Consider the following 72,089-nt stretch of genomic DNA (forward strand, 5'->3'; position numbering starts at 1 on the left):
AAAATTTTCTATATTTTTTTGGAATGATTTTTATAAAATTTTGTAGGTATATTGGGTAAGTCTAAAAATCGGCCAACATCTATTTTTATACCACTAAGTAGTTAGGGTGGTCCAACCAAAAAAATGGTTAGCGTGGTCCACTCCAATTTTTTTTTTTTATTTAACGATTTTTTCAAGTGCTGGCTTTATATTGTTTTCAATGGGTTCAAAAGAGTCTCATATGAATAGCCTAAAAATTCGTAATATTTCATATTCTTAACCCTCTGTAGGCACACCTCTTTTTTGTGACGTGATAGGCACACAGGTGCGAATTTGGTTTATATTTTTTCATGCCGCTAGAACTTTTTTCGGTCACAATATTTTATAGAGAATCAGGTATGAAATTGATGTAGAATATTCCGAGGAATTCGAATATTGTGTTCACAATTCCGAAAAAAAATATTTTCACCCTTATAAAGAGACTTTTTTGTGACCACTTTTTTGAAAAATCGTAATTTTTTTAATTTTTGTCCTGCCAAATTCGCACCCGTGTGCCGATAGAGGGTTAATAAAGAAACTTAGACCTACAAAAATCAATCTTGATAATGCGGTCAATAGAACTCAAAAAACACATTCTTTTATTTATAAAGACCTGTATTTGATGTTGTGACCCGATTTTTTTTTTTTTTTTGAAAAGATTGACACACTCCAAAATTTAAAGTAAATAGCAGAAGAGGCGTAACGAAGTCCGTCGGGTCAGCTAGTTTTTCATATAAAAAAGTACAAATTTCTTTTCACACGAAACATGACGATTTGATGAAAAATCACAAAATTTTCTATAACTTTTCGGGATTTAAACCAAACTTTCTCATACTTTCAGACATCATCGATCTTACCAGAAGCCATTTATTTTATAATACAAGTCCTGTCAATTAAATTTTTTTTCATACAACATAGTAAAAATAACCCTACTAACAATTTTGCAAAAGCAACAATTGCATCTGTAAAGCTTTATAGAACCAAAATTGTTTGTCGGGAAAACGGTCTGTCCCCCAAAAGCAGTCTTGCCCCCACTTCCCCTACTAATACATACCTCTTGTTCTTGTATGTATAATTAAAAACTAAAATGTATGTATATTATGTAATAGTCTATTTAACAGACAGGAGCTCCAGAGCAGAAATAGAACAAATTCGTTTTTATTGCTAAATATGATTCCTTGGCATAAAAGAATACTACAGCCAAAAGTGCTCTTAAGGCCGTGTGCGAATTGCGTTAAAATGTTGGTTAAATTTTTTACCACGATAAAATTTGACGTTTGGTTAAAAAAGGGATCAAATTAATTTTTTTGCTGTGCGAATTGGGTTAAAATGTGTTAAATGGGACTTTATTTTTGGCACTTCTTTGATTGAAATTCCCTCAAGATAAAACAAAATTACCCCAAAATATGTTTTTTCTTAATATTCATTAATTATTTTTTTTTTTACAAAACCCAGCTGAAAATATATAAAGTTAAATATTCTAGTATGAAAATGAAAGAAATTCTCAATTTCACACACGTTTTTTTTATTTGTATCGATAAATTTCCACTTCATTACGATCAAAAAGATATTATTAATTCAGCCTTCGAACACTAATTCATAGTTCATCAGCTGCCAACAAAATAGAAACATAATAAATAAAAAACAAACAAACAATTCGTACATTTTCAATTTTTTAAGATAAATAATAAAATTTTACGAAGTAGGTTGTTAAAATATATGAATAATAACAGGAAGAACTTGGGTCAAACTCTTGTCTATTTCTGGCTGAAAATGCGAATTTTATTGTTTTTTGCATTCCTTTCCCATGAAAAGCTCCACCTCACAAATAAATAAACGACTATTTGTTGATGGGTAAACACGAATGTTTTTTCGATTTAAAAAAAAGTGAATTTTCTAAGTGTTTTTTTTTTAACTTCAAAGTGATTTTGGTGAAAGATTTTGATATGGACATCGACAATCAAGGTATAAATGGTATTCTAAAAAAAATTAAATATATATGCAACTCTATTTTTTCATACGGAGGGATTGAAGTTCACACCTAAAAAATTTGCACTTTTTTCGTTGTTTTTTTTAACATTAGTATTTTTAAAATAGCGCAACACTCCACAACATTGCGTATATATTATTGAACTGCTGGATATGTAGAACAAACTTGCATTTCAGAAGTTTGCCCAAAATTGCACCCCGAAAATAAAGACCCCTTGAGAAAAACTCTTCAAAAGCGACCGTTACTTATAGATTTTTATAAACATTATGTTATTGAGAAAATTTCTCCAGCGATTCCTTTAAAAATATGTATAAAAAAATAGTGTTCCAAATTTCAAAAGAATCGGTGCATTAGTTTTGAAGTTATGAGGGGCACCGTCTTTGAAATCATTAGTTGTGGGGAGAACGATTTAAAGTTATGAACTCTGGACTAAAACGTTCGTAAGCGAAGTATTTAAATACCCATAACTTGGTAAATTTGGCTCTAATAGACCTACAATTTGAACACAATATTCTTGAGATATAAAAAAATTTTAATGCAAATAAAAAAAAAAAAAACAAAACTGGGTTTCCCGGGAAAAAGTATGTTTCGGTTTTTTTTTCTTTCTTTTAGAACTTTAATATTTATTAGAATGAAGATTTGAGTATTTGACTTAAAACTACTAGGTCATTAAATAATAGTATAAATATGTCCATGATATTGCAAAATTTTATACAAAATCAATTAAAAAATGAAAACATTTTTTTTTTCTAAATTTTATCTTTAAAACTCAATTTCTCAAAAACTATTTAATGAAACAACTTAAGTCAAAAAATAAAATAAGGAATAGATTAGGTACTAACTTTAATATAGCACAGGATTGTACATGCATTTTATGATTTTTTATATTTTTTTTCAGGAGATAAGTAGGTAAGCACTTAAGTGGCTTTTACTGTAACAAGAAAATGAAAATTTTTCCTTCCAAATAACTTTTTTGTCATTTGGTACCTATGTATTTGATACAGAAAATGTGCCAAAATATTTTTAGCCAGGTTTTAGACCAAAATACCGCACTGTGCGTCGTTAGAATACGCTGCTTGTCAGTCAGTCGTCATTTTATTTCTAACTGTTATTGCTGATTTTTTTTGCCAATCCATCCTTTGTTTTAGAAAATATTTTTTTACCAATTTTAGCTGAGAATTTTAACCAGAAAATTTGCAGTTCCAAGCCAACTATAAAATCAAATTTTTCTTATCCAATTGTAGGTACATAGCTATACTCTCGAAGCAGATCAAATTTTGTAAATGCAATTCTTTTGAAATTTTTTAACAGTATTAAATGTTTTTACTACACATTTCTCATCCCTGGGATGTAGAATAAAATAAAATTCCAGTATTCTCCACAAAATGCATTTATGTCAAAATTTATCTAATGCGAACTAGGCTTTAACTCCTATAAAAATTAAAAAACCTAAAGGTATAAACAACTACAATGGCAATATTTTGCAAAATTGGGAAATTTAAAAAGGTAAAAAAACTTTTTTTTTTCATGGGCAATTTTTTTTTTTTTTTTAACTACAAAAATTGTTTTTGAACCAAAAAATAAACTATCTCCATCATTGTTTTAAACTGTGCGGTCGAAAAAATGTCACAAATTGAGTTTGAAATTTTTCACTTTTTGCAAAAAGTTGTAGTTATACTTTAAGGTTTAACTATATTGGGTCAAAAATTGAAAAAGTTCAAAAATGAAAATTTTCAAAAGCTCAGTTTCTCCGTTTTTTTTTTTTTAATATTGATGCAGAAACCCGACAAACAATTTTGGTTCTATAAAGCTGTACAGATGCAATTGTTGCTTCTGTAAAGCCATATAGAAGCAAAATTGTTAGTAGGGAAGCTTATTATTTTGTCTAAAATACAATTTGTATACTTTTTTTATACAAAATAGTGAGAAAAAATATTTGTACTATTTTACTTTCGCAAAAAATGGTGAATGTAGTTAAAATTTAATAATAAATTTTTTTATTTCTCCTGATAAATTCTTTTCAAAAAAAATAATTTCATTTCGAAGTGTGCATCGAAAATATTTTATATACACCCTCTTCATTTTCACACCACAAACACCAGATGGTTTCCGTCTTCGCTACATTTTATTTTACATCTCAATGTTGGCTACCATGACTTTTCTGTCAAAACAAACCTCTAAAAAAAAAAAATTCTGACATTTCATTTGACAGCTGACAGCTATCCGCCACCGTCGATTTTTATCAGAAGATTATATTATTTTATCAACTATTTTCATTTTTTTTATCGCATTTTCTCCTCGAAAATACTTAACTTTTTATCTTTGTAGCAATTCTTTATGAAGCATATTTTCATAAAAATGCTACACCACTATCAATACAAATCAATTTATTGCTAAATAACCGAAGAAAATCCAACAAATGGCTGAAGCCAGACAACCAATTGTAAATCTTCGGCAAATCGAATTCGATGATATTCGTAATCGTGAGGTTTGTAAAAAAAAGAAATATTCAATAACCATTTAGTATATTTTTTGTTTGCTTAAATATTTTTGTTGATAACACAAATTATAACAAACTACGCATTCGAGAACTGCGTCGAGTAAATCTGGACGATAAAAGTGTTGTAAAAATGAAATTGCAGTGCTTTCTTGTGTTTACCACCACAGCACTCCGACTCCATCCCCGACCTAGAAAACACATCCAAAACAAAGGCCAGAGAGCCAAAAGAATTTTTTTGTGTTTGTTTATTTGTTATATAAACAGCGAATAGCGAATCGAAATTAGGTTACCCCAATTCCGTGTGTCTGTTGGGGGTGGATAGGGAACTCGACCACAACGCGATTGACTACGATGCACACACTGGCGATTTTGCGGAAAAAAGTCAAAAATTCAAAGATCTTTGAAGAACATTTTTAATGGTATTTTTGAATTCTAAAATAAAATATGAATCAAAATAAAAAAGAATTATTAAAATCGGACTTTTAGTTTGCTTTTTAGAGCTATGCAAAGGGACAAGTTGTTAAAAGTATAAAAGACGAGGTGAAAATACCCTGAAATTAAAGTTGTGTCAATTTTGTTTGCTTGAGCCTACTTATACACTTTTATTTTTCCGTAAAGAAGGCATCTTTTGTCTATTGTAAATCAAAGAAATAACTAATTTTTAAGATGTAAATTATTTTATATAATTATTTAAAGAAAAGAGATAAAAATAGGTTGATTTTTTCATATTTTTGTATAATATAATTTTAGCTACAAGTTAGAGACTATTAAAAACATTTTCCTTGTGAAATTACCTTTCGATAGAGGCCTGAGTGCTACCAGGTGCCACTGCCTTTAATAGCTTTGTTTTATTTTCCTCGTGATCCAGATGATCATTGTTTTTATTAGCTTTACAACAAAAGCAGGATTTTGTTTTGTTATTGCTTCACAAATAAATACAATGATGCGATCTGGATCACGAGGTAAATAAAACACAGCTTTTATTGGCAATTGAAAACTTCATTTGGTCGCAAAATTAATTTTCTTAAAAATTACTTAAAATTAAAAAAAATATTAAAAATCAATGGCAACACTTACAGTCATGAATGATACTTTTTTCAAAAGCCTGAACATTACGCTTTATTTGAGCCTTTAAATTAAGTTCTTTAAGTCAACTGTTTTTGAAATAATCGATATCATAGTCAAAAATTTTTTTTTAAACACATCCAATACTATTTTTGTCAAGACCGTATATTTCAATACAAAATTGAATGATGAAGAAAACTGCCTAAATTGATTCCTTCCCAAACACTGAAAACCGTATAGTAGGGGAGCCCAGGAGCGCGTCAGAAAATCATATGGGGAGAAAGCTTGTACTCAGTAATGTACTCCTACCAAATAAAAAAGCTTGATACATAGGTGTTCTTTGTATGCAGATTAGTAAAAAAAAATAGATCTTCGGAAATACTTAAACGTGGCATAAAAAAATGGTGGAGGCACAAAGTTGTAAAAAAAACGTCACCTCGAAATACTCGAGCGCGATTAATTTTTTTTTTTATTCCGAAGGGAATTTTATCAGGAACACGAAAAACATATAATATGACTATTTTCATATGGCAATTTAGCCAAAACCATCGATAAAGCATGAACGTACAGTTAAAAAAAAATACAATTTATTGGTTCATGTTGCTGAATTTTTAACGTGTTTGTCGAAATATCTTAATTTACTTACACTTATTATGTGGGTACGGATTGACTTAAAAAAATCTAAAGAATTCATAAAATTTGATAAAAAGAACGTGCGAAAGGGAGAATTTCCAGACCGGTCTAATACTTAAATTTTTGTATATCGAGGAATAATGTGACATTATTAACTTTATGGGAAAAGCCCATCTTTAATAAATATACATAGAAGTTTTGATCGTCTTGTCATTACGTAATGTTCTTGGATTTGGGGTAGTTTTTTTCTTTCGTTTTTACGAAAGACCTGATCTTTTGATCAGACGAGCAAAACTTATGAATTCAATTACGTTTACTTTTTAACAACATAAGGCGTGTTTTTTCTACAACTCAGTAGCTACTCATTTTTTTATTTTATTCGAAAAACAATAAAAACAAATACTTACTTGCGTAATTTTTATTATTGTTTTGCGAATAAAATCAAAAATGAGTAGCTACTGAGTAATAGAAAAAACACGATTATAATATCATATGAAAGAAAGATTATCAAGTAGGTATCATAACCATTCTTGCTTACAGAAACACGATATGACGACGAAGTTGAAGAAGTGGAAACCAACCGGAAGACGAATCCAGTGATCATGAATATTAAATTATTGATCAACCTTTGTATATAATATGTACATATATATGAAAATTTAATATTACATCCAGTAATAACCAGAAGAAACGAAAAAGATTGTTTTATTCAAAAACTGTTTCATTATTTTTTTTTTAACTGTCAGATTAGCAATAATCCTTAACATTATTAGGTCTGTTCCAGACTTTTTGTGCACTAAATTAGGCAGTCTGTCAAATTAATGAGAGTTGGGAGAGAATTCTCTCAGAAGGAAATAAAACTACGAAAGACTGCCAAAAAGTCTGGAACAAGGTGAACACCATTATTCAACACAATTTCATATTTTATGCTTAATTCGATAAACATTAACACTTTTTTAATGCAAAAAACACGTAAACGCAATTCAATTTAAAAATCACTACAATTTGATTTGTTTTCATCTTTATTTATTTGTTTGACATACGTCAACTTTTCATTTGACAGAACTCATATTTCTGCCGGAAGAAATTCTTTGGGCTAAATTTGTCAGGGTGGGGAAATTTTTTACTCTCTCGTGTGCGCTCTCTTCTACACAATTTTTGAAGTTGGGTACAGACTCTGACCAAAAATAACCAAATATAACTAAATTCGGCAGTTGCAAACTGAGTGTGGAACGGACTTATTGTCAGATAATCATTTAGGGTGATTCTGACATCGAGCTGAACCTACAGTAGAAAAATCTGACGCGCTCGAGTAACTTAAGTTAACCAATTTTTTTTTACATTTTCGAAAATGATTCATAAGGGTAGACCACGTGTCCAAATCGTCTGTTTTTCAAATTGAACACTATCTCAAAATCTGACACGCTCGAATAACTTTTTTTTTAAATTTTTTCTACCGCTTTTTTTAGCCACCCACCACTGTCTAATCGTCAGATTAATATTTATCGGTTATCACAAAGTCAATTTTTTACATTTTTTTAAAGTGTTTATAAGCTCTTATCCCCACTTAAATGGAAAACTTCCATATACTATTTTTCGTTTTAGAACCTAATCTTCGCAATCCAATAGGTCCCCATGACGCTCGAGTAACTGCAAATTTAGAATTTCGGGCTCCCCTACTAATATGTTTCTATGCCTTCTAGTTTTCGAGAAAATTGAAAAGTACAAAATCTCCTTTTTGTAAGATTTTTATGTTTTTTGCTGCAAGCTTGTAATCCTTATCCGAAAAGACAAATAAAGAAAGTAAAATAAACTCGCGAACCCATTTTTTAAAAATCAACTTTAATAAAATAACATTTGATTTTCTGACCTTGCTTCAGAAAAATGAATTTTCGTTATAGGTATGTAGCTTAAATGTTTGGATATTGACAACTATACAAATTAAAAACTAGTGAAAAGGAATTATACCACTTTTTATTATACACTTTATAATAATGGCACTTTTTAGCATTTCATACAAAGTTTTAAGCAGTAAGCTCATGGAATGTCACAGAATAGATTTAAATCAGAAATGTCAAACACAATGATTACTAGGGGCCAAAACAGCGATATCATAATTTTTATGGGCCGCAAAAAAAGTAAAACTAGAATTTTTATAAAACAGATTTATAAAAATAAGAAGAATTATAACATTAATGTTTTCTTCCTGATACCTACAATCTCTTCTTTACTTCCAATTTTTTTTACCAGACCAAGGTGTAACTTAGGCTGGATCTTATTTCTTTGAATAATAAAAATATCTGCTTGCATCAGAAGGTTGTGTGAAATTCGCAAGCGATTTTATATGGCTCAAAATTATCATAAATGTCGAGGGCCGCAAAGTTACTCGTTGTGGGCCGCATGCGGCCCGCGAACCGCAAGTTTGACATGCGTCAAACCTTTACTAAGAAGAATCAGAGTCATTTAAGGGAGTAATGGTTCTCTTAACAGAATAAATTCTTGAAAAATTTGTGATACCAATATTTATTTTAAATTATATAAAATGTGATAAAAGTGGTTTTTTGAATATTTTTTAACCATAATTCGGGTTTTTAATATTGCATATTTTGCATGGACGTGGACCTTGACAGCAGAATAATGAGTTATTCTTTTCCATTTAATGTAATTAAAATCGATAAGGTGGTTCCAATAATACAAACAAATAAAAAAAAATGCTTTAGGTAGAAGTAAATTGTAAATAGCAGTTTTAAGATTTTCTAAGAACAATATCTGAATCCTTTTTTACTCTCACAATATTTTTAAAAGGGCGTGGCAGTGGGTAGAAATGAATAATAATAATTTCTTCTTCGACTTAAGCTGTTATCCCTGCAAAATTCATCCAAATCGATTCTGTGGTTCAGTTTTGATTGAGTTTTTTCTGCAATCCCATACAAATTTCCCCAGTGTGCGACGTCGGAGACGACCACGCTCGTTGCAACTAAAAAAATCTTTGTTATTTTTTTAAATGTCTAACTCTTTCTTTCATTTGAAGATTGTTGGCAGAGGATCCTTTGGAACTGTTTACAAGGCTCTGTGGCAAAATCGTTATGTGGCAGTTAAGGAATTTTATGTCACTGCCGATCAAAAGGCAATTCAGACAGAGGTGAGTTCTGCTTCGATAAAAAATAAAGAAATGTGTAAATATATTTGTGTTGTTCCAGGTAAAACAATTGTCTAGAGTTGTGCATCCGAATATCATTGCACTTTATGGTGTTTCAATTAAAAACGAAAGTGTCTACCTAGTAATGGAGTATGCGGAAGGCGGATCACTTTATAACTTTTTACACGGAAAAGCAAATCCATATTATTCAGCAGCACATGCAATGAACTGGGCACTACAATGTGCAGAGGTAAACAAATAATTTTTAACGGTTTGAAATCTGTAAGGTATTTGAGTTTCTCTTTTATGAAATAGTAGATTCATAAAAATGTAAGCTTCAAATTATTAAGAAAAAAACTAGTGCATACTACTTGTTCCAGAGTAATGAAGATTAGGTCAAGTAAAGGTACTCAAACACTAAAGCCTTGTTTCTCCTTTCACCTCCCAAACAACTTAAGTATATTCAAAGTTAAATTCTTCCCACAAAAGAAGTATTCTCACCAATATACCAAAAATAAGTTCACCCACCGCTAAATCCCAAATGAAGGACTAAAAGCTAAAGTGAACCAAGTAAAAAAAAGTGGATTCGGAGTAAGAACGAACTGGATACTTTCTAATAGGAAGGGATGCCGTTCGAATCACCATGCTTTGCATCCATTTAAACAGAGTTGTATAGATGAACATGAAACAATTTCGTATCTTCTCTTATCTGTTTATGCCCTACTCTTTCTTATCCTTTCCTAACTTCTAGCTCGTCAAATCACATTAGGCCTTTATTGATCTTAGAATAGTCTAAGATCCGGCCATAGGACGACCTACCCTCATCGTTATACCAGTTGAGAGTTATATTTTCTGAAAGCTAGTGTCTTAGGAAATAAATTGCACATGGGTTGCCAAGCGATATCCTGTCAAGGCATAGGGTTGCCAGGCCTTAAAGTTCATTTTTGCAAATTTTTGAAAATGCGACCCTGCTTAAATGGCAAGCCTAAGAGTTATAAAAAAAATATAATGTCATAGGAAATTTAATTTAAAAATTTTAATTTTCAGGATTTTTTAAAATTTGAAGTTTGAGTAGGGTAAACAAAGGTAAATTTAGAAAAAAGGCAAAAATCTATTTTCTAAACAAAACGTGATAGAAATAAAATTGAAATTGGAATCGATAGATATTATAAATATATGAAAGCCACACATACAAATAAAAAATGTAAAAAATCTACAACGCGAGATATAGTCTTTTTAGAGTCATGATACTCCAATTCGATATTTGAGAAATAATTCACCAAAAATCAGAATGAAAGATTTTTTAAATAATTTTTATGTGATAAGTTAGGAAAAATAAAATAACTTGACACGTGTCTGTCAAATTTTTAATTTAACTTTCCGTTTTTGCGAGGGGATTTTTTGAAAAGGAGCTTATTTTCGTATTTCAACATATTAAAGGAAAAAATCCCGTCATGGGACGACCTATCCACCTCATTATACCAGTTGAAAGCTATATTTTCCTAAGGGTAGTGTCTAAAGAAACAGTTTGCACATGGGTTGCCTAGCGATATCCTGTCAAGGCATAGGGTTGCCAGGCCTTAAAGTTTATTTTTCATTATTTTTGAATACGCCACCCTGCTTATACCCAAAGCCAAAGAGTTGTAAAAAAAATATTATGTCACAGGAAATTTAATTTGAAAATTTTAATTTTCAGGATTTTTTAAAACTTGAAGTTTGAGTAGGGTAAACAAAGGCGAATTTAGAAAAAGGGCAAAAATCAATTTTCTAAACAAAACGTGATAGAAATAAAATTGAAATTGGATTCGATAGATATTATAAAAATATAAAAGCCACACATACAACAAAAAAATGTAAAAAATCTACAACTCGAGATATAGTCTTTTTAAAGTCATGATACTCCAATTCGATATTTGAGAAAAAATTCACCAAAAATCAGAATGAACGATTTTTTAAATAATTTTTATGTGATAAGTTAGGAAAAATAAAATAACTTGACACGTGTCTGTCAAATTTTTAATTTAACTTACCGTTTTTGCGAGGGGATTTTTTGAAAAGGTGCTTATTTTCATATTTCAACATATTAAAGGGAAAAATCCCGTCATGGGACGACCTATCCACCTCATTATACCAGTTGAAAGCTATATTTTCCGAAGGGTAGTGTCTAAAGAAACAGTTTGCACATGGGTTGCCTAGCGATATCCTGTCAAGGCATAGGGTTGCCAGGCCTTAAAGTTTATTTTTGCAAATTTTTCAAAATGCGACCCTGCTTATATGGCAAGCCTAAGAGTTATGAAAAAAATATAATGTCATAGGAAATTTAATTTAAAAATTTTAATTTTCAGGATTTTTAGAAATTTGACATTTTAGAAGGGGAAACTGAGGTAAATTTAAAAAAAGGTCAAAAAGCTATATCCTTAACAAAGAGTGGTAGAAAAAAGATTGATACTGAAATCGATAGATATTGTTAAATTATATAAGTCACACATACAAACCAAAAATGTAAAAAATCTGCTACTCGAGATATTGACGTTTAAAAGTCAAAACCGTGAAATTCGATGTTTGAGAAATAATTCACCAAAAATCAGCGCGAAAGGTATTTGAAATAATGTTTATGTTATTAGAGAGCATAAATAAAATAACTTGACACGTATCTGCCAAATTTTTGATTTGACTTAGTTTTTGGTTCCTGTGTATTTTTGAAGAATTACAGATTTTTAAAATTCAATTCACTGTTTCGGTGTTATTCTTCAAAAATACACAGGAACCAAAAACTAAGTCAAATCAAAAATTTGGCAGATACGTGTCAAGTTATTTTATTTATGCTCTCTAATAACATAAACATTATTTCAAATACCTTTCGCGCTGATTTTTGGTGAATTATTTCTCAAACATCGAATTTCACGGTTTTGACTTTTAAACGTCAATATCTCGAGTAGCAGATTTTTTACATTTTTGGTTTGTATGTGTGACTTATATAATTTAACAATATCTATCGATTCCAGTATCAATCTTTTTTCTACCACTCTTTGTTAAGGATATAGCTTTTTGACCTTTTTTTAAATTTACCTCAGTTTCCCCTTCTAAAATGTCAAATTTCTAAAAATCCTGAAAATTAAAATTTTTAAATTAAATTTCCTATGACATTATATTTTTTTCATAACTCTTAGGCTTGCCATATAAGCAGGGTCGCATTTTGAAAAATTTGCAAAAATAAACTTTAAGGCCTGGCAACCCTATGCCTTGACAGGATATCGCTAGGCAACCCATGTGCAAACTGTTTCTTTAGACACTACCCTTCGGAAAATATAGCTTTCAACTGGTATAATGAGGTGGATAGGTCGTCCCATGACGGGATTTTTCCCTTTAATATGTTGAAATATGAAAATAAGCACCTTTTCAAAAAATCCCCTCGCAAAAACGGTAAGTTAAATTAAAAATTTGACAGACACGTGTCAAGTTATTTTATTTTTCCTAACTTATCACATAAAAATTATTTAAAAAATCGTTCATTCTGATTTTTGGTGAATTTTTTCTCAAATATCGAATTGGAGTATCATGACTTTAAAAAGACTATATCTCGAGTTGTAGATTTTTTACATTTTTTTGTTGTATGTGTGGCTTTTATATTTTTATAATATCTATCGAATCCAATTTCAATTTTATTTCTATCACGTTTTGTTTAGAAAATTGATTTTTGCCCTTTTTCTAAATTCGCCTTTGTTTACCCTACTCAAACTTCAAGTTTTAAAAAATCCTGAAAATTAAAATTTTCAAATTAAATTTCCTGTGACATAATATTTTTTTTACAACTCTTTGGCTTTGGGTATAAGCAGGGTGGCGTATTCAAAAATAATGAAAAATAAACTTTAAGGCCTGGCAACCCTATGCCTTGACAGGATATCGCTAGGCAACCCATGTGCAAACTGTTTCTTTAGACACTACCCTTAGGAAAATATAGCTTTCAACTGGTATAATGAGGTGGATAGGTCGTCCCATGACGGGATTTTTTCCTTTAATATGTTGAAATACGAAAATAAGCTCCTTTTCAAAAAATCCCCTCGCAAAAACGGAAAGTTAAATTAAAAATTTGACAGACACGTGTCAAGTTATTTTATTTTTCCTAACTTATCACATAAAAATTATTTAAAAAATCTTTCATTCTGATTTTTGGTGAATTATTTCTCAAATATCGAATTGGAGTATCATGACTCTAAAAAGACTATATCTCGCGTTGTAGATTTTTTACATTTTTTATTTGTATGTGTGGCTTTCATATATTTATAATATCTATCGATTCCAATTTCAATTTTATTTCTATCACGTTTTGTTTAGAAAATAGATTTTTGCCTTTTTTCTAAATTTACCTTTGTTTACCCTACTCAAACTTCAAATTTTAAAAAATCCTGAAAATTAAAATTTTTAAATTAAATTTCCTATGACATTATATTTTTTTTATAACTCTTAGGCTTGCCATTTAAGCAGGGTCGCATTTTCAAAAATTTGCAAAAATGAACTTTAAGGCCTGGCAACCCTATGCCTTGACAGGATATCGCTTGGCAACCCATGTGCAATTTATTTCCTTAGACACTAGCTTTCAGAAAATATAACTCTCAACTGGTATAACGATGAGGGTAGGTCGTCCTATGGCGGGATCTCCTACTAGAATGTCTGACGCTATAGCACAAAATCACTTTTAACTTAACCTAACCTAAATTCTGGGCACGTAATTAAAAACGAGCATAATGCCTTGGAACATTTTTTTTTTTTTGTTTCTTGTTTAAACATTAATTTTATTAATTTTTACTCGAACATTACCTAAAAACCAAAATACCAAAAAGAACTTTTGTCTAAAAAAACACAACTACTTTTCCAAAGTTTTGAGCATTTATTGAATAGCATGAAATTGAACAGAAAAAAAAAAAAGATTTTACCAGACTTAACTTAAAAGTGTGAAATTATACGGCATAATATTTCGTCATCTGCCTGAAAAATATGAAAAAAAAAGAAAAACTGTATTACTAACACATTTTATAAAGGAGTGAAAGCATATAAATGATAGATTGTTAAGTATCTCAATTTTACATCATTAAACCCAGTTTCTTAGTTCGGGTTTAGAGTTAACCCTGATTTATCTCACCAATTGTTTTAAATTAAATTATATAAGTTTGTTAGGCTTTTATGTATTAATTCTCAACTGAAACCCCGTTTCTTTAATTCACTGGATGGAAATTCATTTGTAGAATTAACAATGAGTAAACGCAACACTTAATGTGTTTTTTAGCAGCTTTAGTACTAGATATACTATACTACAAATGACACGAAACCAATCATCATCTGTCCACAACTCATACATATTCACAAACTCAAGTCGAGCTTTAATATTTGTCTTCAAAAGCAAATTTTTTTTCTCCAAGTCTCTAAAACCAAAGTTCTGTATCAAAATATGTGATAACTCGTCGAGTATCTACAGAGCTCAGTACCCTAGGTCTTCCTCCAACATTCTTTTACAGCTCATATTTAAATGTATATCTTATTTTCTGTAAAAATTTCTTGCTTACCTTCAATATTTGTGCAATTTTCCTAACGGAATTTTCCTAAACGGACAAAGAGAATTTCTATTCTGAAAAGTGTTGTATCTGTCATAATCAATTAAAAAAAAAAACACTTTCAAAAGGCTTCTGATCGTATTAAAAGCAAAAATCGCATTTTTGAGAACAGTAAACAGCAAAAAAGCGTAGGTATATGGTATACAAGAAAAAAAAAAGCGGAAATAAAACACTGCGTGCTGATCACGATCCTAAACGAAAACCATGAGCTCTTGAGGGGATTCTGAGTCGAACTTATTGGGAAATTTTCTTGTTTTCGAGTTACAGTAATCTTTTGCTAATAGAACAACCCTTGATAATCGCCATAACTCGGTTAAGGCAACTTAAAGTTTCAAACGAAATAGACTCTTTAACCGCAAACTGCAGTCTACTATCTCTAGTTTCGTTTGATGATATTGTAATTTTTCGTTCTACTTTTAATTTAAACAGTCCAATTATTTAACAGCCACTGTCCCGATAACTTCAAATTCATAAATCGTGGTTGATTTGTGTTTTGGTTTTAGTCATAACTTTTCTTTGGTTTTAGACCAAGAAAGGAAGGGACCTACAATTTACATTTCAGTCCGAACGGAGATGCACCTTTTCATGAAAATAATACTCTTTGCGTCTTTGTCAGTTTTTCGCAAGAAGCAGTACCCCTGAAAAGTTTAAGGTGGTGGAGGGAGAATGAAGTTTGAACCCAGACCTCTGATTGTATATACCAAAAAAAAGCATTTTTATTTGGCGCCCGACGAAATAATAGTTTTGGAATAAAATACTTAATATCAAAGTAAATTGTGTGCACATCATACTTTTTTAATTAGACAAACGTTGCAGTTCACGCATTTTCATACTGATTACGAGATAAATATTGCGGGCTCCTACAAAAGACTATGGTTTATTTTACATGATTCGGATCTAATGTAAAATTCTCATTACAAGTTTAAAATTCTTTAAACTCGGTTATTTATTGGGTTGTTTCCTTTTTTTTAAGCCTCTACGAAGAGCTTTATGGAATCCTTTTTTAAGACCAAAAATAACGGCACATGTCATTTACAACAATTTTGAAAAAGTTTAACTTATTATTAAGATAAAAAAATATCAAATTTGTATTAGTTTTCTAGATCCATATGTACTTTAAATGTAAAAAGGTTTTTTTTTTTAATTCGACTTTCTCCCAACTCAAAAGAAATCAACTAAGCCCTGATTTTTCAATCGTCAGAAGACTATCAGAAGAATAAATGTCAATATAAAAAAAAAACTTTTATTCCTAGGAATAAGCTCTAACTGAGGTATATCTGACTATTGAAAAATTGGCCCTAAGTCTTTGATTATTCAAAACTAATATTATTATTTTTTTATCACAGGGTGTAGCCTACTTACATGCTATGAAACCAAAGCCCCTCATTCACAGAGACTTAAAACCACCAAATTTATTACTTGTCAATTTTGGAAGGAATTTAAAAATTTGTGATTTTGGAACAGCTGCTGACAAATCCACATGGATGACAAACAATCAAGGAAGTGCAGCTTGGATGGCACCAGAAGTAAATCAAATATTTTTTCTTAACAATTTACCAAATCATGTTTCTGAAATGTCCAAGAAAAAAATTTCGGGCTAATAAAAGGAAAATCAGAACCTCTTTTTCTTCAGTTAAAAAATGTTTTAAAACATTTGTTTCGGAGTTTAGTGACAGCTCTCTTTTCAAAATACTCTTTCTTCTAGAAATGCATTAGCTCAGTAAAGTTTTCATTATCTGGAAATCATTGTATATCGGTTTATCTTTTTATTTCTTTTCAATTACCTATTTTAAAATTTTTTTAAAACTCGTCTTAATGCTTATTAATTAAATTCGGGGTAAAATGTCTCAGGTATTACACGGATATGTCAGAAACATGATTATAATTTATTTAAATGTTTATCTAATACATTTTAATTAAGGTTTTCGAAGGGTCACACTATTCGGAAAAATGCGACGTATTTAGTTGGGGCATAATTCTTTGGGAACTACTGTCACGACAACAGCCTTTCAAAGAAGTGCAACATGCTTTGACGATATTGTGGGGAGTTCACAAAGGTAACCAAGTGTAGCTATGTCATATCTTAAATAACATAGAAATTTATTTTATTCTTACCAATTCAAGGCAATCGTCCTCCTATCATAGAAGGCTGTCCCAAACCAATTGAAGATCTCTACACGTCTTGTTGGAGTCGTGAACCTTCTGAACGTCCATCGATGCAGCACGTTGTAGAAATCATGACCATACTCTGCGATTACTTCCCTGGCGCCGATCTGCCACTAGACTGTAAAGACCCATTAAATGTATGTTTATAAAATTTATATTGATATTATAAATAATTTACCTTGCGTGTGTATAATTCCAGCAACAACCGTCGAAAGAACATAGCGAAACGGATGCTACCATTGACAACACAAGAGTTAGCTTTAGTCCTTGGTCTTCCTTACATTCATCACAGAAAACACCAACAAATTCAGAATCAGTCCGTCATCTGGCAAATATGTTTAATAATCTTAGCAATGCAAATAGTCCAAATAGTCCTAGCAAAAGATCCCCACGTTTTAGTCCTAGTGTATCTACGTCAACTTTAAATAATAATAATAATAATAATTCTAATAGTAATCGAACCCCGGATGAGAAACCTGATTCCTGGAGTTCGTCGTTTCAGACTTCGAGCGATCCTTTTCGTTTAAAACCATCACAAGAGACTGCCAATAGAAATGAAACAATTAGAAATGGAATTCTAAAAAGAGGAAATCTTCCCATGACTGCGCTCTCAGTGGATATTGATCCAGTAAGTTTTTTTATTTTTTCTTAAAAAAGTAATAAAAAAATAAATATTTTTTTTTGTAGAATGCATGGGCACTGAAAAACGATAGTGTCGTTAACCTTTTTGAAAATACATGTAAGTTTTATCCGTTAAGATTGTAATATATAAAGCAAACATATTTTACATTCAAATAAGGATAATATCTTTTTTTTTTTTTTATTTATTATGTGAAGAAAAAATCGTTTTTTTTTTTCAAGAAATTATTCTTATTTGACAAACGTATCTAAAAAGATCGTCTGAAAATTTCAAACCGATCAGTCCCGTCGCACAGTGGGGCAGCTTCATATAGTGTTGTGATATAAAGGTTATTTTTTAAACTAAAGCTATGGGAAAAAAAGATCACTTAAAAGTAAAATTTATAAGATGAGCATATTTGTTTTGTTCAAAGTCTTTGTTTTATGTTAAGTCATGCGGTTGAAGTTGAGAGTTTAAGAGCAAAAACTCAGTTTTTAATAAGTAATAAAAAAGGTGTTCTTTTATTTTTTTTTTTTTGTTTAAACTCAAAATTATTTGGGAAAAAAATAAAATAAAAATGTCTCGCATAGACGAAAGTATGTAAATTACTATTCTTCTATATAAAAAATGTTTAAAAAATTTCTTATATTTAAAAATTGAATGAGAAAATAATGATTTTTTTGAAACGCATCTTAAAGTTTTTTCTCAAAATCTTCTGTTTAGGCAAATATTTAGCAAGTCTAAAAATGAAGAAAGCATGATAAGTAATTACTCTATAAGCCCAAATAAACACTTTTGCTAAATATTTGCCTAAAATATTTTTAATGATATTTGAACTTCAAAAAACGACTTTTTTTTAAGAAAGTGCTTTTTTGTTTTTATTACAAAATTTACAAAATCATTCTTTTTTGACAATCATATACTGATTACGTAAAACAATTATTTTTTTCTTGTTAAAAGTTGTTGTTTTTTTTATTTTATTATAAGATGTTTCGTGAAACAGGGTGATTTGTTATATAAAGTTAGTGTTTTTTTTTACTTTTTTTTATTAAAATATTTTTTAATTTAATCTATTATTAATTTTTTTCCAATTAAAATTGATGCGGGTTTTTTCAAAAACAAAATTTGAAAAAAAAATAACTTGACATCAAATTTGACAATTTTTTTTTTTTCAAATTTTTGACTTTTATTTTATTTCACAAAAATTATGCTCGAAAACTACTTAAATCGAAAAACATTTGAAAAAAATGAAAAATAAGTGTTCAAAAAAGCTCTTGCAGAGTATTCTAGGTCTTTTTCTTGATTTTATGTATTTTGTTTTTCTTTAAGGTTAAATTTTCAGAAAAATACATACAGCCCCCTTCCCATATAATTTTCTTCTTAGGTTAAACAAAAGAACTATTTCTTAAAATAAAGTTCACTTTTTAAACAAAAAAAAAAAACATACATAATTCAAAATTATAGGTTTTTTCAAATGTATTAGTATTTTGTGCCCTCACTTAATTTCCTGAAGAACAATAAAATTTTAATTGAAAAAAGTTCATAAAATTCAAGAAAACTGTTAACTTAAGTTACAAAACCAAATAAAGTGACAAAAAATGTCTTATTTTATTGGTAGAAGTAATTGATATCACAAATCGACCTATTCTGCCCCACTGTGCGTCGTTTTGTCGAATCTGAAAACACCGTTTCGAGAAAAATACTTTTTAATTTTTGGGAACCATATTAATTAACTTAAGACGTCCTTACAAAAATTCTAATTTCTCCGAAACTTTTTGCCGAATCAATTTGAAATTATTGGTTAATATTATAAATATATGATTAAAGAATAAGAAATAGTTTTTAACAAATTTTGAAGTAAGCCTATTGAACCTTTTAGAATTTAGAAGATGTAAGGAAATGTACAAATGAAAAAGAAAAAACCTTTTTTTGGCGAAAGGAAAAAAATGTAATTATAATTTAATCACATTTAACATTATATTTTCATAATAAGTTAAATATTTTATAGGAAATATCTAAGTACTAGGATAAAATAAATTGGAAAGATAATATTTTAAAATTAATATAAAATTGATTTTCTTGCTCTGATCATGTTCTTGACTAAGCAATTACCATCTAGATAAGTCATGGCTACAATTGTTTAGGATGCAGAACGGAATTTTCTAATCCTTAATTGCAAAAAAATAGGGTATGAATAATACCGGTGTAAACTATACAAATTTACTGCATAAAATGAGATTAAAATGGCCACGCCACTAGTTCACACGAGCCGTGTCTTGACGACTGTGTAAAAAATTCTCAAAGCTGAAAAAAAAACTTCGAATTAAAATGCAGAGGTAAAGTCGGTGATTTCTGCCTACTCTGAAGAACTTCACAAAATTTTTGCACAATGTAGAACTTTTTTTTTAAGGAGAATGGGCAAATTTGTATGGAAAGTGGACGTTGTGCAGCCGGGATTGTATCAATGCTATAACTTCAACGTGCATTATATAGGAAAAAATATGATTCTCTGTCATTTTCTCTGAGTCTGAAGACCTTTATCTTGAATTATCTAACCAATAGAACCAAAAATATAAGCTTTTTAAAACTACAATTTTAAGTCGATTTTGAGAGTTTTGTTATTAAATTTTTTGTTAGTTTGAATCGTATGAAAATTCTCAAAAAAAATCTCAAAGTTATTAGCTTAAAGAACTTATAGTTTGATTTCTATTGGTCAGATATTCAAGATTGAGGTTTTCAGACATAGAAAAATTGATATAGAATTTAATTTTTGATGTTTTAAATAAAAATATAATTCAATTTGTTCTTTAACATTAACAAGACTAATATTGCAAAATCTTACGTTTTAGTATAAGCTGAGTTTGGCAGAACCTGGATTTATACAAAACAAATGTCTAAACAGTTTAGAGCCTTTTAAATACATTAAACCTATGATGTTACAGTTTAGGCAAAATTTATGGCTTGAGTACCTGGGGATTTGTCTAAATTTTTGATTTGTTGTAAATCCCGATCAAAATTATTTGTAGGCTTAAAGTCGAGAAATAGATAGTTTTCAAGATATCAAGGACAGTAAGTCTCAAAAATGGTATATTTTTATGAATTTAACACTTTATATAGTCAAGCTTACGACGTTCCAACGCAATCGCGAAGAAGAGGCAGGCCTAAGAACTCATGGAGAAGACAAATGCAACGACAACTGCATTCAGTTGTGGCCTTAGACATGGAAAAATTCAAAATCGAGAAGCCTGCTGACGTTTCCTGAGGTCAACCCGCCGAACCCCACATGCGGAGTCGTAGTGTGAGGCAGTAGAGTGAGAGAGTTGTGACTCCATCCGAGATCATGACTATCGTCGATAATAGAGGGGAAGAGTCAAGCAAGAGTTTAGAACATTTTGAAGTCGAATTCGGAATATAATGTCAAAAATCTGAAAACAAAATTCTGACACAAATTTTTGGGATGACTAAATCTGTCTTCGTTCTCTGTTCAACTCCATCACTTCTAGATTCTAGTCTAAAATCCATAGAACATATACTAACCTTATCTGTTTTATGAAAACGACAAGGTTTATATGAAAGAAAATGTTCCCAAAAATAATTTGCCCATGGTTGGTTGGTAAAACTTTGGCGTTTTGGTTCAAAATTCATTTTTACATAAACTACCCTCAACTATTAAAAAAAAATTACTTATAACCTGGCTGTAACCGAAAATACCCTTTGATGAATTGAATTTTTTTTACCAAACAGTTTTTCTGACTTCATTAATCATTTAATTTGGCCGTTTTGATGTTTTTGAATTTTTTCAACAAAATAGAACTACGTTACTTTTTTGGTGGATACTTATTCAAATTATGGTTTTTAATTTCTAATCAAGTATTACACTGCCCAACAATTTTCAACTTTTCAAAATTTTCCAGAAAGATTTATATCTAATTTTATAGATTTGGGTTCAGTAAGTTCAAAAATCATATCGGTTTCTTTCTAGCAGCTCTAGTTTTTGAATATTTAATTTTGCATATTTGGGGAATATTCATACAAATTTTTCAGTTTTCCTTATTTTGAGCGTTTATTAGAATTTTCCAGAAAATTTTCTATTAAACTTAATGTATTTAGGGTCAGTAAACCCAAAAATCACATTCATTTATTTCTAGGAGCTCTATTTTTTGAAATATTTAGGTTTTCCAGATTTTGGGGGTAATTTCGTACCAATTTAAAAGTTATGCTTATTTAAACTGTTTGTTAACATTTTCCAGAAAATTTTTTCTCGAATCTAATGCATTTGGATTCACTAACCATACTGGTTGCTTTCTAGGAGCTCTAGTTTTTTAGATATTTTCATTTTTCACATTTTGGGAGTGATTTAATACAATTTTTTTTTAGATTTTATCATTACAGCGTTTTTAAAGTTTTTCTTGAAAAATTTTGTTCGAATATTTTGTATTTTGGTTCAGTAAGTATAATAAAAATACAAAACAAATTTTTTTAAATAAAAAAAAATTAACAAAAAAAAATTTGTATGAATTTGTATGCCTTTTCATGTACATATGAATAATTTAAGAACTAGAGCTGCTAGAAAAAAACTAATGTTTTTTTCGGAATCAGCACCCTAAATTTAGTAAGAAATGATAAACAACGGTCTGGAAAATTTTGATGTGTTGGACAGTGTTATTATTGAGTCTAAGATTAGCAACAAAGATTTTTGAAATTCCACGTAAAAAGTCAAATCAAATAAAAATATTCTGATTCTAAGAATCCAGAAGATAAATTGGAGTAAATCATTTTAATGTGTTTGTTGCTAGAATAAGTTCCAATGAAAATATGTTTTTCCTGAAACTGTTTTCACCCCCTATTGAGTTTAATTCCCAGAAATTAATTTGTTTCTTAAAATTTAACAAAACAAAAATATATAAATTGTGTAAAATTTAACTTACCCATCTCCTATAGTGATATTTCTACGATCAACTCTACTCTATCATGTTTTTTTATTTTCAATGCGATTCCGTTTGGCTTTCCCAAAATAGTGACTCGTACGAATGATTAATTAAAATTTAATTTACTGACTAAATTTCCACTCACTTTGAATTTTTATCTTATTGTTTACAAAAACAAAAAATCAAATCCACATGAAAGTGATTCATTCCATGAGAACGAAAAAAAATATATGCAAACAATTCAAATCATTGAAATGTACAAGCACTCAACGCAAAATGTCATTTTTCACTTTAATTCGAAAGTCGAAGGCTTTTTTCTTCGGCTACGCATATGAGAGAGCGAAAAAAAGCCGATCCCAAAAATAAGTAGAAAATATCAGAATTGGGTGAGTCATCATGATGAGTTTTTTGAGAATGTGGCGGCAGTGGCGAATATTACGGTCCCATATAATACGCGAACAAAAGTAGACTGCTTGTCTTTCGACAAATTGTCGCTTTTGTAGCGCAGCATTGAAAACACGCCCATATAGTTTTCATTTTACAATAAAATTACAATTTGTTTCATTTTTTTGCTTTGTTTTTGTTTAAATATGCTGCGCACTACAGCACAACACAGTGTTGAAGATGTCCCAGGAAGACGGTTGAATAAAAATTCTAGTACAGAAATAAGCAAATTTAATACTTTGAAATTTGAGAATGTTTTCAAATGTTATGAATACTGAACAAACAACAGATGTTGAATTTATTTTGGCATCGATGTAGTTCTAACTTTAAACAAAATATTCCACATACGCCAGAGTGACCCAACTTTCAACAAGTGGTATTCAAATATCTCCAGGCTATTTTTGATTGGGTCACTGTGGCGTATGTGCAACTTTTTTTTTGCAATGTTTTGTTTTGATCATAAATAAATGAATTCAATTATCATTAATCTTGTGGTTAAGTCATGGGTTTATTTCGTTTGTTCCATGTAGCTAAAAGGGTTCAAAATGCAAGTGAAGTTTTAAATCTCTACACTAAATTTGATCATTCTAGTCTCCAGATATAATTTTCTATTGCGAATTGCAGGCGGGCATGAGGGGACTGGTAAATATTAATATGAAAGTAAAGAAACCTATTCATCCCAAAGAAATTTTTTTAGGTTTAGGTTCTTATTTTCCATGAGTGAATTTTTCAGCGCCAAATAATACCAAACGTTGATAGAGAATGTACATAAATAAAGTGTGTCCCGCAAGTCAGTGCGTCGGTCTAACAGTCTGTTTGTGTGTCTGTCTGTGTAAGGAGCTAGAGCCTAAACAGATGGTAAGGGTATAGCCCAACTCAGGACAACACGACTTTTTACACCCCAACTCACGACAGCCCGATTCAACCCATAGCCCGACTCAAGATAACCCGACTCATCGCAATTCGACTCCGGTCTTACCTGAGTCGAGTTGCGATGAGTCGGGTTATCTTGAGTTGGGCTATGGGTTGACTCGGGCTGTCGGTCGTGAGTTGGGGTGTACAAAGTCGTGTTGTCCTGAGTCGGGCTCTGCTTCTACTAAACAGATAGGTCGATTCACTTCAAACTTGGTAACTGCAATATACCATCTTTGGGAAAGTTTAATTTTCTCCATAACAGCATTTACGATTTTTTGTTAGTTTTTTAATGAGATCTGATAACAAAGTTTTGTTTTTGAAAATCATTTAACGGTAGCTCCTATTATGTCTGTTGTTTAAATTTCTGAACTTCTCTCAAACGTCGTATTCAATTTCAACTAATTAAAACACAAAAAATTAAAGAGCTTTAATATAAATCAAGATTATAATTTTATGTATGTATGTTAGGGTGGGTCAAAAAAAATCGAAATTCGTTTTTTTCGATTTTGTACTCAAAAAAATCAATTGCTAGACACCTCTAGAATATACACACCAAATATGAACTCTTAATATTAATGGGAAGCTTCTACTAAAAAAAAATAATTTTTTTATAAATCGACTTTTTTGCAAATTTCTTTACAAATTCTTGTAGGAAATTGAACGCTCTACAAAAAAGGCCATTTATCTAACCGTTTAATAGATATTTGAGGTCCTAAAATCGAAAAAATCTTTAAAAATTCTTAATTTTGTAACAAATTGAAAAATTATAATAATCAAACTCGCAAGGCATATTATTGTAGGAAATAAATTCCTTAGGGTTTTTTTGCGCGATGAATTTTAATTAAAATATTCTACACAAGAAAAATATTAAAAACCTCCAAATTTCGAACTTTTTTATTCTTCCAAAAGTATTAAAACTGCTGAGCACTTTTCTAAAAAGCCCTTAAAACATGAGCAATTTAGGGGACAATTCTAACGGATATATTTATATTTTTTTTATTTCATAGCATCCTTAAAAAAGTAATTTGAGCAAACAAAATCCTCTTTATAGAAAGTTTAGGAATAAAACAAAATGTTTTCAGTGTTGCTTTCAATATAAACGCATTGCATTGTATTCATTAAAAAATAACTGTTATTCGGTGATAACAAGCCTTCGATTGGCGTACCTACTATCGATTCCTTTCTTATCGATGAGGGAACTTGAGAGGTAAAAAAATTATAGTTTGGCCGTCAAGGTCAAAAACGGCTCTAACTTTGCCAATTATGAGGATATAAATCAAATATTTCAGAATCGATCCTAGAAAACTATGTTTTTGAAATCATTTTTAACACCGCTTATTGATTGAATATATTTATTTGAGATAACGAGAGTCCTTTTTTGAATTTCTTATAAAATTTAATTAAAAATATTGTAGGTATGTAGGTTTTTTTTTATCTTTGAAAAGCTTAAATATTCTTAACAACTTATAACTTAAAAGCAAGTACGTAGGTACTAAGCAGTCATTATTTTCAAATGATTTTTCGACTTTTATTTCTGTAAATCTCAAGAACAATTGAAAAGATTTCTTTCAAACTATCCTTAAAAGTTCAACGAAATATTAAAAACATTTCGTCGGCTTCATAAGGAAACCTCGTAACTCCCAAAATCAAAATTTTACATAAGAGACGAAAAAGGAGAGAGACTACAGATAGTACAGGTAAAATACATAGTACATAAAATCAAGAAATACAAAAAAAAATTGTTACACTCATGAAACTTTTCAAAAACTTTGCTTTTGGGATAAGAACCAAGTACAAAAAAAAGTTGGGTGGAAGGGTGTTTTTTTCGCGGACAAGAGGGAGTGAGTGAAGGTCAAAAGTATACTGAAAAAAATTGTTTGTCGAACATCATCATATGACACATGTTTTCAAGGTATTTTTTTATGCTGAATCTAATGACATAAAAATAAAGTCAATTCGATTACTCTAACAAACGTTATTGCCGATTAAAAACAAGGGTTGTTTTTGACTTCAACAAGTAAAATATAACCGAAACCCATGTGAAAAACATGCTACACTGATGAAATTCAGCATGAAGGTTTTAGATAAAGCAGGGACAAAGGATTCATAAAGTTCTTAAAATTATTTTTGGTGAAAGGGTGTTTTTTTTTTATGGGTTAAGTTGTGTGTGAGGAAGGTATCATAACAGCTGACTTAAATTGTATTAATTTTTAAAACTTGGTGTAAATGTTTTGGTTGGAATAAGAATTAATAATCTATGAAGCGTACAAAATTATTTTGAGTGAAAAGGTGCTTTTTCTTAAGAAATGATGAAATTCGGAATTAGTACCACAAAAACTAGGAAAAAATTGTTACACCAATGAAAATTGGTAAAAATGTTTCATTTATAACAGAAACCAAGAACCCGAACAGACTTAACAAATATTTTAGGTTAAAGGGTGTTTTTTTTTGGGAAATAGGAAAAAATCCTCGATAAGTCCGATAAAATCAATGGTATAAATGGTACCCTTACGAAATTCATTAAATATGTTCTCTTTACCATGGGAATTACGAATAATGTAAGTGTATAAATTTTTTTTATGTGAAAGGGTGTTTTTTTTTTAGAAGTAAGGAAAATATGGGTATATTTGAAAAAGTGTGCAATACTAGAGTAATATTAGTGGTACCCTATTGAAATTTAGCAATTATGTTACTTTTAAGATAAGAAACAAGAATCTAAAGTGTCTATAAAAATATCATGGTTAAAAGTGTGTTTTTTTTTTAGTTAAAACAAAAATGATGGGTCACCCTAATGAAATTGATCTTGGGATAGAAAGCAAGAATAAAGAGTTTTCATAAAAAAAAATTTGCTGAAAGGGTGTTTTTTCGAAGAGACAGTAAAATCTGTAATTGGTCCCAAAAAGCCAATGTTTCGTGAAAAAATGTCTAAGAACATAATAATAAACGTTTAATTTGTCATCAAAACCAAATATAAAATAAATCATTTTTTTTTTCATCGAATGTTAACCCCTTCGAATAAATTTAAGTTACGGTAGGTAACCTACTGTTCATAGTGTATACAACTCTGTATATTCCCACTGTTTTGCATTGAAATCGAAAGTTCTATTATTCAAAGTAAACTAAACTTTATAAAAACAAAAACAAAAAAAAAAAAACATTCAACAACAAAAATGCTCTTTTGACTTACTTTATAAATAGCTTGTTTACATTTTGTATACTTACTTTTAATTAATTCCACGTGTCGACTATTTTATAATCGATTGATCTCTAAACTTCCAACTCATTCAAATTCGTTTGTAATATGAAAAAAAGCTAAAGCTTGCGTGCATGCGAGCTGATGAATAATCATTATGATTGTATATAATTCTTTTTTTTTTTTTTATGTTACACAATTTTAATTAATTTTATTCGCACATTTTTTTTTTCTTCATTTTGTTTGCGGTTTTCAAAAAAACATTAAATTGTGTTTAAACACAAATATAATCAACTTTTGTTTACTTAATCGTTCGTCTTTGATTGGAAAATTAAAAAAAAAGATCAATTCCAAACTTACCACAAAGTTAGGGTAAAATAAAAAATTGTTAATAATAAATTAATATCAAACCAAATTTAGAATTTTGTTTAAAAAATATTATCCTTTCAGTTTTTTTTTTTTTGATGTTTTTATTTGTAGGGTAAAAATAAATATTGCCCCTTTTTGCCGGATCACCGGACTCGTTTGATTTATTTATTGTTCGCGCACACACCGCGCGCTCAATGACTAATCATTCCCTATAAAAATAACAATTACCCAGCTATTTAATGCAAATAAAAAGCCCGACAGTAGCGGTGCACTGTTCTGCACTAATTGCACGATTAAAAAAATGCTCCCAAATCTGTCATCCCTGTGTGTTGCTGTATATCTACTCTCTGAGTCTATTTTTAACCCACCATTTCCTAAACAAAACGAATATTTAATAGAACAAACCATCAGAATTCCTCCTCGCCCCCCCAAAACAACCATATCGGGGATTTATCTTTATATCTGATGCGGCAACAAATCAAATTGGTGAATCATCGCGTTCATCCCCCCAAATAAATAATTCGGTTTGGTTGGCGCGCGTCGTCGTCGCTAGTTGATCACATCTATATGATCGCCATTGCAATGCAACAAAGTTACTCACTTTTTTTGAGTGGAATAAAGAAACTAAAACTTATAGCCAGAGGGGGGCTTTGGGGGGAGGGGGGAGGATATCATTTTTAAGGAAAGAATCGCCAAATTCTTTCTCATCACTGCCACCTACTTTTTTGATCATGTTAATTTGGAATAATTGATGCATTGAAAATCAATGAGTCAGAAAAAATGCTTCTTCTACTACAATTTTTGTGCATCAACAATTTAAACAATGATTCATCACCCAAATTAATTAAAAATCATCCCCCTCCCCCAATAAATAAATTCGCAAAAGTTGGCGCGCGTCCTCGCTAATATTGATCTCATCTATACAATAGCAATAAAACTAAATTATACTCACTCAAACTTTTGAGTGAGAATCAATTTCGAATAAATGAGTTCAATTTTGAATAAAATCACATTGCCAGGTGCGTTGGTGGGTGGGAAAAGCCCTCACTTTTGGGGTTGAAAATTCTGTGGTGAGACAATGCCCCCGCGCGTTTTTCTCGTCACTGTCAACCGCCTATTAATCATGTTAAATTGGAATAATTGATGCGTTGAGTGGCAATGAATCAGTCTAAGTGGCAACCTGGTGAATATTTAATTGCAGTGTCGACACTTTTTGGTCGGCAATATTTAAGACGATTCACCTTTGGGGAATTTCAAATATAAAAATGTGATGCTTACTAAATCAAGGTGATCGTAGGTATGTTCTTAATTTTTTCGGCACGATATTATGAATAACTCATATTATATGATAAATTATATTCTATCGCGTGAGTTTTAATATGTTTCATTAATGAGCAATATGTGTCATTTTTTGTTGTTGTCTACGTTATTCTACTTTGCTTATTTAGATATGCGGTTGTTACAACGTTGCCGGCTGTTGTCCCAAGTTTAAACCTATCTAACGAAAAAATTCCTTTAGGGAATGTTGTCGCATCACTTTTTGATTTACACACGTTTTTATAATAGAAATTTAAAACAATTGTACGTATTAGAAGAAACACAAAAATAGGTGTTTTTTCAAGATGTGTAATGTACCTTCAATTGAATTGAAATTATTATTATTGTTGGGTATAGGTAAAAAATGTTTCCCGCTCGATATTCAGTTGAAAACAATAAGTCGTCGGGTTAGTATGTGATTTTATTTGCATTACTATTTTAGTTTTGTATATGTACATATAAGTGAATATAGACAATAATAAGTTTTGTAAATAAAAACATTTTTTTTTTTTTTTTTTAAATGTTTGGCGGCAGTTTGAAAAATAAAATTACGTCATTAAAGATGATTCCCGTTGCAAACATGGGTAATTAAAAAGGTGCTTTTACTATAATATTCAGAATAGATGATCTCACGAATGTTACATTATGTCAAGAATTGTGATTTTTTTCTTTTCTACATGAAATTCAATAACATGTTAGAAAAATTTCAAGTTAAAAACATCGTAACTTTGCTTTGTACAACTTTATCTTACAATGCTAACTGAAAGAAAAACTAAGAAAACATCCTCTGCAAACAACTGAACTTTTTAACTATACTGTTATTTCATAAGTATAGGTAGTTCCCGCTCATAAGTTGTGATAGTTCAATGTCCTGGTAATAGTGTTTTGTGTTTTGCTTGATTAATTTCAACTTATTGAAAAAAAATAATTACGACAAATAAGCGATAAAAAGCCACTGCTGTCACTGTTTTCAATTTGACTCTAGAAAATCGCTAGTAAACTACTAAAAGTACTTTGCCACTTCTCAAAGGAACAGAGCTATTATAAAAATCAAGAATTACAGCCATGGACAAAGAAATAGCACACTATTGAGAAAAATCATGCGAATCGAATTTTAGATATTAGGAACAGAGACCAGAAATAACAGTCAATCTTAATTTTCAATCGGTTTCTCTCTGAGAGTTATCACATTACTTTAAATAGTTTCGGTTAAGGTTTGAGATTTATTTTTAAAAATCAAAAATAAAGGTTATCGGTTGACATTTTTACAAAAAAAAATAAATGGAAAAGGTCAACCTTTAACCGTTTTCGCTGAAAATAAATCAAAAATGGTCAATTCAAAGGAAAATGTCGAATTTGTCAAGAATGTCTTTATATTGCAAAAATAAATATGAAAAGGATGTTTTTTCTAAGTTTATGTATTTAATAATGTATGAACTAAATAGACTCTCAAAGTTCTTTAGATCCAAGATTATATCTCTTTTCGTTTAAAGTAAAATCTAAAGACGAAAATGTGTTTACCACTGTGATTTGAGTCGCTGGGACGACAAGCATAACCAATGCAATTTCAAATATTTCAGGAGACCGATGTTCTAATATCTAGGTCAAGCGTTCAGCTTCCAGAAGTGTTTCGCCCACCCATCTTCAAATCTTTTTTGATGCCAAAAGGTAGCGGGAACTCTAACCTACATTTGGGTACAACTCCCATCCCTGTAGGTGCACGCGTTCTGAAATCCGGAGAACTTAAAGGTAAAAAAAAGGTTAAGTCCGATTCTGAAAAAAATAGGCATGATGTGGCGGTTTAACATGGAAGATGATTTTTTAAAAATCTGACAATGTGCAAAGCGTAGGCCTATGACACAAGCTATCATTTGGCATCACTCCAAAAAATTGCTCTCCAGCGGTTTAGCTTCCAGGAGCGTTCAAAGATTCGGGGATTTTTCCAAAAAAAAAATTTACCCCAACTTTCAAACGCGATTTTGTCGGAATTTTGAAAAAAATCCAAAAACCCGATTATACCACTATCGGGTAGCTGAAAATATAAGCTTTCATATGGCACCACTCCCATGTCTCTAGGAATTGATACATTTGCAGATGAGATTTATTTTTTTCTCTCAGCGATAAATCTCACTGGTTGACCGAAACATAAAAAAATACAAAATAAAGGTTTCTCTCAGACCTTTATCGAAATTTTTCTTTTTTTTAAATAAAGGTTATTTTATGACCTTTATTGAAAATGGCGATAAATAAGAGTTATTAAGGAACCTTTCAAAAAATGGTTGAGATTTATTTCTGATCTCTGATTATGCTTTTTATATTTTTTTTTTTCTTTTGGTATATTGTCAAAATAAAGTGGATGGAGACAAAAATATCTTAAAAGTACCGTTATTTTCTATATTTATTTGCACTAGCAATATAATGCTTTTCCTGTCTCTTTCGCTATAGTGGACACAGAAATAGCACATATTTGTTTAACCGTTAAATTTTTATTCCGCGTTTAAAAGTTGCAAACGAAAATGCATTTATTTTATTGCTACTATTTAATAAACAAGTATTTTTGACTAAAATAGGCAGAAAAAATCATTACTTTCGATTTTCATAGTCAAGGGAAAAATCCTTCTCAATTAGCTTAAACTCTAATTTTTTCGAATAAATGATGGATAAAGCCATTTATTTAGAAAGAACAAATAGAAATTTAAACTCTGAAATTAAATTGCGTTAACTTCTTCCCCGCAAAACTTCCATATACGAGTGGATAGAGCGATCACAAAGAAACGCAAATGTGGGCATTTTAAGTCATTTCCCACAATTTTGCCCGAAGTAAATATAGAATTCGGTGAAAAAAGTGTCAAGCAGACTTTTTAGAAGGACACTTAATGATGCTGAGTTGTATAGAAGGGTAAGCAAGAAAAATCCGATGATAAAAAAGACACATCAAAGATCGCCTAACATTAGCTAAAAAAAAAACACATTTGAATAAAAACATTCAGTTTTGAATGAGAATCTTTCCATCGCCCTAAATGTTAAAAAGACAAGCCAAAGTACTATCTCAAGACGATGAAACTAGGAGGATAAGATTTGATGATTTGGGGCGCATTTTCCTGGCATGGTAAGGACCCATTGGTTAGGTGTATGGCAACAATTGATAAATTCTTTTGTCTTAATATTACATTTGAATACCAAAGAACCATATTTCTTGCCAGTTAATTAGATATTCATACATGACAATGACTCAAACATGCATACAAAATAGTACAAGAAAGGTTTTCGGACGAAAAAATGGATGTTTGCACTTAGCCATTTCAAATACACGATCTTAACCCCATAGAAAATTTATAAATTGATGTCAAGGTTAAGCTTGAGGAAACAAAATTCGAAAATTCAAACGATCTTTGGGCCAGAATCAAAGAAGCGTGGTACCGTAGGTACTCCATAAAGTGGATACCAGACTTTAGTTGAAAGTTTACCAATGAGGTGCAAAGGAACTTTGAAAAACCGTGGTCTACTAACAAGTTACTAACTTAGTAGTATTGAATTTATTGGAAATTGTACGAATTTTTGCTTGATTATTTTTTTTATGATTTTCGAAATGTGTGCTATTTCCTTGTCCACAAGAAAAAAGGGTATTCTCTACAAATCATAATTTAAAAAAAATTGAATTGAAATGAAATAATTTATAATTATTAATTTTATGAATCCCCATAAGCTAATGCATGCCTTGATATAAAAATTATAATATATAAGTTAAAAGGTCCCAAATTAATCCAATTTTTGTAAGAAAAATCAAAAGTGTGCTATTTCTTTGTCCATAGCAGTAAATGTCAAGTGTAAAAAAACATAGCAAAAAAAAAGTTGTACCTTAAGAGCACAAGTAAAAGTTTTACAACACACTATGAAATATGTAGGCTATTGATTATGTAGTTTATGTAGCGAAAAAAAGATAGATTAAAATGGCCATACTTCGGTTAATTTTCAATGAAAAAAATTAGTGAGTAGGTACAGCATTTTGAAGGAAATTTAATCTTCTTTTTTTGTTTGAAGCAATGTTTATGTCTATCTCAACCAAAAAAAATATACAAGTAAAAAAGCAAAAAAAACTCAAAAAATCGATTTTTTAGATATTTTTTTTATGATTGTTTCGACTATTTTGGTATGGAAATTTTTTTTTCAAATTTTAAAAAAACATTATTCCAATAGGAAATTTAATTCTCTACAAAAAGTTTTATGTGCAATATATCAAAATTTTGCTTGGTTTACGAGGTATATTGAAAAAACCAAAAAGGGGGCTTTTGCACCCCTATCTTCAGTTTCCACCCTCTCATTTAATAGCACTCCGCGGTTTTATCTTCTTTTATAACCGATTAAAATAACTTCATTTTAAAATTAATATTAAGTTTATAATTCTAGCTTTTGAAAAAAGTATCAATCAAAACTGTAAGTGTTGCCGTTGTTTTTTAATAATTTTTTTTAATTTTAAGTATTTTTTTTAGAAAATTGCCCCTCCCTCCAAAACGGGGGGACATTGACCCTCCCTCCCATAGTAAAAAATGATTGTATTTAACCCCTCTACAAAATCTCATTATCAGTTCTTGGTGCTTAAGTAATCATACTTTCCCCTCAAATGTTTCTGTTTTACTGAGTAAAACTAAAAATGCGAAAAAAAAAGATAGATTAAAATGGCCATACTTCGGTCAATTTTCAATGAAAAAATTTAGTGATTACAGCATTTTGAAGAAAATTTAATCTTCTTTTTTTGTTTGGAGCAACGTTAATGTCTATCTCAACCCAAAAAAAATGTACAAGTAAAAAAGCAAAAAAACTCAAAAAATCGATTTTTTTGATATTTTTTTTATGATTGTTTCGACTATTTTGGTATGAAAATTTTTTTTTTCAATTTAAAAAAAAAAAACATTATTCCAATAGGAAATTTAATTCTCTACAAAAAGTTTTATGTGCAATATATCAAAATTTTGCTTGGTTTACGAGGTATATTGAAAAAACCATAAAGGGGGCTTTTGCACCCCTATCTTCAGTTTCCACCCTCTCATTTAATAGCACTCCGCGGTTTTATCTTCTTTTATAAATCATTGAACGATTCCTGCAATAAAAACCCGTGAACGTCTTAGTTCCTTATTACCCTGTTTTTTTCGACATAATCAACATAGAACAAGGGTATATCATAAATTTATTTTACGAAAATTGTTAGTTCCACTAGATTTTTATATTATTTTAAAATTAGATAGTTTACTATTAGTGCAGGAATTAAAAATATTTGTTGATAGATATTATTGAAGCCTTACTGCTCAAGCTCTGCAATGCATTGATTTGCTTTGGCAATATAAACCAATTAAGTAATTTTTTAGGCAAATTTAAAAATAAATTTTATATTGGCCCTGTTTTATTTTGAGTAGTCTACTAAAGTCTTTCTAAAACAACGTTATTAGAGTATCGTAAGGTTTTTTTTCGGGATTTGAATTTATTTGGTTTCGACATTGTGACATTTTTACACTTGCGCACGGCACACATTTTTGGACCTTAACTTGAAAATTCGAAAGTAATTTTCCGAAAATCAATTTCTTTAAGTCTAACCGAATTTTTGGTCTGTGTTTGGTTCGATTTTATTTGTTAACATTTTAATTAATGTTTGAATTAGAGTTTAATGTTTTCAAAACAGTTTATATCAGTCTAATAAATTAAAGACTAACAAATTTATAAAAACAATAAATAAAACGAACAAAATACAATGAAAAAACTATTTTAGAGTGATTTTTGTTGCGGTAAACTAGATCCCATGTAGTTTATGTGCGGGCTGTATTTCGGCACTTTAAACTAAGTGCAGGTCAATTTGAATCATCTGACAAATAGTTTCTAAGTGAAGCTTCAATATAAGGTATAGGTAGGGGAAAATATTGTTTATGTAATTTGGAATTGGCATTTTTCATCGTATTGTCTGCCAATATTTCTAGCTCGATTGATTACAACTCTTTCCTTGTTTCAATAAATTTTAATCCATATCGAAATAGACCGGAAAAGACTAGGAAAAAGGTTTCCAAACGCTTTTCGTTTTTTTTTTCTCAACTATGTATTGTGTAATTATTAAGATTAAAAATTTAAAAAAAAATATATATAAAATTTGGCATTGTTTTTTGAAAAACCACTTTTTACACACTTTTTCGAATTTAAATTGTATAGAAAATAAAATGCACGACTGGGTCGGAAGTACTTGCTCTTGTAGTTCACAGTATCTTTATCTTAAATATCTATTGGAAATTTAAGATTTTGTAGAAAAAAAATCAAAAAAAAAAAAAAGCAAAAGTTTAAAAATTAATTAAAAATTTTTTTTTTTAAATGTTTTTAAAAATATTTTTTTTAACATTTTATACTTAATGATCTCTGTAAATTTTAAATAAAATAACTAATGCTTTGATGAAATATATGAACTTAAAAAATATGTCAATTTTTGAAAAACGGCAACGCCATATTTCCGTTCTCCGCATTTTTTGAGAAAAACTAAAAACGCAGTTTTGTTAGAATCAATAAGAGTATTCCGCACACCAAATTTGATCGAAATCGTTAGAGCCGTTTTCGAGAAATTTGCAATACCTCGAAAACGTTATATGGGAGGTATGCGTTAAAATGGAGATATTAAAAAAATAAAAAAAATGGGTCTAGGGAATTACGTAAAAATCATCTGTACCAAGTTTAAGCAAATCCATCCATCCGTTTAGGCCCTAGCTCGATGTACAGATGGACGCACACACGCACAGACGCACAGACCGACGGACGGCATGACGAAAACCACTTTTTTGATCTTCTCCATCATCGTAATGTTGGTTTTGATTAAAACCTCGATTTTTTTTTCTACACGAAACCAATACTTGCCCTATAGAGCAAGTAAAAAAGGTTAAAAGAAAATTACAAAATTACAAGGATCCGTATCGGCCAGTATCCATAATAATCAGAATTTACAGCTTAAAAAGCACCCTTGTGTAAAAGAATGATTTTTTTCCTTCAAATCAAAAATGTCATAATTTCCCATAATGCTTCCAAATAAAATAAGTCCACCTTACCCATAAATTTCAAAAAAAAAAAAGTTCACCAACCTCACCTTTAAATTTAAATTTTCCATAAGAAACAAAAATATTTTTTTACTTACAAAAAAATGTACACATTAAATACACCAAAGTTTAAAATAAAATTCTATATACATACCTTCACTCAAAATAATAAAAAAAAAAAAAAAAGTATTTCTTACTACATATCCCCTCGTATATCCTCTGAATGGCTGGCAGCAAAAATCGCGTGAAAGCCAAACGCTTCGTCATGTTCATGATGATGATGATGACTCATCGCTTGGCCAGAATTACGCACTTTTCAGCACTGATGTCCGTCCCCAAAAAAACATCCAACCCAACACCAGTACCACATCCAGATCTTGTTGTTTTCTGTGCGAATAATTATTGTAGTTTAATCGCATCGGACCGAATAGTAAACAGATGCACGCCTAAAAACATAAATTTAATTTTTTCGTTTTGCTTTACGAGCCAGCTAAAATAAAAATCTAAAAATCAACTCAAGGAAGAACATTTTCTTTTTCTTTTTTTCTGAAAGAAAAGTGACTTTTTCTTCGGTCTTCTGTTTTGTTTTGTTATTTTTTATGTGACTATCCTTTTTTTTTTTGTTATTTCAGATAAAATTTTGTTTTTAAATAGATTTTCAAATAAACAGGGTGTTCATTGTTCAAACAAACAAAAAATAATTCTTATATTTTTATATCAAATAAGGTTTTTTTGGTATATTAGGGCTCGCATTGGATTTTCGCAGAGAAACGTGTATAACTTTTAGTTTGACAAGAGTTTATTTAACTCCATAAGTCTTAATATTTATTTAAATCAATCAATCTATGAAACACCCTGTTAAGATATTTTTTTGCCGACCATTATTGATTTTACAGTTTTATTTCTTCAACAAAATTTAATGTTTCCGTCTGGTGTCTTTGATAAAAAAAAAAAAAAAAACAAACAATTTCTATTTGTTATAGCAAAATGTTTTATATCTATGTATAAAATTAAAAACATAATCTTGTATATAAAAATAAAAAAAAATAATTCTTAAAATTTAGGTCAACACAGCTGAGTGAATCATTCTTTTTTTCACGTCCATCGTACACTTTTGAAGGCCAAAATATGTATTTTGTTGATGTATCTTCCTGATTTTAATATGCTGTCGTGTCTTTATCTCAAATAATAATCTATTTTGAAATGATTTTAAGATTAATATTTATAAATGTTTTCTTTTATTATATAGAAAAGGCTTATCTTTATATTTTATATCTATTTTATTCACGATACTCAGTTGCGTTTATTTTCTTTTTGTTAAGATTTACGCTACTTAGCCATCCCATTTCTTGTGGTTGATATTTTTTTTTATTAGAATTAAAAAATATATTGCTTTATTTTCATTTGATTCAACTAAAGTTTCAGAGAGAAACAAATTGAGTTTTAAATAAAATCTTTAAACTTAATTAAGATTTTAATTTAATTTTATATTTTTTTTTTAATATATGTGAAAATTTTGTTTTTTTCATTTTAAAAATTATTAGACTTTGAGACAGATTAATAAATAACCTATGATTATAATTCAAAAGATGCCAACAACCATAATTATGGTGTTGAGTCTTTGATGTTTAATCTTTAATTGACCATTAAGGAATTAATTTTTCAAAAAAAGAAATGTCATAAAATTCTGTGAGCAATCGGTTTTTTTTTTTTTTTCTTTTTTCATACACTCATCGATGTCATTTTAACAAAAAAAAATTCAGACAGTATTCAAACTGAAATCAAATTATTTGAATATTTCTTCTTTTAAAAATATATAAATTTGAAATAATGTCATAGAAATTTGTGCCTTTTTTAAAGTCAAAATATATAAAATTACTTGAATTATGCTGCGTGCAGTTTTTTTAAAATTAAGTGTTGAGACGCCTTTTTGTATTTTCTTATGCAGATTTTTATAACTACACTTAAATATCAGCTTGAAAAATTTTTCGCTACCACATTTAGGTATGGCAGTTAAATTTTTTTTTATAATAATGTATTTGAAAAAAAAAAACCTAAAAAATTGAGTATGTATATTTACGTTTTCAGGAAAATCCGACTAAACTGCAAATACATACATATATTTGTCAAAATAAACACCACTATTGTACACTCTAAATAAATTGTGGTGAAATATTTTGTGAATTTTTTAAAGTTTAAAGTTTCACAGTCACTATGGTGTATGTGTAACTTTTTTAGACAGAGAAAAAGTATATAAATTTTGATATGGCCAAGCCAAATAATGAAATCAATCATAACTAAAAAATACTTTTTGACCTTTGAAAACCTTGTACCCAGCCACAGCTAAAACTGTGGCTTGTAAGACTTTATATGAGAAAAAATATTATTCGGGTAGTTGAACTTTTTTCCCCAAACTGCGTGTAGTTTAATTTGATTGTATGTACCATTATTTAATGTTGAGACTTTTTCTATTCTCACCTTAATATTTAGGTAAACATAAGTTAAAACTTAACTGTAATATCATTGATTTTTGCAGTAGAAAATCATATATTAACCTTTCGTACACTTTCAAATGGAAACGGGTCCTTATTCTATATTTCTCTCTATATTCCGTTCTATACTCTATTCTAATTTTCTAATTTAGGAAAAAAAACGTTAGAGCTTCCAAAATTTTGAATTTTTAAATTTTGTAAATTTTTAACGCTGATAACATAGCAACACAAAAAACTCTTTTTTTTTTCAAATCAAAAAATTATTTTTTTTTAATTTTCTTAGTTGGGAAAAATCCAAAAAAAGTCGTGACGTCAGCTAAGTTTGGATGCAGTATTGAAGAGAATTTTATCTTGAGTAAAAATCTCAATTTGCGTATTTTTTTGGTCTTTTGAAAAACGCATTAGTCTCAATATCTCGAAAACGACTGGTCGAACAGAAAATTTGCAAGAACTTTTTAGATTGGATATATAACTACCTTTCTTTCTCTAGTACACAATATTTTTCTCTAGGAGTTATACTTTCAGAGTTACAGTACCGCAAATAGTGCATTTTTTGATATTTTATATTTTTATAACAACCCTTAGAGAAAAGTGGGAAATAACTGAAAATGAGATATTTTGTGGTACTCTTACTCTGAAAGTATAACTGCTGGAGAAAAATGATGTAATTAAGAAAGATAGTTATATTTTCAATCTAAACAGTTCAAGCAATTTTTCTGTTCGACCATTCGTTCTCGAGATATTGAGACTAATGCGTTTTTCAAAATGGCGGACGCCCCACAAGAGCAAACAATACGCAAACTGAGATTTATACTCACGATAAACCCCACTTCAATACTACATCCAAACTTAGCTGACGTCACAACTTTTTTCAGATCCCCTGCATTTGACTCATTGACTGAACTAAAACTGCACTGGATAGACTCAGAACCACCAGTAATTATTTTGACCTAGGTGATAGCCAGCGTTGCCACAAAGTGCCCGATCGGGCCATTTGGCCCCCTGTTTTATATTTTGGCCCTTTGCCCGGCCAATTAGAAATGGCCCACGAATCAAAATTTTAGTACATTTATCTTCATATCGTGCTTAGTTATAATTAAAAGGCTTTACAAAATTAAATATAAATCATCGCGATGCATTGCAACTACAATGTGTTTCCACCACAAATAAATAGGTAGGTACTTATGCATACTGAATTCATTAATTTATCTCGTTTAGTAATTTGATTTTTCTCACGTCAGTTCTTTTTATTTACATATTTTTAATGAGTGGCTCAAAGCTAAAAGATATCTGTGAATTGCAAGTTTAAAATTTATATCTGTGATTTTTTGAAGTGAAAACTTCTTTAGCATCGTAGTGATTTGAAACACGATGAAACGAAAAAGCGACAGAAAAAATCAATTCATTATAACTTTTTTGTTTCTATAGATAAATTAATGAAATTTATACAGTAGATAGGTAATGTAATAAACTATAATTTTACAAAATTATAATTAATTTGATATTTAAAATCTTGAGATAACGGTGAAAAGATGTTTTTTCTTCTAAACACGTTATAACTTTTGATCTAGAGCACAAGATTTAAGTTTAATTCGCTTGTTGATAATATTACCTTTCATTTGATATATCAAACATACATACATAACTGTACGTGCTCTAAAAGTCACACAATCTTAAATTGAGAAACTTGAAAAATACATCAAAATACCTGTGGAGATTTGTTGCCGATGACCAGTTTGAAATTTCGAAATGGTTGGCTTTTAAAAATTCTTCCTTTTTTTGTAGGCATTGTAGAAATATGATTGAAGCGTCATATAAAATGTGAAATAATAAGCTTTCATTTAATATAAAATTTGTTATAGGTTGTAATTTAAAAAATGGATTTAATGGTGTAAGAAGAAAAATAAAGATTATTTTGATTGGTTTATTCCTTAGGAACATTTTTAAGCTTTTTAATGGTGTAATTTTTTTTTTTTTTTTCAAGAAAAATTATTTTTTAAATTTTCACTTCTACCACGTGTGAATTGCACACATGATTTTTTTAAATTTCTTTTGTAAATTAAAAAGATTTAACAAATTTGTGGGCAATAAAGCCCTTTTAAATATTTATCAGGCTTTAAATCCTAAAATGACGTTTGTCCCATATAAAAAACGTCATTTAAAAATTTTAAAAGCCTGTTTATGAAATCGGCCATTAATGCATTAAACAAATAAAAAAGAATAAATACAATTTTTAATAAATTGCAATTTTAAATTGCCCACACTTTTGTCAAATGGCCCTCAAAAAATTTCGAAATGGCCCTCTCTGCTTTTTTCTTCGCTGCAACGCTGGTGATAGCATTAAATGATTAGTTTATTAGTATGGGATAGTTAAGACGTATAAGATGTGAAATTCTTGCAGAGCATAATAGGATAATTTCAAAATATAAAGTGCATTAACAATGCAATTTTTTTTTTAAATAAGGATTATCATGTACTCAAACTTGCTTCTATAAATCGAACATTGAACTTTCGCAATTTTTCAATTTTCTTCCGGAAAAAATAAATCATATCTGCGTGTATCATAATTTATAGCAAAATTTTAAAACAACTTTGTTGATTCATCGAAAAATACAATTTTGTAAAAAAAAAAAGAAAAAAAACAAACAAACATAGAATTAATACATTAATAGCCCATAAAACTAACTTAATTTATATATTTTTATCTAGATAGCATTATATTTAAAAATAAAAGCTTTTGAAGTCTACATTATTTATATTCGATTTTTGTGGTGTTCTTTGAAATTATATAAATATACTTTACATACATACAAACATATATTTTGTACATATGAATATATTCTTATAATCACAGATGTCACAGTACGATTAGGTTTTTATTAATTGCATAGTTAAATTAACTCGACTTTTATTGCTGCAATAACTGACAGACAGCAGCTGACATTTTAAAATTATGTCTTACCTACTGGGTGGAAATTATTATTATTTATTTTTTTTTTTTTTTATTTTTTGTGTATGAGAAATAGTATTCGATTCAAGCCATAAAGGCTAAAGAAATTTTTTTTAAGTGACATTAATAAAACTAAGCTAACCTTGAATAATTTTCAGTGAGTAATTCAGCGAGGAAAAATTCAGATCAAAAAAGAAAAGTTAAAAAAAAAATATCAACAAGTTTGAAACACAATTTTACATGACTATGACAAATTATAATAATTTTTTGTCAAAAAATGATGAGAGAAGATATCTAATGGATTGAGTTAATCAATTAATAAAAAAAAAGTCCAAAAGTTATTAACCAATTTCAAAAATTTTCTATAAGATTTTGTAGGTTAACTGATTTTTTTTTTAGTAAAATACTTGAAATAGACCAGGGTCGATAATTTTTGAAACCAAAAAAAATCATAGTAAAATGAAACACATTGGAAAAGGAGGTGAATATGATGAAAACTAAAGGAAAAATAAATTACGGGCGAGCCGAGTTCGGGAAGTGGGTGGGTTGAGTTTTTAATGGTAAAAAATGGTATATCTCGATTTCCGGAAAAACTACAAGTCCTATAGAAAAAAGTTAAATGGCAAAGTTGTAGGTAATAAAAAGATCTACAATTTTTGTATCAACAATTTTTTCACATAACCTCAAAACTTATGTGAAAAATTCAAAAAACCGAGTTTTTGGTTTTTTATTTTTATCTTTTTCAAAAACAGAAATTTTTTTACGAAATTTGGTGAAAACTTACCTTATTATGTCCCAAATACACTGTAATTTATTTGATTGAAAATATTAATTTGTTTACCTTATTTTGACTTAATACCAAAAAAACACCCTAATTTTCAATCCAAAATTCATGTGTCAAAATATCAGCTTTTTTCAAAAAGTTGGTGGGCATTCCGTTCAATAAAATGTCTATTTTCTGATGGTGTAAAAAAAAAATTTACATTAGTATACTATAGAACATGTTCTCGTAAAATGCAAAAAATGAAAAAGCTTGAATTCGAAAAAATTTTTTTATCATTGTTTACAATTTTGGCCTATTTATTCAAATTTACACTCAAATTTACTCAAAAAATCTAAGATTTCATGTAACATTGATAAATCTTACGTTTTTTTTAAATTTTTTCACATAAATTTAGAGGTTATGTGAAAAAATTGTTGATACAAAAATTGTAGATCTTTTTATTACCTAGAACTTTGTCATACAATTTTTTTCTATAGGACTTGTAGTTTTTCCGGAAATCGAGATATACCATTTTTTACCATTAAAAACTCAACCCACCCACTTCCCGAACTCGGCTCGCCTGTAATTTATTTTTCTTTTCATTTTTATCATATTCACCTCCTTTTCCAATGGGTTTCATCCTACTATGATTTTTTTGTACTTTTTAATGTTTTTGAAGGCATCGGCACTGGTCTAAAAACTTGTACTTGTAATTTTGCTCGTTTTTATGATTCCAAATAAAGTTGGCTAGGGTAAATATAAAGTTAAAGACTTAAAACTTTGGATCTTCTTTTGTATTTATTAAAAAACTTGAGCTCCCATGCGTATTGTAGCTCAAAATTCCCTTCGTTACGGGTGTGACAAATACATTTTTTTTTTTTTTTTCAAAATCGTTATAGCCGTTATATTACTGAAAAAAATTTTCATTATATTTAATAAGTCGTTGATGACAAATGATTGTCTTATAATAAGAAACAATGTATTTTTGGTGACAGAAAACCACCTTAAAAGAGTAACGTTGGTGGATAAATCTATTTAATTTATTAACCCACGATTCATCAAAGATTCGTTTTTATTTCTTGTGCTTTGACCATTGTCGTTATTTTGCTTTTATTTTCCTGTCACACTTTATCATTTGTTATGGTGATTTACGTTTTCCTTTTTTGTCAAGTCAAGACGAATATAATATCTAATAGTATAAAGTTAAAATATTGAAAATTTGGTGTCACATTTTGAACACACACGACATTTGTTTCGAAATCCTTAGATTTACATCCAGAGCCATCCATCTTTAATATAACTGTGGACGTTTTGTGGGTATTTGATAGATTTCATTTTGGCAATATGCTGGCACTGTTTATTGCATGCGTCACTCAATAAAAATACGTCAAGCCAGGTAATGGCCTCACCTTAGAGGTTTATAATGTATAGAATCTTGTTGTGATGTTTTTTTTTTTTTTTTTTTTTCGTTTTAACCTATTTTAAGAAATCCAAGTTATCGTAAATGTTTAAAAATTTGTTTTGGCCATATTCCAATGCGATGTCCTACTTTGCTTAGATGGCATGTGATGGCATTAAACAAAACAACAACCACCAGGTATTAGCGTGCAGCAAAACACACTTCAAAGACCGAAACAAATATGCAAAACCAATCAGCAATTTGAATCAAAATTTATAATGATGAATGATTACTTGGAAAAACATTTTTGTTTTTTTTTTTTTTTTCATAATTTCTTCGAAGACTAGTGTGACTCAGAAATAGGGAAAATTCAAGTCTAAACTGTCTCCATCGCAATTCAAGACATTCAGGAGTGGATCAGACATAATACTTTATTTCGGAATCCCTGGAAAATTCATTAATGTTTGTTTTGCTTTTCAAAATTTATTTAAATATAAAAACAACAAAGTTGCAACTTGTGTGATCGCATAAACAGAAAAAGAAATATGTGTCTCGGGGTTCTTTAGTCTCGTGGTGATGAATGATGATGCTGTTAGGCGACTTGGTGTGCCACTGCCATAACAGATACGAAATCTTGTTAATTGGAAAATACTTGTTGTCTTGGCTATGACTGCCAAGAATTTTTTTCAGTTTTTCATCTTCCCCGCATGTTTTGGGTTACCGGATTTGAATATTATTATTATTATTTTTTTTTTTTTAAGAAATGTGTGATGTTCTCAATATGTGGGTGAATCATCTGAAACTAAATTGATGATACTTTTTATTTGATAAACTACAATATTTTAATTTATTTTTGAGCTTTTTTTGTAGGTTTTTGTTTTGTAAACAAACTTCTATTCCAGAATCTTAGTTGCCAGAACGAAGTAGATCCAATATTTTTCGAAAATTAATTTCTAATTTCAAAAATTGTTTTCGTTGTCAAAGTTACAGACGGTGATAAGTTTCGGATTTTTGGATACAAAAAAGTTACAAGTTTGTTAAAAACTTTCTTTCAAGAATGGGCACTTTTCTGAAATATTTGTGTAAGATAATAATATTAATAATAATTACTAAAGAAGTTATACCAACTTTACCAAAAATTCTTTAATAAATTATAAAAAAAAAATTTAAAAAAACGAAAGAATTCTAGGTACTAAACAATTTTTGTTGCAAGTAAAATTTATTTTCCAAAAACTTTACACGGTTAAAAATTCTGGAGTATTTATTAATATTTTATGGGTTACATATAGGTCTACAATATAATAATGGTGAATTGGTGATATGTGTTATAGTCTCTATTTTATCTGTTTAGCTTACTGCCGATCAAAATTCATCTGCAATGTATGCATTTTGCTTTGAAAAAAAAAAAACACAAAGCGCCTTCAAATTAGTAAAAATTTACAGTTTTTGATTTAATTTTTTTTAGAAATGGTAGGTACCTCAAACAATGGATTTTTTCTTTTTTAAAATTGCTGCTGGCGTCGTTTGATTAAAACTTAATATTCTTGTATTACAATTTAATACTTTTTATATTAGTTTTTAATAAATTTATATTACATTTTAATACAATAATATTAAAATGTAATACAATTATATTAAAATGTAATACAATATATTAAAATGTAATACAAAAATATTAAAATCTAATACAGCGGTATTAAAATTCAATACAAGTTTAGAATTTAACCAAGTTTATTTTCTAATAATATTTTCTAATACTTACATAAATATTGAAATTCAATACAAAATAGATAAAAAATAATTTTAATATTTTGGAATTATTAAAAATTTGCTTTAATACAAGAGCTGTATTATAAAATACTCCAGAATGAAGTCTGAAATTTTGTTAAGACATTCATTAAATTTCTAAAAAAAATCTAGGGAAAGTTAAGTTCTGCGTTAGGAAGGGAAACAACACAGAGAAATAGTGTCTTTGGTACCATTATACATTAGTAGTTTTCTGGGAAATATTTTGTACCTTTTCTTTACACGAAATATGATATAAAATATTTTTAAAACAAACTTAAATTTTTGAAACTTGTTTTGGAAAATTTACATAGTTATTGAAATTAAAAAAAAAACATAATACTCGGTTTTCAAAGATAAAGAAAACCTCTAAAATGAATTTAAACTACAAAAAAGCCTGATTTTTTTTAATCACGATGTGTTTTCATAAAAAAATAAAAATCGTTCAAGTAAATTTTTGAAAAAAATTGTTTTTTTTTTGTAATATGGTTATTATATTTAACACCTTAATCGAAAACTCAAAAAAATTCCGAAAATTGATTTTTCAAAACAAAAAAATATTAAATTTTGTTGTTGTTCAAAGATTATAAATATATATTTAAGTTAAATAAAAGCTTTCACGCATAAAAAAATTGTTAAAATCGAGCTACTTATTTGAGAGAGAGTCAAAAAATTTAAAAGAAAAATAGTCCCTGCCTATCCAAAAAATAAAGTTTTATCAAAATCGTAAGACCCAAGAAAATTTAACACATCGAGTTTAACATGGAAAATATTTATTCCAGCGAGATATTAAAAAGCCAGAATTGTGTAAAAGTTATCTGTAACAATTTTGAAGAAAATCCGTCCACACTGAAAAAATATCGTTTAGACAGTAAAAATGTTTAGAAATTGACTCACAAAAAAAAACCGACAGACTGCATGACAAAAACCACTTCCTTGATTTCTCTATATTTTTCACGAAACAAATAAATGTGCTTTAGGGTGTCCGTTATTTCCCAAAGTGATGTTTTCGGAGGACCTAAAAAAAGGGAATTTAGCAAAAAAAAAATTTTGAGAGGTCATTAACCCGTGCCTCTAAGCTCATACTTTCCCCATACAAATTTGTATGGGAAATTTTTAACGTTTACATACAATTTTTTTTCTCTCGAGTTCAATCATCTATTTTTAAAATGTTTGTTGATTCTGGTTGGAAAATAGTTCCTTTAAAAAATCACCTTCAAAATTTCCCGCTAAAAAATTGTTTTATATTTTATTTCGGTTTTTGAAATTATTAGCTGTTTTCGTAGTTTTTGCTTTTACGTTTTATTTTATTCTTCTTAAAGTACACCACCTATCACACAATTTTTGATGCCGTTTTATTGGTTTTCAATTCTTTTCAAATATTGCATTCAAAATTCTTTGTTAAATTCACCTTATTTAGTTTATAAACTTTCGATCTAGGGGGTGTCTACCCCGAAAACATCACTTTGGGAAATAACGGACACCCTAATGTACCTATATATGTTAGTAAAAATATTCGCTGCAAGACAATTCTTACTCTAATAATGACCAATCAGAATCTAGAGTTCCATTAAAAGTTTAGTGGTACTTTAAGAATAATGATTGAATAAATACAATAATTAAATTTTGTATATTTATCGGAGAGTATTTAAAATTCATTTAAGGATTTATGAGGACCATTCAACTCGTGCTCGCAGATCTGTGAGGCTCTTACTACCTCTCCCTATCATTTGCAGCCCTAAAAACTTTTTAGTAAATTAGAAATTAGTAAGTTTTTTAATTTTTTTTTTTTTTTAATTTTAAGGAAATTTCAATCAAAATTTCGATTACGATGGAATTTTCGTTGCGTGCAAACAGCCAATGTTTATGCATACGTTATTAAGCCTTACAATTAAAAAAGAGACTGTTGAATATTCCTTTGGAATATCTTTCATAGAATACCCTAATTTTCGCCCAATAATACATCCTGAAAAGATCAAAAGTGTATTCGAAGTCACTAAATGTACGCCGAGTGAACGTACGATTGCGGTTGCATAAGAGTGATCCACACAGAAAAAAAACATTCTTGTCACGCTTTTTAATTATTAGATGAGATAATAATCGCTAATCTCTATTTGGCTCTGCAAACTCTGAAAACCCACATTTCCCATCAAATCATTGCTTTTAAACGAACAACTCGCTCAACCAAATCAACATTTTGTTAACTTTGCTTAATGACTTGTGATTTTGTTTGCGTCTAATTATTTTAAGAAAACAATATTTAAACAAAACAGATGTGTACGCTTTCTATCGTAAAAATCACAATCATGAGTCACTCTCACTCACAGATTCATATAAAGAAAATTCTTCTCTATACAATACTTCCACTTTATGTACGAGTAGTTTCCGAACATTATTTTCATTTAATTTTTTTGTTTTCGTTCCTCTTGTAGTTTTGGTCTCCTTTCTATCACAATTTTTGTTTTAATTTTTTAAACATTTTCAATGAGTTTGCGCAATCATCGCGCATTAAAATCATCTCTTTATTCAACCAGACAAAAGATGATTCAATCGAAATATATGGTTCTGTTTCGGCTAAAACGTTTAAATTGGTAATAATCTTATATACAGAGGAGAGAGAACATGTGCGCCAAGATGTACGGCTGACATGTGATATAATTAGAAATCCAGAAATACTCTTCTAACAACATGCTGCTAGCCGGCAAGATAAAAAGGAATGAAAATAAAAAACAAAATAAATAAACAATGAGTTGAGCAGTATTTCGCAGAAGAACATCTTGGCTCCTCTTTTGGTCACGGCAGCATTCGATTTGAAACACCTCGTTCGTAGGTCGTTGTCGTCGTGAGTAATTATAAGTTAAATTCTCCAAAATTGGAAAACACCCAGGGTATCCCCAGAGTTTAGTCACCGCATTAAGGTGAGATACACTTTGAACTCCATAACTAATACCTAATTTGCTATAGAAATTCATACAAAGAGAGATTGTAGAACTATAATTTTTATTTTTACAGTCGGTACTGAAAGTATTCAAACAGTTATATTAAAAGTTATTTATTTTTATTACATTTGTACTTTTTATTTATGTTGTTTTGGATGTTATTGCTCATTCAAAACCTGTCAACTTTTGATAAATATCTTTCTTACTTAGTACTTCGTTTCGAAGTCAGCTCAATGCGAGTCAGTCGAGAATTGCCCTTCTTTATTCTCGCATTAAAATCGTCATTAGAGGCGATTTAATCTTCACAATTCATGCCAGTTTCGTTTTTTTAGCCAGACAACATTCAAAAGTATGTATATTAGGTTAAATTATCCCTGTTTTAATTCACCCAATTTTTAAATTTTTAAATATTTTGACGATTCGAACTGAGTTTCGAAAGTTCGAAACGGAAAATTATTCACACCACACCTTAAATATTTATGTTCGCAAGAATAAAAGCTATTTCGAATATCACCCGACTGTAATGTCAATTGTTTAGCAGTTATCCCCAAAAATTCACTACCATCACGGGAAAAGAGAAATCAATTTTTCTCGTACTGTATCCCATTCGCTCTCAGTGAATGTCGCGAATGTATTAAAAGTGTTACGTTTTTTTTTTTCAAAGTTTACTAAGTTTGTTTAATAATTATCTCAAAAATTTAGCCGACCTTAAATTTATTTAAAAAATTTAGCTGGATTGCGAGCAGATTCAGCTTTAAAATCACACATTCGTTTCCGAATATACATTTTTTATATGTCACAATTTAGCAGACGAAAAAACGCAAAAAAAATTAAAAAAAAAAGCGAAAAAAAATGTCACCTAAAATTTAGCGCGATCTGCGTACTAGGCTTGAAAAATGATAATGTAAGTGTCCAATTGCAATTCTAACCTAGAAATATTTTATATGTTTATATGCCTTCTAGGTTTTGAGGAAATTAAAAAATAAAAACAAAAATAATTTGAAAAAAGAAATATCTGATAAAATTTTTTTTCAATTTCCTCAAAACATAGAAGGCATAGAAACATAATAGTTTTCACTATTCGATAAGGAATCAATTGAGGGAGTTTTCTGCATGAGTCAATTTTTTATTAAAATTCACAGTCTGAACAAATATAGAAATTAATGAGTTTTTAACAAAAAATGTTTCGACTATTTTTAACTTTGAAATCGATTATATCAAAAACTATTGGTTGAAATATATTGATTTTAAAATTACAATTAAATGTACAATTCTCCCTTTCGGAAATTGTATCACTTATAAGTTATAACTGTAAGTGTTGCCGTTGTTTTTTAATATTTTAATAATTTTTTTTATAAAATTGCCCCTCCCTCCTAAAAGGGGGACCACCTCGTTTGATTTGAAAATAAATATTATTTTAGAATATATTTTTAAAACAGCATGTTGTTGTGAAAATATATACTTTAATTTGATGTCGAAGTTGGGTAAATGACGAAAAAAATGGAATTTTTGAACTTTGACAGCTTATAAATTCTAGGTGGTTTAACTGAGTTTTATACATTGTTGAAAAGGTATATTTATGTCCGATCAGAAACTGTAAAAAAATCGAAAATGGTTGAAAATTTGACGAAGCTAGATGGGTGAAGGTAAAAAAAACCGTTTTTTGCCCCTAATTCCAGATTTTGGGGGTGTTAGGGACTTTTTACACACCGTTTCGTAATCAGTGCGACTAGCTATACAAAACGTGATAGGTCTCCACCCGCGTATATTTTGAGTGTTACACCGTGTAATAATGGTCATCTTTGAACATTGAAAAAAAAAAAACATTTTGGAAAGCAAAAATATTTTTTTTTTATTAAAATAAATTCAAAGGGTGGTCTAAAAAAGTTAAAGAATGATCAGTGATGTATATCAGTGTATTAATCGAATACAGAAATAAAATTATCAAATAACATTGACTAAATGTTATACAAAAAAATGTAAAAACTAATTCAAACTGAAATGTAAGAGCAAGCTCATGCGACCTATTCATGTACATTATTTTAGTGCAGTTAGGACCAGGGTTGTAGAAATATCAATTTAAAAAAAATACATTTGAAATTTAAAAAAAAATATTTATTGCAAACAAAACAAATTACATTAAAAAAAATATTTTTGCTACTGAAAAAAATTAGCATTAAAATAAAAATTTGTATTGCAAGTGAAAAATATTTGCATTAAAAAAAATTTTTGCAAATACAAAATTTTCTGCATTGAAAAAAAAAATCAATCCAAAATGTGTGAATTAAATATTTTTTTTTAATATTCGTCAAATTTTTCTTACAATTTTGACCATTAGGCCTTGCATTAGGTTCGATATTATAGAAAAATTGGAAATTGCTAATGTATGGTCAAATAGCCAAAATTGTAAGAAATTCGACGAATATTAAGCAAAACATTAAATATACACAATACACAATTTGCATTAAATTTTTTTTCAATGCAGAATTGTTTTATATGCAATAAAATTTTGTTTAATGCAAAAAGTATTTTTATATTTTATTTACAATAAACATTTTATTTTCAATGCAAATATTTTTCAGTTTCAATAACATATTTTTTTAATACAAATTTTATTTGTTTGCAATAAATACTTTTTTTATTGCAATATTTGCATTATATTTCAGTTGCAATAAAACCAGTAAATTTGTTTTTAATGGTTTGTGAATCTATAACCACGAATGATTTATTGTGGACTATCGATCTTGATTATTCTTGTTTAAATTAATGATTGTAAGACGTGCAGTTCAGCTGTTCTAAAAAAAATCCACTAACTAATTGGCAATAGCTTAAAAAATAAAATGCACGACTGGGGTTGCACGTACTTGCTCTTGCAGTTCAAAGCACTTTTATGTTAGTCTACTTGTTGATTTTAAAAGCAAGATCTAAATTCTAAAAAAATTGATATTGGGGAAGAGCCGACATTAAGGGCAAAATTTTGTTAAATGAAAAAAATTTTTTTTTGTTAATTGACTTTTTTGAGAAAAAATAAAAATGCAGTTTTATTGCCACTGCTTTAAATATTACATATACAAAGTTTAATCAAAATCGTTAGAGCCGTTTTCGAGAAATTCGTAATATCGTATTTTTTGTATGGGAGGTATACGTTCTAAACGAGATATAAAAAAACAAAAAAGAAATTAACTTTCAGAATTCCATAAAAATCATCTGTACCAAATTTGAAAAAAATCCATCCACTCGTTTAGGCTGTGGAAATGTGTTCAGATGGACGCACAACCGCACGGACGGAATTGCGGGACCCACTTTTTCGGAATTCTCCATCATCGTAATGTTGGTTTTGATTAAAACCTCAATTTTTTTTCGACACGAAACCAATACTTGCCCTATAGAGCAAGTAAAAAAAACAGAAGTACGCGATAATTGATAATTTTTTTTTTTTTATTGTGTTAAAACTTTTGCTTCCCACTGTGATCTGAGTAAAAGTAATTCTCTAGAAAAGCGACCCAAACACCCATCAAGCTGACGACAAAATAAGGTGCCTCACTTCTTGTCTGCGTTTGTTTTTTTTTTTTTTTTTTTTTGTAATTTTGTTTTTGTCTTAAACAATTTGCCGTCCGTAAAAGCATATTTCCATTCGTTTTACATTCTGAGTTCTGACGATGTGAGTTTATTTCTAGCCACAAAATGCCATAAGTTTTTCGGAGAACAATTTTCGAAAGATTGCGGAGGCGAACACAGCTGCTAGTTAGTTCGCATTGGAGTGCTGCCGAGTGAAAATCAAAATCGCCTCAATTCGGAATTATTTTTGCTTGTCTCTTTTTTGCTGTTGTTCAATGTTTATTATTGAATAGTTTTTTTTTTTTTTTTGTATCTATGATCTACATATATTTTATATAAATTGTGTCATAAAGATTGATTGAAAAAGAATTATTATTATATACCTACCGGGATTTGTGTGTATTTGTTTTGCACAACAGAGAGACCGATCTAAATAAAAATAAGTAAAACCTATTACGATCAGAGTTTTCAAGGATGAACTAGAATTAGTTTGATAGGATATCTTTTTGAACTTCACTTTTGAAGAACATTGAAAAACAGAATATTGAAGTTTGTTGTAAGATTCTGCTCCAATCCTTTTTACCTGAATTGTTCTTCCATTTGACATGAGAAAAAAGAAATTTTCATTTAAACATGATTTTGTTTTTGTTTATATCAAATAATTTAAAATGACATAATAATAAATGCACCGATGACCAATGAGCCTGGTTATGACTCAAGGATGCCAAACAAGAAAATAATAATTGAATTAAAAACATTTTGTGTTCTGTTTGTGTACACGAACTACATTCAATTGAAATGACATTGAAATGAATTTTGGGGGGATTTGTTTGAATGTTTATAATTACGCTTGTGTTCATGTATTTAAGCGAAACAATGACAGTTGAAATATTTTTACATTAAATAAATCAAAATATCATTGAGATTGAGGTTTAACTGCAGTTTAAGTGTTGTGTTTTTTAAATGTGGACTCAACAATTACTGACTTAATTGAAATAAAAATGTAAAAAAAAACTCCTTTAATTGCTTTAAAATAAGTTTTTCAAAGAATTTTATTAAAAATATATCATTTTGGATGCTTGCAAATAACACCCTAAATCTGTCTGGATTTTAAAATAACTGACCTACTCAACGGCTAGACTTGCTGTAGAGATTTGTTTTAATTTTAAACAAATAATAAATACAATGGATAAATACAAATACTTACAAATTAAGGTTTTTTAAACATTAAGAATTATATATAAAATTAAAAGTTGATTTTTTTTTCAAAATTCCCTGTGAAAAGCTACAGAGTGTCTTCCGAAATTCCAAAAAGAACTGTCTGTTGAAAAATGTATCCAAAAATGTATTAGAACTATTTGTCTTTGTTTCTGAAAGAGTACCAAGTTAGTCAAAATTCACTCGTAATTATAACAATATTATCAATTCTTTTTACAGCACCGCACAGTGGTCGATTTTGAGTCACTAGGTGGACTTAATTCTTTTATATGTCTTATTGGCTTGGAATATTATTTTTAAAGTGATAACGTCTTACAAATCGATGAACCCTAATCTCCCGTTCTTCCCGTGCCTGTTAGCAGTTTTTTTTCACCTTAGCTGCTATATTCATTATCAATGTACACCTTAAACTATTACAGAGGTTTATTTTGTTGCCGAAACAAAAATACACTTTTCTGAAGGTTTTCGGTGTCCTGAACTCGAATCCGAAGTTAAAAAAAATTAATCAGCTCCCGTTTTTGAAATATTACCGTTAGAAGATGCAAAAAAAACGTTTTTTTGGGTACTTCGGACCTTATTCTTTTATATAAGGAAAATTGTTTGAACATATTTAGTAACGGTTTCTATAAGAACTGTTTTCCATCTTTCAATGCCTGTTTAAATCTTTCTGATGTCTTTTTTATTGCCCAAAATATCTTTAATGGGAAAAAATATTTCTTTTTCCCAAATCTTTGACCGTTTTCGAGACCTTTTGACCGTTTTTTATTTATATTTTTTTGATAGATATATTAATCAAATTAACAGGAAATATAAATAAAAGCCAGAACTATATTTGTGCAAAATTTCAATCTTTTTCATAGTCACATTTTTGAGATAACGGTAAAAAGATGGTCTTTTTTTGACACGAAGTATCTTTTTATATAGAGCATTTGTAAATTTGATTTATTTTAATTTTGAAAAGAGATAATATAACCTTTCATTTCATATATCACACATAACAGTTCATGCTCTACAAGCTAGACAATCTTGAACAATGTCCTTCCTTAATAAAAATGGTCACCTTAAAAAGAGCGAATTGGTACCTGAAAAAGACGAAAAAAATAGTTTGCGGCGGTTTTCGGCACTTAATTTTAGCATCAAATTAAAGGTAATGATTCAAACTACAAAATATAAAAAATTCACGATGGCACTCTTCGGCACTTTTTTTTAATCGTCCAAGAAGTAAAAAACAAACATTTGAAAACTATCAAAAAAAAGCCTTACAACATTAACCCTCTACTGCATGAATTAATATTAGCGGACGAAAAAATTAAAAAATGCTTTACATGGGTTCATTGGGTTGTTTCAAAACGGTTTTCATTAAAAAAATTTGTTTAAATTAATTTGTTTAAAAAATTTGTTTATAAGCCAAATTTGGCTTCGTATGCATTAAGGGGTAAGAAGTTTTACTAATTTAATTTATTCAGATTATGTAAAGAATACAATTAAAAATATCAAAAGACAAATATTTATCATTTAAAAACAAAATAAAGTAAAATAAATACATTGCATTACAAAAGGTGAAGATTTAATTCAAATTTTGCTCATTTTAAGACAATGAACCGAAAAAAACAATTTGTTTTTGTCCCATATAAATATTTTTTCTTGTTCACATTCTTTCCACTGTCGAAGTAAGTCTTGCTCCAACATTTTCACCCACTCCCAGATCTTACAAAAACTAAAAAGTAATAAAATTATTGAAAAATATTGTAGGTGAGCCCCCCTCCCCCTAAAATTTTTGTGGTTACGCCGCTGGAAATGGGGTTAACATGAGAAAAATGTCTCTAAAAGCGAAGCGTCTCCATTTCTGAAGTAAAACATAGCTTCCAAGCAAAATAACAATGTAAAGAAACAAAATTTTCCAACAAAAAAACTTAACAAATTGTGTAGATTTACAACCCTTTAATGCATACGAAGCCAAATATGGCTTCCGTACTTTTTACCCTCCCAAGACCAGGCCAATAATTTTTTTACAATAAAAATTGGTTCATAGCATACACAATTAGACAATCGATCAAAAATAAATTTTTAATTCCACTTTACTTTCCAAACAAACGCAGTAATTAACACTTAAAGTATGAATATATTCTACACTTTCGATTTCAATGCACACGACTGATTGACTCACCTGTGATCATAAAATACACCTTTATTTTGGGTCGGACACACGAAAAAACTATCTCAATGGGTTCTTAGGAACACAAAGAAGAGGATTGTATTTAATCTTTACCATTTTTTTGTGACAGATAAGAGAAAAGTGCATACAAACAGACAAAACCATATTTGGCTTCGTATGCAGTAGAGGGTTAAGTTAATAGAAATAGAATTCGACTTTTTTTTTACAAAAAACAAATTGAATTTAAAAATGCATACCACTAGCATTTTCTGACATTTTTTTGTTCAACTCAATTACTCACTTTTATCATAAACTATCACTTTGTAAACACTTGTTAACTCTCGGACGTTAAAATAGAGAGTGAGCAAATCATGAATGATTACATTTAGATGCTTCCCATGAATAAAATAACGGCATCAAAAAATTATTTTTGTTGTTTAAGAATATTTACTTTCGGCCTAACGGTATTTTTTATGTTGATAACAACTTTTTTTTTCGACTTTTGACCAGCTACGATGTACTGAATCGACCAGTGTGCACCGCTGCAGTCCTGCATTTATGAACTCGCCCAAATATAAAAAAAATTGTTTTTTTTTTTTTTAATTAACAAAACACAAAATCAAATGATTTTGACCACAAAATAGATTTTTTGTATAAAAAGGAATTTTTAGAAAATAAATTTTGAAAATCGTTAGAGCTGATCCGAACAAAAAAATTGTAAATGTTTTTTTTTTTTAATCCAAAAATAAATGTTTGTTTTTGTTAAATTTTATTACGATTACTTAAACGCTTTTGTATTCAAAATTTCGTTGAAATCAGATTAACCCTGTACACTGAGGAAAAAAACAACTTAAAATCAACGAAAACCACGTTGATTCAACTATTTTTCGGAATGATTTTGCGTTGAAGACGAAAATTTTAATATCATAGTAGAACATCGTTAGTTAAAAGTGGTTTACTGTTTTAAAACATCTTTAAATCAAAGTTGTTTCAACTTTAAAAAAAAGCACCAATTTATTAAAAAAAAATAGAAAAAATAGGCAGCCGCTGGGGATCGTACCTACAACTCTTGGGTTACAAGGCGAATGCTTAACCAACGTGCTATCTCACTGTTGAAAATTACAGTGATAAAATGCAACAAAAGCTGAAGTCCGACAAAAATAAAAAAATTTCTTACGTTTTTTCAATTTTATTTTGAAGAAGTTTCATGTTAATTTTTTCAACGTTGAACATTTTACATTTTACGTTGCGTTTTTTTCCCTCAGTGTACGAGATATTCAGAAACCAAAAAAGCGTTCTGTGGCAGGTACCGTAAATAACGGTAAAAAAAATATTTTTTTTATTTCAAAAGTTGACTCTTATGTTACTGCTCGCAAAAATTTTTATCAAAATCGTTAGAGCCGTTTTCGAAAAAAAACTAACTTTTCTATTTCCGTTATATGACAGGTACAGTTAGTTTTGGTACTAAAAAAAAAAAGGCAAAGACTGTTTACTACCAAGTTTAAAGAAAATCACTCCAGTAGTTTAGACTGTAGCTAGAAGTGCATATGTAGGTACATACGGAAAGGCAGACAGAATGGCGGGACCCATTTTTTTGGCATTCTCAATTATCGTAATGTCATTCCTGATTGTTATGTATCTTGATTTTGATTTTTTTGCAAGAAAGAATTAATTTAAAAAAAACATTTTTCAAACATTTGTGTCCATTGCATTTTTATTATATTCTGCGATAGTGTTCCTTGACTTACAAGGTTACAAGTAACACGTATAAGATGAATATTTTCGTTACACTAATCAAATGAAATAAAATGTCCTTGTTAAAGCTTATTTTTTATCCTACTCACTTTCTTGTCCCTGGCGTACTACAAATAGCAGAAATATTGATGATATCATCTATCAAAAACTCAAAAGAACTTTGATAGATAGGTTAAAAAACTCCCCCGACATGACATTCTGAGTCGTACTGAGTTGAGAGCAACTTATTAGGCTAACAGCTTTTTTGCGTAACTTTGATATAACATTTTGACTATAATGCAAAATGATGCGTCAAAGAGCTCTGCCACTTCCACACTTGGCACTTGGGTCTGTCGATAACCAAGCGTCAGCTAGATAGCCTTGGTTCTTCTGATTGAAAATAACAATTAGTGTAAAGTTTTGTATAGTGTCGAGTCATGGATCTGGTTAGGGTCCATAAAAGTAAGCCTTTTCTTAGTGCAAAACCATTTTATTTTCTTAGAACACACTTATGAAAAATTTTGTAAGCCTTAATGCAGGAATAAGGAACACTTTCTTTCTTATTTTAAAGTTTGTTTTTAAAAACGGGAAACTATTTTTTGGCCATAAATGAGAAGAGCTTAATGAAATTAAATTAAGTATTGAAAAATTGGGCCTAAATATATTTTAACTTCCTGTTGTTTCAAATCCGTTAAACAATGTGACCTTGGTAAACTAACTCCCATTTTGGAATCTTCCGAACATTGATTGATGATTATTTTTTGGTGTTCTTTTGTCAAATGGAAGAATATATAAAATAGATACATAGTTTCGTTCAAAATAAATCTAAGACTCCGTTTTAATTCTTTAGATAATAAAAGAAAAATTTAAACTACAATAAAATGTGTGACACCACTGCCCTTATTCCAAAACAAAGCGAGCTACGTAGCTGCTGGATCATTTACAGTATGCATTAAATTTCTCTTTATATTAAATTTTAATAGCTTATTTTAAAATTCGTCATGTTCAAAACCTATATCTAGATTAAATTTTGTATTTCTTCTCTTCTCATTTTAGCAAAAACTGATAATAAACAACGTTTAACTGTCACAGAAACAAAACCAGTGATACACGAAGACGATGATGACGAAGACGATGATGATGACCGCGAAAATGCCTGCTCAGTCGACGACGACTATGCGGCCGATCAATCGTTACATCAAATGCTTGATCCATCACTGCAACCAGAGCTTCCAATACCAAATAATAGACTTTCACAAGAGATTTACCAGGATCACACTAGACTAGCCAAAGAATATTTGCGAGTTGACACAGAACTGTACTATGCAACAGACCGGCGAGATAAATATTTGGCATCGCTGGATCCCATAGAAAGGGAACAAAAAATGATTCTTATGAAAAAATTAGAAGAGAAGGTTCGATCTTGTAAACTGATATTTTTAAATTTTTTTATTTTATAAAACTTTATAAAAATTCCAGGAGGAACTTCTTGAACTGTACAACGATTTGAAACAGCAATTAGAGCGTATTCGTGCTGCGCAAGCTCAACAAACGACCTCCTCCACCTCAGCTCAAATAACGTCATCAGCTGATCCCCAAACATCACGATCAGTTAAAGTTTTACAATCACAAATAAGTAGTGATAGTCTTGCCGCCGATCCTGCTGACGATGGCTGGGTCCTAATTCCTACAAAAGAAAGCAATACGTAGCAATCGCTTAAATTACACATTACACATTACTTTATAATGCAGCAAAACCTATATACTTGATGCTAAGTCATTTATTTTTTTTTTTGCTAGAGAACTAAGTTTTATTAGCTTTGTAAGTACTTAATACAAAAAAAAAACATTTAACGAAAGTGTGATCGTGATGTGCGTGCTCGTTGAACTGAATGTTGTTTATATTATACATACATATTATATACACTACACATACAATACATTATATACATTACATTACATATACCTATCTATACCTAAACTATTATTGTTATTTGTTAGAAAATAAATAAAATGAATAAAGAGTTGCCATATACATAAGAATTTACCTACTTTTTTAGTTTTTAAATTTAAATTTTTTTAAAGTGCTTTTTACGTTCCTTAAATAATATCAGGGCCCAGCTTCAACAATCTAAAAAAAAATGTCCTTCAAAAACAAATTAGACAGAATTTTGAATTTGCTGGCAAGAGAAGTAGTCTTAGATCTCTGAAACCCGCTGTTGGAAAATGGTTGCATTTAATCGTTTTTTTTTTTAGCAAACGTACGAAAGCTTAACTAAATGAAGGTTCTTTTCTATTTCAATAATTAATTTCTTAAATTCGGAAGCAAATTGTACTTTAAATTGAATTTTTACTCGAAACTAAAATCTTACATTTTCTTCCTAAAAATGTTTAGTCTACGCAGAAATTTTCTTGTTAAAAAGGTTGCGTATACACCCGAGTATTTGATTGAATTATTGCTTAAGACTCATAACTACGGGGATCACCCGTCTCGATTTTCTTGGGACTGTCCCGTAATTCTATAGCTTGTCCCGGGTTTTTATATAAGAAACCCGGGAAGTATAAATGTCCCGTATTTGCAACTTTAAAACTTGTTGAAAATTATACTATTTCAAAATCTTAAACACCTAAACAACTTAAATGTTTAAAACGAAAAAAATCTAAATTAGGATAAATTATGAAAACTCATTTTTAAAAATAAAATCAAATACCTATCCATTTTTTATTTGTTAAAATTTTTTTAAGGCAGCCTAACAAATTTTGTTTTTAATTTTCTTGAAAACAAAAATGGCGCCAACGATTGTAATTTTTATTATGTGTACTTCGTTGAATGCGAAAATCATTTAAAAAGATGTTTTTGCAACTTTAAAAAACAAATTTTATATCATTTTTTAAATTCTTAATAGATTTCTTTAAACATATTAAATTTTTTTTGTGTGAATAAATATATAAAAAGCTTTGATATTCTAAGCATCTCTAATCAAGCGATCCAGTCTTGTATTTTGTACTCCATAACCCATATTTTCTTAGTAATTAAAGTTACGTATACGCACTAGTGACTTTACTTATGTTGTAGGGTAGAGTTGCTAGTAGCCGGCCCCGTAAGGATTTTTTTTTCTCATAAAATAAAGCACAGTAACGTCAAATATCAACATTTTCGAATAATTTTTGAAGTAAAATGTACTTTATTTATTTGTTTTTCGGTATAGTTAAAAAAAAAAGTTAATAATTGTTCCAAAAAAAAATCATTTATTTAAGTTTTTGTAAAAAACAAGCTCCGATTTTCCTAATTCCGGCCTTTTTTTCCTATTTTCGGCCATCTAGTGTCCCATCTCCGGCCATTAGGTCAAGTTATTTTTTCTAAGAAGACTGACTAAAAAGAATAATAAGAAATGTTGTAACTTTAGGAGAGGCATTTAAAAGAACAGCATAAGAGCAAAAATTTGGGACAAATCCCACAAAATCACGAGTTATAACGATTTTTCTGAAAGGTGGCCGGCTACTGGAGACGGCCGGAACGAGGTAACTCTACCCTATAACTTCATAGAAAAGTTATGTATACGCCGAAGTGCATGACGGCGATCTTGCCAGAAAATTAAAATACTTAAAATTACCACAAGCCCAAGTATCTTACAGAATTGACGTTAAATTTTTCAATCGTTACGTACAGTTGTGTTCAAAATAATAGTAGTGCCTGCAAAAAAATAACATTTGTTATATATACGGTGCTTCTATGGTTAAAAATTTAATTTCTTTGATGTCAAAGTTTGTAACGGTCAATTACTAATAAATGTATCATAATTTTAAAATGAAAAAGAAGGTGCCAAATAATTTTTCATTGATTTTTGGTTGTTCTTTCGAATTTGACCTGTTCAAAATAATAGTAGTTAAAGTTATTTTTTTAAGAATTTAAAAGCGGTTTATAACTTAGAATATTTATTTTTGGTTTAAAAGTAAGTACTCATATAATTTGAACAATTTTTCAACAAAAAAACGGTTTGTTTCGGTTTTAATCTATTTAAAGTTTGAAGAGCAAAACACTGCAGTTCGGATAACGGAAACTTATACCAAAGCTGCTTGAAGAAGGGAAAACCTGCTTGGGAATTCATGTTTATATTAGGATGCTACCCTACAATGGTAGCCAATGCAATGAAGTCAACGAAAGACCCGAAACGCGCGGTAGAAAAAGAAAAAAGACCGCCGTAGATGACAGGCGTACTGTCCAGACGAGCAAAGTTGAGCCTTCTGCATCGTTGTTTCACATCCAGAAGGCTTTAAGTCTGGATTGCAGTGCAGTGAACATTCGGGGGCGAATGTTAGAGACTTATTTGTATGCTTGAAGTCCAGGAAAAATCCCGCTGTTAACAAAGAAATATGTTAAAATACTTAAATTTTCGACCCTCCATGTTTAACTGTTTCCATCTTATACTTTGGAACATATTCCGTATTGGGTGGACGTAGGACGTATTGTGGAGATCCAGTACCACCAAAGGGGACAAATTTGCTCTCATCAGTAAACAATATGTTACGCCATTACTTTGCTGGCCAGTTTATGTGGTCTTTTACAAACTGGATACGCTTTTTAACATGTTTCGCTGAACTTTTCGTGGACTTCAAGCATACAAATAAGTCTCTAACATTCGCCCCCGAATGTTCACTTCACTGCAATCCAGACTTAAAGCCTTCTGGATGTGAAACAACGATGCAGAAGGCTCAACTTTGCTCGTCTGGACAGTACGCCTGTCATCTACGGCGGTCTTTTTTCTTTTTCTACCGCGCGTTTCGGGTCTTTCGTTGACTTCATTGCATTGGCTACCATTGTAGGGTAGCATCCTAATATAAACATGAATTTCCAAGCAGGTTTTCCCTTCTTCAAGCAGCTTTGGTATAAGTTTCCGTTATCCGAACTGCAGTGTTTTGCTCTTCGAACTTTAAATAGATTAAAACCGAAACAAACCGTTTTTTGTTGAAAAATTGTTCAAATTATATGAGTACTTACTTTTAAACCAAAAATAAATATTCTAAGTTATAAACCGCTTTTAAATTCTTAAAAAATAACTTTAACTACTATTATTCTGAACAGGTCAAATTCGAAAGAACAACCAAAAATCAATGAAAAATTATTTGGCACCTTCTTTTTCATTTTAAAATTATGATACATTTATTAGTAATTGACCGTTACAAACTTTGACATCAAAGAAATTAAATTTTTAACCATAGAAGCACCGTAAATATAACAAATGTTATTTTTTTGCAGGCACTACTATTATTTTGAACACAACTGTATATACTAAAGTGCCTCAATGCATGCAGTTTGCCAGAAAAATAAATTTCTAGACAAAAAAATTGCGTATACGCCCGAGTGTCTGAAGATTTGAATTAAATTATGCAGTCAAAATATAGCAGAAAAAAAAAAGAATTTTCGACAAATAAAATATAAAAATAGGTATGTTCTCTTTGCTGAAAAAAATATACTTTTAAAAAATGTACTCCAAATCTGCGAGTGAATAAAGTAAGGCCTCTTTAAGCTCTATTAATAAGTGAAACCCGAAAGATCCTTTGAGGTCTATTTATTTTATATGTTTGATTTGGACAGATTTTTCGATACAAGTGTTTTTGAAAAACTTTTTATTTGATCCAAAAAAAAGTTAAAAAAAAAAGGTCTCTTCTATGAATCGAAACTTATAATACGGTTTTATCATCGATGCCTTGGTTAGAACTGAACCAAATTGAAAACACCAGCTTACAAATAAAAAATCATTAAAATCGGTTAACCTAGACAAACCTTCTGGGTAACAAACATAAAACAAAATTTAGACGAATTCAGAACTTCCTCTTTTTTGGAAGTCGGCTAAAAACAAACCCATTTTGTTATAGAATTTCACTATTTATTTTAATTTTATATAAAAAAAATAAAACTTTTTACATTTATAATTAGAAATCTTCCCTAAATATTATTATTTTAACTACATTTTTACAATAAGTAATCTTAATTCATTTAATTTTACATCAATGATGAGGTAAATATTTGCTTAAGGATCTGTGGCAACGTAGATAAATCCATACAAACATAACTGTGTCCAGCTGGCATTTGTGCATTTATACTGAAAATAAATGAAACAAACAAAAATTTTAAAATAATTAAAATTAAAAAAAAAACTAAATAAGTTTCTTACAAATCAGCTTCCTCTTCTAAACTGCCAATAAATATCACATGCCCTCGCACCTTCGGATCACCCTTCTTCAAAGCGTTAGCCAAATCCTTAGGATGAATACCATATCTCGAAAGATTGGCATCACTCAATACAATTACTATTGAGTTATCATAATCTTCTTCGGCCAACGATTCGACAGCTACTTTCGTTGCCTTAACGGTGTTATCACCAGACCAACAAAATTGTGAATGTGCATGCATCATTCGAAGCGTTTCCAGACGCTCCTTGTCTGTAGCTGGTGGTTTGCCAGCCAAAACGAATGGAACTTCCCATCCCTCACCACTATGACCAACAATATCGTAAACGATTTTTTTTTCATATCCTTCGAAGGCTTCCATTACCATGACAACAGCTTCTAATTCTCGGTCCAACCGCTGATCGTAGCCATTAAATCTGAGAAAGAAATCATTATTATCAAATCTTGACAAGATGAATTTGTATCTTCTTACCTATACATGGAACCAGACACATCTACAACCAACTTCAATCGATTTGGTTTTTCTTGAACATGATCTGCCCAAGGATTAGCCTCCGCACGCCTCCTATATATATTTTTCTCCCCAGTTATTCCCTCAATCAATCGAGTATCATCCAATTCCCCATGTGTTTGATACTTCTGCCACTGACGTTCCTTGCTCTTAGTTTGCAAAGCATCCATAATCGCTTTCAATTGCTGCACCTGCTTCCGAATTGGAGCACTAAACTGAGCATACATACTATAATCATGTTTGGACATTTTAATTTCTTTCAATTTTTGTTCAAAAGCTTTTCTATTCATCTCCATGGCCGCTCGTTTGACTTCTTCAGGAATATCATCTTTCTCCTCATCTGACAACTGATGAACTTTATGACCAGCATCTAGACGAAATGGACCACCTTTTCCACCCAATCCAGCTGTATCACGTCCACCAGTACCACCAGCCCAAGTATTACCACCAACATGCGGTTCATTCTTTGGATCAACTTTACCATATTTTGGCGCAGACACATCCAAACCACTTGTCCGATTAACAGTCAATTGAAGTTCCTTCTTCTTTCGCAATGCAAACAGTTCATTCTTAGCATAAGATTCAATTTGAAGACCATGTTTGGCCAACACTGTTGTAACTTGTTCCAAAGCTTCTGGAGAATATCTATCGAAATCGAGAACATTTCCAACCAACTCTGACATGGATTCATTGGGAAATCGTTCCAAATGTTTGACAATATTTACAACTTCACGAGTGGAATAAGGATAATTGAGTAATCCCTCATCAGCCATGTTTCTTAATTCACCAAATGCATTGACTAAAGTTGATAGAGTTTTTTTAGGCACCGATGGTCCGTATTGTTGAAGAAGGAATATCTCAGAATCTGGAGATGGATTATCAACTGCATGGCAACTAAATACATCTCCAAGAGATGCAAAGAAATCATTGCCCAAAAATGGAAAACCAGGTCTATTAGCCAAGACAATTACTCTAAAGTTGGGATGAGTTTTAATGATTCCAATATCATTTGAACCCCTTCCTGAAGGAACTATCTTTCTTCCATCAGATAAAATCATCTCTCCATTCTCGACTAGAGTTCGAAGAATACAGGTAACATTAACTGGAGCCTTGTCAGCTTCATCAATGACCAAGATATTCCCGTTTTTCACTGCCTTGACCAAAGGACTATCTTCGTAGACCACCTGTCCATCGCGTAATGTCGACTGAACAGTCAAACTATGAACGGTTGTGTCTCTGTGCAACTGAAGATACTCTCTTGGCTTGTTCATAAGTTGCAAAAGCTTGTCAATGAGTTTATTTTTGCCTACACCTTGATTACCAACCAAAAGAAGATGATCTCCAATTAAAAAGTCCTGAAGCAATCTCTCGAGAAGCTCAACATGCTGTGGAACATCATAGAACAAAGTGCTTGGAATTTTACTCTCGTCTTCAGTTGCAACTAATTGCATTTCTGTTTTTCCAATTCGTAGAACTTTGTCATCCACAACAATGGACCGTTTCTCTCCTGAAGATGTTCGTTTTGGTTTCTTGATTCCTGCTTCTCGGATGGCATTTTCTAACGCTGATCGAGGAAGTGCAGGTAGAAATTTCGCAAGGAATGTATTCTGAATGATATCGTAAACTGAATTGACTGGATTTTTAATATGATCGTCTGTTGGATAGATGGACATGCGTCGGGCGATTTTTAATAGCTGCCTAGTCGACAGGGTTCCAGAGAGATCTTTCAAAATCGGATCGGAAGCTTCACGAAGAATATGTGAGAGTTTGATAACTTTGTGAATATTTTCATCAATATTTCCATAAAGTTTAGAGATAATCTCGTATTCCTCACTCTGATGCAAGGGTCGAACTTCTTGAAATAGAAACAAACTAAGCATTTCTGGAGTAAGCCAATTCTGTCCACTGGCATTTAGATTTGGTGGTTCAGCTAAAGCAATTAGACGGAATGAATCATGAATTTTAATAATATTCTTTGATTCAAGTTCGGCTTGGGTAAGGCCCTCAGCAAGTAGTGATTCATAGCGATCGCTTCGCAGCATCATAGTTCCGTCGCAAAGTTGTAACTCACGATCGTGAATTAGTCTAGAATTCGAAAATAAAAATAAATAAAGAAAAAGTTAAAAAAAAAAATCAAGAAAGTTCAAACCTTTGTATCACAGAAGCAGTGCTCTTGTGAAGCCTTTGAATGCCATTTAAGATCGCGACCGATCCAGTTTTTGCAGCTCTCACCAAAGGAGAATCACGCCAAACGGTATCACCTTCGGCTGTTGTTATTCGTTGTTGAACAAGATCGCGGGAGGTCATATCTTCGTAGAGAACCATGGGTTCGACTGATTGATTAAGCAGGTGCATCATTTGATTTGTCAGAGTAGCCTTGCCAACACCTTTTTGTCCTGAAGAAACAAAAAAAAAAAAAAGAGTTAAGTTTATCTATTGTCTTCTCAATCTTAACTCACCAATTAAACAAACATCACCCACAGCATATTTTTGTATCATTGACGAGAGAATTCCTCTTTGATGATCTAAATTGACGAAACCTTTGAATTCATGAGGTTTGCTTCCACCTGGCACTGATATTTGTACACTATCAATGTTCAAATCAACAGAATCACCTGAACTTGTTGCAACATTAATTTCTTTTACACTTGCAACTTTTCTGTTAGAAATTTTAAAAGAATCAAGTAGATTTATAACACGATCGTTAAGTTCTTTTTTTAGTGTTGTTTGATATGGATAAAGTGCTGTAATACATTCGTGGACACTCAATGTAGGATTGCTGTTCTGTAAAGTAATTAAAAGATAAATAAGGATCCATTTTTGTTCTTTTTTGGAAAAACAAAACTAACCAACATTTTAGCAACTAAGTGAAGATTATCTAAGGGAAAATCTGGAAGATTTACTGATGAATCTGCTGAATGTATTGCTAAACCGAATGAAATTAAGGATTTCAGTTTCTCTTCATCGGCTTTAGGTGAATGGTTTTTGAGAGAAGAAAGCATTTCCTATAAAAAAAAATGAGATAGAAAAGAACACTTTTATTTAAAAAGAATCAACAATTGTGTGTAATATGTACTTTTAAGAACTTCTAAAGGAAACTATCAACTTAAAAGAAATATGGTGGTAATGGTAATGTCTCATTATAATAAGATGAAAAGCACGCCTTGAAGAGGAATAGAAATTTGGAAGAAAGAAGGAACAAGGCTTATCATAAAGCAAAAAGTACGAAAACAATTTCTAGCGAGCTGGAAGAAATATCTGAACTGGCAACTGATGCAATCCAGGTTATTCAAAAACTGCAACAAGCCGATATGAAGAAATCCACCCTTGTTTAAAATTGCAGCTCAGTTCGCTTAGCAACTGATTACACTGCCCAACACTCTAAAATTTTCCGGACCCTTGTTAATCATTTCTTACTAAATGGAGGGTGCTGACTCCGAAAACAACATTATTTTTATTTCTAGCAGCTCCAGTTTTTAAATTATTCGTACCTTAAAGGTATACAAATTTATAGAACTTTTTTTTTTAATTTTTTGTTTGTAAAAAAAAAAATGCTTGTATTTTTATTTCACTTACTGAACCGAAATACATAACATTTGAAATAAATTATTCCAGTAAAACATGTAATAGGAAAAAAAATAACATTAAATTACCCGCAAAATGTGAAAAATTAAAATATCTCAAAAATAAAAGCTCTTGGAAAGGAACCAGTATGATTTTTAGGAGGCTTACTGACCAATAAGTTTTGTATAAATTTTTCTGGAATATTATAATAAACTGAACCCAAATCTATAGAAATGGATATTATATAAAACTTTCTGGAAAATTTTTGGAATATACATTCTCTATCTATGATTGAATTCAAAGTGATGCTATAGCATCAGATCACTTCTCCTCATTTCTTGTTGCCATCTGGAAAATGTCTCACTTGATAAATTGATCAATCGATTCCCAAAAAGCAGGGCTCTCATCACTTAAAATTTCAATACAAAAGTGGGGCTTTTCTACTTACCTCAAATGTGAAATGTGTCACATTTCTAGATTGAAATCGTGATCTCAGTGGCGGATCTAGAGGAGTCCCTTTGTATTTCTGAGTTGGTAAGCCAAGTGCAATAACTCTGAAGTTTTCGGAAACTCGCAACAGTCCCAATTCTTCTAGTTGTTTTTCTGTGTATGTCTTAAGTTTTATTTTTATTTTTTAATTAAAATAGAAAATGTAACCATATTCAACTTACTTCTCGTAATGCATCGTACCGCTCAGGTGCCATTAAAAATTTTCCATTTTCCAAATGCATTTCCCGATTTTCAAGCAAATTGTTCAAAATTGGAAGAACATTTCGTTCGGTGTGCTCAACTCCATCCAGAATAAGTAGACGACCATTTAAAGCTGCTCTCACAGCACACTAAAGTTATTCAAATACATTTATTAAACTCAAATAATTTTGTAATCATTATAAGCTAGGTTTGTAGCTAGTCAATTAAAATGGATAATTGATACTCTTTCTTACAATTCAATTCAATTGCTTCGGATTTTCTATAAAAAAAAGTTCTTTTCAGTGCTTGTTGTTTGTTCATGATGTTTTTTCCTATCGAATTAAAAGTTTGAATATTATGCAAATTTTTGAAAAATATGTATCAGAAAGAAGAATGCGTCACATGATTTTCATGTCCCTAGACACAGATTTAACTGTGGTTGTAATGAATCTTTCACTAGATGCATTAAGCTTTATAATAACTTCTGTAATGAAATAGATAATTAATTCCTCCTTTCTTGAAAAAGTTGAATTTATTGTAATGAAATAGATTTGGCTATGAATAGAAATGATTATAAAGCACAAATATTGTATTTATTGAATTAATTCAGCTTAAAATGAAATTTGTAAGCATTCTCTGTTTTTACAAACAGAAGGAAAATTCCTCTTTTTGTAATGCCAATAATTGATGGTACCCCACTTAAGATCTCAGATAGGGCGAAATATCTCGGAATGATCTTAGATGAAAAAAAAAACTTAACTGATGAGGTCCTAACATTCAAGAAAGATATAAGAAAGTCACGTTTGCACTTTACTCATGTAATAGGATTCTTGTCAGAAAAAATGGGGGAGCAAATCTTAAAATAATAATGTGGATGTATAATGCCATTGTTAGACCCATTCTGACTCTTGAGAAATCCACGAACTTGAAGACCCTAACCAAAGTATGCATTAGTACTACGGGGGTGATGAGGTACACTCCAACCGCAGGTTTGTCCTAAATCTCATTCTCATAGATCTATTTGTACAAGAATTAGCAGCAACAGTGCCCTACGACTCGGTCAAACCAAAATTTGGAGTACTAGTCAAATCGGCCATACAACGATGCTTTCTTACTACGTTGGCAACAACGTTGGTACAGATTACATTACCCCTTACCTAGACTTCAACAAGTCTTTTAATGCCAGCTTCTCTTACAGACAAGATTCAGAAAACAGTGTACCTTACTCTAATGAGTCGAGTATCGCCATCTTCACTGAAATAAACACTGGGGTTGTTGTAGGTTTCTACTCAGAAAACCTCAACCTTGCCAGTTCTTTCAGGCTCCCTAATTATAGCAGTGTTTTCCAAGCCGAGATCTTGGCAGTGAAAAATGCTGCTAAACAAATATCCATGATGTTGATATCACCTGCTGACATCACCTTTTTCATTGATAGCCAAGCGGCAATAAAAGCGATTTCTGCCACCTTAATCAAGTCAAAGCTTGTTTCTTGCTGCCGCAAATAGCTTAGGGTTCTTGGTATGCAGCATAATGTAAAAAAAAATTTTAATGAGTGAGAAAATACAGAACGCCTTATTTCACTTTCGGCAAGTGAATGCAGGACGTGAAAGTCTCAAAAACTAATTTTCATTGAAATTCTTATTGATGTTTAATGTTGACCACTAAGATTTTGAGATATAAAAAAAAAATTTTTTCCAATATCTTTGAGAAAAAGATTATTTTTGAAAAAAAGTATATATAAGGTACTCAAGACAATAAAATACGGCTTGATTCCATAAGAAGCTTCGCAAAATTTAACGGTAATATAATTCGACGTCAAAATACCAAAAAAATAATTTTAAGCATTCTGAATTGGACTAAAATCCTAAAAAAAATGATCACAACCCTCAACGGCAACTAAGGCACTTACGCAAACAAACACAAACAACCATTTCGGAATTTGGAGGGGGCTCGATCATTCAAGATTCAGTTAATCATGTAGATTATGATGAATTCAGCTAAATAATAACATGATTTTGGAGGATTGGGGGGGGGGGAGGGGCTAGACCAATTCTAAGTCAGCAACGAAACCTAGTATTAGATTTTTTTCATTAAACAGACCTAAGATGAATAAAGAATATATAAATAAATAGTAGCCAGTTGGATTACCTGATCAAAATAAACAGCGCCTTTGTTTTTTATTTCTCGTCTTTGCTTGAGATCACTTTCTGTTGTGTCTCTACTCAATGCAATATATTCCAATTCCCTTTGTGTCAATTCAGAAAATTGCATTGCAATATTTCGACGCAGTGGTCCAGGGTAGCCAAGCAAAAACATATCTTGTTTAAGGGCATCCTTTTGGAGCATCCATCGTAAATGATGCAGAGCTGATTGAGTCAACTGAATGGATCCATCTTTATTATATTGCACTACAAAAATCTAGACATGACAAATGGATAGTTCATAAATAATAACAAAGAAGTTTACCATATTTCTTTGGAACCAATTCGGGATTTGCCGGAGTTTGAATGTCTTTGGTTACATCACCTATTGTAATTTGACCTTCGATCTTTTGTGCTTTTGTAGAAAATAACAATGATTTGTAGGACTTAAAGTTATGTTGGGAGATGGAAGTAAGGTATCGTCCACTTTTGGACAAAAAACGAGAAGGATTTAACATAATTGCGACTACTTAAAACTAAATATAAAACAATTAAACTCCAAACAAATCGACGCAACGCACTACAACACCACACACGTTATCAGAATGGGAAGTAAAATGACACAAAACAGCTGACTGATAAAAATTTGACAGAACAGGTGGAAAACATGAGAAAGAAGTATAAACAAAACAGATGTAGTTGTGTGAGAAAAAAAGAGACAGAAGAGGTGGTTAGTAATATAGTACTAGAATACTAGAACAATTGAAAATTGTACCAAATTAGTGGAAGGCAAAATTAACCTACAGTACGAACCAAAAATGTTAAGTTTGATTTTTTAATAAATTTTAATAATCCGATTTTATGGCTCTAAAATTTTATGAATTTTAAATTTCTAAGAAATATTTTTTCTCTTGAAGCCTAGTACGCAGATCGGGAAAAAACAAATTTTATCTCTACAATTTTAATCTTTTCAAAACATTTTTTTATCCCGCGCAAAATTTTGATGTTGAGGAAATCAATTAAATTCTATCAAAATTTTTTTCTTCTTTCAAATTAAATTAAATTTTTTTAATTTGATTCTGAGCTTATTTACATATCTCGTCTTAAAGCCTAGTAAGTAGCTGAAGCGAAACGAAAAATTTTCAAGTCTCCAAAGTCGATAACGAAAATGTTAACGAAAAAATATCATCGATTATTCTGTAAAAGTCAAAATAAAAAAATTCCAAAATTAATTAAAAATCAAGAAAAACAACTGAAAATAATTTTTAACACAAGAAATAAATGTATTAAAAGTGATAAAACCGTCAACACTGCTGTTGGACTCAAGAAAAATGCACAGGACAATAAAAAGTAGATGACAAATGAGTGAAAACTCTCCAATTTTTCGATAGAGTGGCGCGGCGTACTGAAAAACGAAAAGCAAAACGAAATTTTCCGTTCAGGATTTCGTTAACGAAATTTTGTATGGAAAATTTCTTTTCGCTTTAGAAGCGTACTAGGCTTCACGTATTAAGTATTTTATTAAAGAGTCCCCAAGTAGCAATTTTACTTGCATAAGGTCCATTTTGTTCGATTCGACGTTTAGTTTATACGATTCTTATACGTTTAGTTTAAGGCTTACTTACGCAAGTCATCCATTTTGGAAATATGTCGTGTAACGTTGTGTCGCATTGTGTCGCGTTGTGTCACGTTGTGTCGCAATGTGTCGCGTTGTGTCGCAATGTGTCGCGTTGTGTCGCTTTGTGTCGCTTTGTGTCGGAATGTGTCGCATTGTGTCATGTTGTGTCGCATCGTGTCGCGTTGTGTCGCGTTGTGTCGCATTGTGTCGCATCCTGTCGCGTTGTGTCACAATGTGTTGCGTTGTGTCACGTTGTGTCGCAATGTGTAGCGTTGAGTCGCGTTGTGTCGCGTTGTGTCGCTTTGTGTCGCTTTGTGTCGGAATGTGTCGCATTGTGTCGCGTTGTGTCGCGTTGTGTCACAATGTGTTGCGTTGTGTCGCGTTGTGTCGCATTTTGTCGTATCCTGTCGCGTTGTG

The 72,089-nt window shown here is 30.2% G+C and overlaps 2 protein-coding genes and 1 long non-coding RNA gene across 3 annotated transcripts; 1 reads left to right on the forward strand and 2 right to left on the reverse strand.

The window, feature by feature from the left end:
• The first annotated feature begins 4,213 nt into the window (after positions 1 to 4,213).
• LOC129912675 (mitogen-activated protein kinase kinase kinase 7) lies at positions 4,214 to 58,999 on the forward strand. Its single transcript, XM_055991031.1, has 10 exons — positions 4,214 to 4,496; positions 9,238 to 9,348; positions 9,407 to 9,595; positions 16,301 to 16,480; positions 16,876 to 17,011; positions 17,079 to 17,257; positions 17,320 to 17,748; positions 17,808 to 17,859; positions 58,013 to 58,371; positions 58,436 to 58,999. Exons 1-10 carry the CDS (start codon positions 4,428 to 4,430, stop codon positions 58,664 to 58,666), a joined length of 1,935 nt encoding a protein of 644 aa, XP_055847006.1. The 5' UTR covers positions 4,214 to 4,427; the 3' UTR covers positions 58,667 to 58,999.
• LOC129912677 (uncharacterized) lies at positions 14,027 to 27,622 on the reverse strand. Its single transcript, XR_008771880.1, has 4 exons — positions 27,249 to 27,622; positions 17,299 to 17,445; positions 17,070 to 17,238; positions 14,027 to 14,331 (listed from the first exon to the last, which is right to left on the reverse strand). It is a non-coding gene; the product is annotated as an uncharacterized LOC129912677 (long non-coding RNA).
• Positions 59,000 to 62,867: 3,868 nt separating the features above from the next.
• LOC129910190 (von Willebrand factor A domain-containing protein 8) lies at positions 62,868 to 70,677 on the reverse strand. The gene is made up of 10 exons (XM_055987464.1): positions 70,380 to 70,677; positions 70,062 to 70,321; positions 67,895 to 68,062; positions 67,672 to 67,836; positions 66,509 to 66,664; positions 66,119 to 66,443; positions 65,809 to 66,055; positions 63,621 to 65,744; positions 63,133 to 63,564; positions 62,868 to 63,060 (listed from the first exon to the last, which is right to left on the reverse strand). The coding sequence occupies exons 1-10, from the start codon at positions 70,570 to 70,572 to the stop codon at positions 62,961 to 62,963; spliced, it is 4,170 nt and encodes a 1,389-aa protein (XP_055843439.1). The 5' UTR covers positions 70,573 to 70,677; the 3' UTR covers positions 62,868 to 62,960.
• Positions 70,678 to 72,089: the final 1,412 nt, after the last annotated feature.

This window comes from Episyrphus balteatus, chromosome 2 (genome assembly GCF_945859705.1).
Source record: "Episyrphus balteatus chromosome 2, idEpiBalt1.1, whole genome shotgun sequence".
Lineage (NCBI taxonomy): Eukaryota > Metazoa > Arthropoda > Insecta > Diptera > Syrphidae > Episyrphus > Episyrphus balteatus.

Coding starts and splice junctions, on each gene's coding strand:
- LOC129912675 (XM_055991031.1), top strand. CDS start 4,428: ATGGCTGAAGCCAGACAACCAATTGTAAATCTTCGGCAAATCGAATTC. Junction 16,481..16,875: donor CAGCTTGGATGGCACCAGAA/GTAAATCAAATA, acceptor ATTTTAATTAAG/GTTTTCGAAGGGTCACACTA. Junction 17,258..17,319: donor ACTGTAAAGACCCATTAAAT/GTATGTTTATAA, acceptor GTATAATTCCAG/CAACAACCGTCGAAAGAACA.
- LOC129910190 (XM_055987464.1), bottom strand. CDS start 70,572: ATGTTAAATCCTTCTCGTTTTTTGTCCAAAAGTGGACGATACCTTACT. Junction 66,444..66,508: donor ACTTAGTTGCTAAAATGTTG/GTTAGTTTTGTT, acceptor ATTACTTTACAG/AACAGCAATCCTACATTGAG. Junction 65,745..65,808: donor ACTGCTTCTGTGATACAAAG/GTTTGAACTTTC, acceptor TTCGAATTCTAG/ACTAATTCACGATCGTGAGT.